The sequence below is a fragment of the Mesoplodon bidens genome (assembly GCF_964165515.1).
Source record: "Mesoplodon bidens genome assembly, chromosome: 3".
NCBI classification, from domain to species: Eukaryota; Metazoa; Chordata; class Mammalia; order Artiodactyla; family Ziphiidae; genus Mesoplodon; species Mesoplodon bidens.
This window is the reverse complement of record NC_138178.1, coordinates 102,568,624-102,638,623: the sequence shown is the minus strand read 5'-3', so window position 1 is coordinate 102,638,623 and position 70,000 is coordinate 102,568,624. Positions and strand designations below refer to the sequence as shown.

At 43.7% G+C, this 70,000-nt stretch overlaps 5 protein-coding genes across 8 annotated transcripts; 2 read left to right on the top strand and 3 right to left on the bottom strand.

The window, feature by feature from the left end:
* Positions 1-8,744: 8,744 nt before the first annotated feature.
* RNASE10 (ribonuclease A family member 10 (inactive)) lies at positions 8,745-9,380 on the bottom strand (the record flags this gene model as incomplete). The annotated part of the gene is made up of 1 exon (XM_081228338.1): positions 8,745-9,380. One exon carries the CDS (start codon positions 9,378-9,380, stop codon positions 8,745-8,747), a length of 636 nt encoding a protein of 211 aa, XP_081084464.1.
* A 31,254-nt stretch (positions 9,381-40,634) lies between these two features.
* PNP (purine nucleoside phosphorylase) lies at positions 40,635-47,511 on the bottom strand. Its single transcript, XM_081228321.1, has 6 exons — positions 47,374-47,511; positions 45,388-45,557; positions 42,525-42,628; positions 42,149-42,324; positions 41,845-42,035; positions 40,635-41,282 (listed from the first exon to the last, which is right to left on the bottom strand). The coding sequence occupies exons 1-6, from the start codon at positions 47,382-47,384 to the stop codon at positions 41,065-41,067; spliced, it is 870 nt and encodes a 289-aa protein (XP_081084447.1). The 5' UTR covers positions 47,385-47,511; the 3' UTR covers positions 40,635-41,064.
* Positions 47,512-55,458: 7,947 nt separating this feature from the next.
* Positions 55,459-59,043, top strand: PIP4P1 (phosphatidylinositol-4,5-bisphosphate 4-phosphatase 1). 4 transcript variants are annotated; one of them, XM_081229406.1, is made up of 7 exons: positions 55,461-55,736; positions 56,056-56,246; positions 56,613-56,719; positions 57,171-57,276; positions 57,481-57,533; positions 57,631-57,721; positions 58,203-59,043. In XM_081229406.1, the coding sequence occupies exons 1-7, from the start codon at positions 55,574-55,576 to the stop codon at positions 58,344-58,346; spliced, it is 855 nt and encodes a 284-aa protein (XP_081085532.1). In that variant the 5' UTR covers positions 55,461-55,573; the 3' UTR covers positions 58,347-59,043. The 4 variants fall into 4 exon arrangements, with proteins under 4 accessions (XP_081085534.1, XP_081085535.1, XP_081085532.1 ...); XM_081229407.1 differs by having other exon boundaries at positions 55,463-55,715; XM_081229408.1 differs by lacking the exon at positions 57,171-57,276 and having other exon boundaries at positions 55,459-55,736.
* A 102-nt stretch (positions 59,044-59,145) lies between these two features.
* Positions 59,146-62,476, bottom strand: APEX1 (apurinic/apyrimidinic endodeoxyribonuclease 1). Its single transcript, XM_081229410.1, has 5 exons — positions 62,370-62,476; positions 61,940-62,065; positions 61,541-61,728; positions 60,274-60,466; positions 59,146-59,917 (listed from the first exon to the last, which is right to left on the bottom strand). Exons 2-5 carry the CDS (start codon positions 61,995-61,997, stop codon positions 59,400-59,402), a joined length of 957 nt encoding a protein of 318 aa, XP_081085536.1. The 5' UTR covers positions 61,998-62,065; positions 62,370-62,476; the 3' UTR covers positions 59,146-59,399.
* Positions 62,477-62,792: 316 nt separating this feature from the next.
* OSGEP (O-sialoglycoprotein endopeptidase) lies at positions 62,793-69,493 on the top strand. The gene is made up of 11 exons (XM_081228818.1): positions 62,793-63,091; positions 64,285-64,404; positions 64,586-64,761; positions 67,197-67,292; positions 67,428-67,477; positions 67,624-67,702; positions 68,356-68,421; positions 68,534-68,624; positions 68,863-68,938; positions 69,039-69,137; positions 69,293-69,493. The coding sequence occupies exons 1-11, from the start codon at positions 62,977-62,979 to the stop codon at positions 69,330-69,332; spliced, it is 1,008 nt and encodes a 335-aa protein (XP_081084944.1). The 5' UTR covers positions 62,793-62,976; the 3' UTR covers positions 69,333-69,493.
* Positions 69,494-70,000: the final 507 nt, after the last annotated feature.

Genomic DNA, 70,000 nt, shown 5'->3' with positions numbered 1-70,000 from the left:
AATAAATGGTAGTGATGATTGCGCAGCATTGTCAATGTAATTAATGCCACAGAATTGTATACTTAAAGATGATAAAAATGGCAAGTTTTATGTTTGTGTATATTTTACTAAAATGAAAAGTACGTGCTGAGGTAAGATTCATCTTTTGCTGAGTCCACCTCCTACAATACCTCTGCTTAGGGAAATGATTAGTCCTAGAAGTCCAGAAGATGGATTTAAGTGACCACAACTGCAAAGATGAAAGAACTGTAGAACCAGGGAATTACACAGGTCATTATGAGGCTATTTGATTATTTCTGGTTGTGATGCTGCCTGTTCAGATTTTATTCTCATTCAACAGGACCTGCCAAGGGAGAAAGTTCCCATCTTACAACAGACTTTTTTTTTTTTTTTTTTGTAAATCTAGTCTTGGGACCCTAAATAAATCTTTTCCCATTTTAGGCTTAACATTAAAAGAGTTGCTTCAAAAGTGGTTGGGATGACTAAGCTGGGCAAAACAGATTACAGAAGAGGAACCAGCGAGAAGATGCCTGAGTATGGGAATAACTTGCCCAGGCAGGTATAGATAATCTCAAGAATGTTAAACACTGATGATGGCATTTCCCACAGAAGGGCATGTGCAAGACTGAAGGTAGGTGAATCATGGGTTATCCATGGCACTTGCACAACCTGAGCACTGTGAGAAAATTCCTGAAATTTCACTAGGAGAAATTTCTGAACCATGTTTTCTCTGTGTACCCTCCTAAATGAACCCAGATTCAACACCCTGAATGCATGACTGATGATACTGTGCAGCCATCATGAATAATCCACTCAAACTTAAAGAGTTTTTAATTTGTGTTTACAGAGTAACAGAGTATATGGGCAAAAAGAGGGCTCATAAGGGTTTGTATCAGGAAGTGGAGAGAATCTCTGGGAAGAGGAGACACTGAGTTACTAAGAATTGGTTTAGATATGGCCCACCTGGGGCTTCCGTGGTGGCACAGTGCTTAAGAATCCGCCTGCCAATAAGCCCGTGGGCCACAACTACTGAGCCTGCGCTCTAGAGCCCACAAGACACAGAGCCCATGCTCCCAACAAGAGAAGCCACCACAATGGCTTGCACACCACAACGAAGAGTAGCCCCTGCTAGACGCAGCCAAAGAAAAGCCCGCATGCAGCAACGAAGACCCAACGCAGACAAAGATAAAATAAAATAAATTTACATTAAAAAAGATATGGCCCATTCAATAAAAGGTATGCAAAGTTAAATAATAATGAGATGTCTTATTTTGCCTACCAAACTGTCAAAACTTAAAATAAAATATAATACCAAATTATGCAAAGGATATAGTGACATGGGTCCATTCTATACACTGGTGGAGAGAGTATAAGCACAACCTTACTGAAAGGCAATAGGTGAATAGGTACCTAAAGCTTTGAGGTTTATACTCTTTGACCTAATAATTCCACTTGGAAGAATTTGCTTTAAGGAAAAGAATCTGTGCAAAATATTTATTGTTAGACGTCAACTTAACCTCCAAAAGTAAAGGAATAGTTCAATGAATCATATTGCATTAATAAAATAGAATAATATATAGCTAGTAAAACTATAAAGTACAGAAACTACTAATATATAATTTTAAATTTCAAAAGATATAACATCTCTTCCCTTTCATTGGCTTATTTCCCCTGGCCTTCCATTTTGCTTATTTCCTATTCCCTTCCATTCTTTTCCCTTTCTTCCCTTCCTAAACAATTTAGTCCTGAAGCCATTAAATGGGACAAAACCAGGTGTGCATTGAAAAGGAGGGTCAGCCTGACATGGGGAATAGGAAGCCAGAGCCCAAGAAAAGAGAAAAGAGCATCCATATGGGGGGGTGAGGGAAAGTAGAGGTGAGGCATGAGGAGGGGAAATCCAGCATGGAGAGTCAGCCTGAGCAAGGAGAGGAGGTATCCCACTCAGAGGGGAACCTGGTGTGGGGTATGAAAACCCAAATGGGGAGCATCCATGTAAGGGGACAACCTGTCTCAGAGGGTCAGAGTCAGAGAGGGAAAATGGCATCCATATGGAAGGGGGGACAGTGGCAGAAACAGAAGATTTAGTTACATACATGGAGATTGATCAAATGAGTAAATATATTAAATAAAATATGGTAGAAGGGGGTTTATAAATATGGAAATGGAGATATAAATATGGAAAGGGAGAAAACTAATACGAGCCTATGGGGTTGGATTGCAATTGGAGATATTGATGTGAATCATGGTTTTCAATGTAAACACATAAATAAAATACATGTAAATATGTGTGTGTGTGTGTGTGTGTGTGTAATTGCATCTTTTTGCTATATTCCCAAGCTCTGCCCTCTGAGGGACCCTTGGAACTCTCTCACCACAAAAATGAATACACACACCTAGCATCTGATCTTGGTTTTAAAATACTGTTTTCCACTAAAACAACCATGTCTCTTTACAGAAATGACTGGTCCCAGGGCAAGGAAAATACAAGATGAATTTAGACCATCTTGCTGTTTCTCAAAGCAAGGAAATGCCTAAAGAATGATGGGGACATGTCAAAAGCACACAGAAGCCAGATTAGAAGGGCTTCTACTGACTAATTCTGGGTCAGATTATGTAACTCTTTTTCCATATTTATAACCCCCTTCTACCATAATTTCTTCAATACATTTCCTTCTCTTCCAGAGAAGTACACCTGTGAATTCTTGGCAGGTAACACTCACAGAAGCTGGGAGATGGCTGCACCTTCCTGGTAAAAATATCTATCTTTATCCATTGACCCTCTGGACAGCGTTTTCCTCACCTTGGAAATAGTCTCCTAATGCAGTTGCTTGCTCTACATTGGTCCTTAGACCAGCTTTCCAGGGCAATGCCTAGTGCTCGATTTAATCATATCACCTTCTCTCTTCCTATCCTATCCCCTATAGGCCTCATGTGTGGATGTGTTACCATGGCAGATACAATGCCTGATTTTAGTTTTTTTGTTTTTTTGTTACCATTTTTAACAACCGGTAACCAGCACACTGCCAAACTCATGCAAAAGCATTCACAGAACAAGTACTGTTTTGCCTTTTGCTTTTCTTGTCACCTTATAAAGGTGCTGAAAATCTCACCCATTCTTTGAAGTTAAAAATTTTACATGCTGTGTATAGGGATACGCAATAAGTTTATACAGATATAATTCCAAACATTAGCTTCGTGCTAATACTGGAGAGCTGACATTTTCAGACAGTGGGATATCCCAGTGCCTCCTGAAATCATATATAAATGGATAAAGGGCCATGATGCCTTGACGTGTGCACACACATTTCCCTAACTATTCCTTCTGCTTAGCCATCTGCCTCTTTTCCCAAATTCTTCCTTTAAATCCAACTATTACCTGGCTTCTGAATCATTAATTCTACTAAAGAGCCAGCCCAGCTGCTCCTAGAGGTGGCATCTCTGTCCCTAGAATCACTTTCTAGAAACTGACTGAAGCCCAGTCTATAAATGCAAAGAGGAGAGGGCAGGCCTGTGGTAGAATCCAAGGTTCAGAGGAAGGAACATCAACAGATTACACGCTAAGTCCAAGTACTGCAAAAATAGCAACAACTCTGTCCCTTGGAGTCCCTTTTCATCCCACCAGGAATGAGTCTCTGCCAGATGATCTAACTTTGCCACCTTGGGAAAGAGAAGGCCAGCTCAGTCCACTTTGCCTGCAAGAGTGAGCACTAGAGAGATCTGAGGGGGAGAGTTCGAATCAAGAGCCTGGCAAGGGTCTGATACAGAGACATTACCCTGGATTTGACCACAAGCTGAGCTGCCTCTAAGGAGTGTGTGTCCCTGGCCAATTTTTTTTTTTCTCCAGGGAGGGATGGGGAATGCAGCCCTTATCTATATGAATAATTTGATTTTAAAATGTATTATAAAAGTCATAGGCCCAAGTGAAGTATAGGGACTTATTGCTGAAGATTTAGAATTATGGGCAGAGGACAGATACTCACATATTTGGTTATTGTCGAATCAGTGCACATGTAGACTTTCTGTGTTGTCTGGGCACCATCTCTTCCTGTTAGATCTAGGATCCATTTCTTCATGTTCTTTATTGTCAGATGTATTATTCCTGGATAATTTCACTATCACCCACCACATGAAAAAGGTAAACCGGTCTGATAGGACCAATATAGATCTTCTTGTTTCTGCAGTTTCCTAGTGCCATTTATTTCATGCCAGCTGTATCAGGACTCATGGCCCTGAATCATCCATTGTGCTGCCTGTGAATACCAGCTTCCAATGACTCTCTCAAAGGGTACTTTGTTACTGTACATTGTTGATAATGACCACAAACACAAGCAGTGTCTTACTTAGCCCAGCCCATATTTTTAGAGCAAAATACCACAGACTGGGTATCTTATAAGCAATAAAAATTCATTTTTCACAGTTCTAGAGGCTGGAAGTCCAGATCAGGGTGCCAGCATGGTCAGATAGGGTCCTCACAGGGCAGAAATGGCAAAGGAGCTCTGGGGGATCTCTTCTGTAGAAGCATTAACCCCATTCATAAGGGCTCCATGACCTAATTCCCTCCCAGAGGTCCCACCGTCTCATACCATCACGTCGGGTGTTAGGATTCCAACATATGATTTTGGAGGGGATACATATTCAGATCATAGCACCCAGAGTACACAGGAAAATGAGAATGATAATTTCTGACAGTGTGAAATTTGCCATTTAGAGTTTTGTAGTATAAACATAAAACAACACATCTTCCAACTATATCTCCTCCTGAACTCTTTTTTTTATGAGAACTGACTTGAGAATTTCTAAAGTTTTCTCTTTTTTCCTTTCTGTTCTTTTTTCTAATTGAAGCATAATTGACTTACAATATTATATTAGTTTCAGGTGTACAATGCTCTTGAATTCTTTAAGCCATAATCACCACCTTCCTAGAATGCCACCTCTTTCATAACTGACCACACCACACTCCTGTCTTACACACATTGCCACCATCCAGGAGGATAGGCAGGGGGTACATGGGTAGAGCAAAAGAGCAATCCCATTCACACAAGGAATGACTATCCTTCATCTTGCAGAGATTAAGAAAGCGTGTCATCACCCGTCAATCAGAGGCAAGAGAGGGCATTGATCTGAAGTGCCCCATTGACACTGCAGAGCAATGGTCTCAAAAGTCTTTACAGGAGACAGGAGCAGCCCACTACACCTCCACATGGTGTGGAGCCTGCAAAGGAGTGGGGTCCACCCTGGGCCCCAGCAGTGGGAAGCTCCCAGGGTGAGGGACACGTGCTGTTGTCCCTGCCACCCTCAAGTGTTATAGACCAGAAGTAGCAGAGCAATAGGAACATGGGTGGGTAAAAGTCTCCTACATATGCACTCAAGTCCAAGGGTGAGTAGTGACCATTGGTGATCCAGAGTCCTAAATTTATTCTGTGGCCAGGATATGTTTGAGTCACGCAAAATCAGTTTATCAGCACCATTCTGGTGACCCACTGCTGTGTGATCCCACAAAAGACATACCACACCAGCTAGAGGGGACCACCGCTTGCCAGGTCACCCTCCTGGAAACAGGGCCTGGCTTCAGGGTCCTAGGACAACCCCATAGATGCAAATCTCAGAACTTTTGGGGGACAGCTTGTTGGCCCTACGCATGGGGTAGGGGAACAGTGACCTGAGGGGAGAAATGGGACTCAGACCCAGAGAAGTCCCAGTTCAAGCTCAGGGTACCCAACCTAGATGGCACTGCTGGCCTCAGTCAGTCCCAGACACCAGAGGGGGACTTTCTAAGACCCAATGCAGCCAAAAAAAAAAAAAATGCTTATGGTCTCACTGAGGTCATATTATATATTCAAATTAATTAAGGGTTAATTAAATAGTATATATAGGTCTCAATCCCTTACCTGAAACCTTTAGGGCCAATGCATTTTGAAGCAGAATTTTTAGGATTTTCAAAAACAACATTGTATAAGTGTATGTGATATTTATGCATCCCTAGAAGAGTTTATCTGAGGCAATATTCATAATCAGACATATTGATATTTCTTCAGTGAAATATATAATAGTCATATAGCATAAATAAAGATAATAAATAGACTTGCATAGTCAATTCAGCCAGATTTTGCATCTCACTGAGCTTGGGACCCACTTTGAAAGAAAATCTTTCAGTTTTCGGAGCTTTGGGGATTTAGGAACACTGGGTAAAGGACTGAGGACCTGCTGTATGGACTAAGCATATACACTGGAAGTGCAAAGAGGGGGAACTACATTGGAACTAAGAGAGTTGGTGAAAATTTTATGAATCAGGCATCATTTGAGCTATAATGAGTTAATTTTCTATCCCTTTTGAGTGAAGTTCCCACAACATCTTGTCAACCCATTACACCTACCAAGTTGTGTTTTCCTGCTTGAGCCACTAGGACCCCATAGAGTGCTTTGTAAATTGCTTTCCTGAGAGTTTTCACAGTCAGATAAAAGCCTGACCACTGAGATTTGTCCAAAGTGGAGACCAGATGAGGGCGATAGCAGAACTTTTTGGAGTGTGGGAACCCTAAAGGAGAGAAGCTGGTGGGAACCTATAAGAGGTTCTTATCTGTGAATGAAAGCACATGGGCTTCCATTCCTTGCTAATTCCAGTCTCCTAATTGTTTGCCCCACACAATGGATCCTTTGTCTTTTGGTTAAGAAGTCAAACTTGGAACCTTTCCCATCACATTCCCAATCTTCAGTGCCTTTGGTTTACCTACTGGACAAATTCTTAACACACTGATTTTCTCTGACACCCACTCTTCTTTCCTCTCTCACACCTCACTTCTTTTTTTCTCCCTTGTCTTAGATCGTCTTTTGTCTATTTCTTCTGAAAGGGATTCTCCCATCAAGAAGAGTAGGAATCTGCCTTGTCCAGGGCCTCGTCTCCTGCCACTCCCCCACCCACCTCTGAAATGTCAAGGCAGCCCACAGATGCAGACACACTTCCTGCCCAGCAACACTGTTCCTAAGAGGTCATTGCCAGGAGAAGTGAGTCAAAGGTATGGAGGGAAATGTTGAAACAGGGGAGTCTGAGGGGAGACTAGAGGCAAAGCATTTAAGTGGTTGCCTGCCTGCAAGAACAGGAAGGGTAAGGGAAATTAGGAACTAAATGAAGAAAGAACAGGAGGGTAAAAGCCAGGTCAGAGTAAGCCAAACCTTTCCTTCCTCCAGTGTCCCATTTATGGATGTCCCTGACTCTTGATTGTATTACCGTCAAGGAGATTGAAACAGGCAAAAACCCTAGGAAGAGGAAATCTCAAAATCAAGTCACATAGTGAATCCTTATTGCCATTTTCTAAGATCCCTTCCTGTGCCCATGCATGTCTAACTAAACTATTTCTTGATAGATTTGAATTCAGAGAAAATAGCCTGAGCAAAACCACTTAACATCTTCTATTTATTCAACCCCATAGCTTTTCTCCTCTTTGAGTAGATCCAGTCCCTTTTCTGCTGAAAATATTCTTTCAGTAACTTTCTTGTTTTTCAGAGCAAAAAAAGAAAAGAGGTGCTGAGTGAGAATAAAATTCTCTCCAATCCCATTCATTCTACATCTACTGAGCACCTAATGTGACCATTATTCTACTTATTGGACATAATTTTTTAAAGTAGTTCTCTGTTTCTCTCTCTCCTCATCACTCTCTTGACCCACCCTCGCTCTAACTCCCTATGCCAAACGCTTTATAGGACCAACATCTTCTTACCTGGCATGGCATAAGAGATCAGTGTTGGTTGAATGAATATCTAAAAGGATTCAGAGAAAGAACAGGGAGATCCCGAAGAGAAGAGGAAAAGGAGACCAGGAGAAAGAGGCGGGGTGGGGGAGAAACAAAGGGAGGGAAAAGAAGATCCAAATGGCAGGTAGTAAAAAAATGAGAGGAAAAAGAAAAGGGTTGAGAAGGGTCAAGAAAATGAGTGCTGTCTTTGCCCCAGGACATGTTTTATCTCAGTCTGCACCACCATAGCACCGTACCTGCAGACCCCTACAGCCAGGGGTCGGGGAAAAAAAACCTGATCCACATGGTTCTCCAGACGCAGTCACAGTTAGAATCACTTTAATTTACATCTGTAGCAGAGAAGTGCTACATGGAAAGCCCAGGAGGCTTATGTGATTGCCACAGAGGCTCATCGTGGGTAGCAGGGAAGGACGTGGGTAAAGGATGCATTAAACTCTTGTAATCCACACCTAAAGGCCTCCAGACCAGGGAACAGACTGATGACCAGGATCATAGGAGAGACTAGAGCAGTTCTTCACTGATCTCTTTCCAGGGCAAGAGATAGACTCTAAGAGACAGAGAACCTACAGAGATTGGACAGCATCACCCTATTCTACCACCTCTAATCCCAGGAAAAAAATGCAAGGTGGGTGAACCCTAGGGCAAAGAAGACTTATATTTTCAAATATGATAAAGAATAGGCCAGGGCTTCCCTGGTGGCGCAGTGGTTGAGAGTCCGCCTGCCGATGCAGGGGACACGGGTTCGAGCCCCGGTCCAGGAAGATCCCACATGCTGCAGAGCCATGGCCGCTGAGCCTGCGCGTCCGGAGCCTGTGCTCCGCAAGAGGAAGAGGCCACGACAGTGAGAGGCCTGCGTACCGGAAAAAAAAAAAAAAAAGAAGAGGCCAGCCTCTCTTCCCAGAACCTTTTTTGCAGAATAGCTAAGAATGAAAACAGCATGAAGAAGAGGAAATGGAAAGGAAGACAAAGATGAGAAGGTGCAGAAGAGAACTTACTTCATGGTCCAGATGTTAGCTGGACTTTCATGTCACTACAGGATATAAAAATGTACTTTTCAAGAATGAAAGTTACGTAATTACAGTGAGGAGGGACTTGGCCTGGTTTGGATAACTTGCAGAATGTCAAATCAAAAGGACGGGAGCTTTTGTGACACTTGCCTCCCTTGAGGTCACAGGCAACAACAGGACTCTTACAGACAGCTTTGACTGCCTCTAGTTCCTCATGGATGAATATGTACCGGGGTATGCATGTGTGGTTGTGCGGCTTCACCTTCTGTGCCATCAGGGCATTGCATTCCCTGTCCATCAGGTCAGACCTGAGATAGTCTTTGTTGCTCTGAAAGAGAGCCTCAGCTCTGAGCATCTTGTTTCCTCCAACTTCATCTTCACTGACGATGGTCTCTTCCAGTTGCACCACTTCTTTGTTGCTAAGGGTTTCTATGCTTCGGGTGCCCGCTCCCTCCCTAGTGTCTTCAGCCTTGTCCTGTGAGTCACTGGACTGAAACTCATTCAGTAGCTGATCACTTTCCTCCAGGACTGCTGCGGCCATCTGAAGTCCCAACCCCAGGCCTATCCCCAGGCCCAGCAGGAGCAGCAACATAATGAAAAAGATCTGCACCAGAGTCAGCTTCATTTTGCCTGGAGGGGAGGAGGGAAAAAGAGGAATGACTTTGAAATGAAACTTGGCTCCCGTAGAGATCGTAGATTCTCCTAAACCCCGACAGCATAGTCTTTGGGGTCTCCTCTCCCTTCTCCACATTACCCCATTCCCCACCCAAGGCAGAGATCCTTTCTCACTCTTTTCCCATTTCTCCTGTCCCTCCCACCACATTCCCTGTTGCTGTGGCATAATGTGTGGATCCTACAGAACTGGAAGATGACCAGGGAAGCAGTTCTGCAACTGGTTCACATATGGGGTATCAGTGGGGAAAGTTGACATCAATTGATTCTTAAACAGAAATTAGTTCTAAATCACCAAAAAGAATGGGTAAGAAGACAAACAAGTACAATGTCACACTTCCCTTGAGAGAAATTCTTATAGAAAGTCTTATTCTCAGTAAAGGATTAGAATTACCATAGGAGATCATCTCCCTATTTTTTTCCCAAATTAATTTTTGCTCATTCAAGTATTTATTATTCTCCCTGTTACCCACCCTCCCCAAAAAAGATCAAAAGGAATAGGAAAAGTACTATAGTCCATTCTCACTCCTAAACTGAGGCTGGTGGGGGGAGGGAGACGTGGGAGGTTGCCCAATTTCACCTTGCTAAAACTACATCTTGTCATGCCAGATCCCTTCTACTACTATAGATCTCTTAGCACTTGGGTATTTCCTGCTGATTAGTTTTTGTACTCTTAGGGAGGACGTGGAATAAGAATGAAACCAAAGAAAACCAAACAACTGACCTGCGAGGGTTCCCCTACTAATAAAGATCCTAAGGAAACTGAGGGAAAGGGCATGCATCTTTGTCCTGCAATGTCAGCCTCATGCCCCTATCAAAGAGAGACCTTCCTTACCAGAAAAAAATATTGCTATAAAGAACATTTTTGAGACAATTGATAATATGAGAATATTGTCAATGGAGTAGATAGGAATGTTATGTCAGTGTTTGATATACGGAATTTGAAATTCGTGCTACAATTGTTTAAGAGAATATCTTTGTTCTTAGAAAAAGAACCTTGAAATATTAAGGTGCAAAGGGGCATGATTAGACAACTTACTCTCCAAGGTTCAAAATAAAGATCATATGGGGAATTCCCTGGCAGTCCAGTGGTTAGGACTCCACGCTCTTACTGTCAAGGGCCTGGGTTCAATCCCTGGTGGGGAGAACTAAAATCCCACAAGCTGGGCAGCACAGCCAAGAAAATATCTATATATCTATATATAGATATATAGATATAGATCATATGTATGTATATACATGTGTGTTTACAGAGAAAGAAAATATTTTTTAATAAGGGAAAGAAAATTTTTAAATATTGTGACTGGATAGAGGATATTTAGGAGTTCTTTGTATTAATGTGGTAACTTTTCTTTAAAGTTGAAAATATTTCAGAAAAAAAATTTTTTTTTTTTTGGCCGCTCTGCACAGCTTGCAGGATCTTAGTTCCCCCACCAGGGATTGAACCCAGGCCCTCTGCAGTGAAAGCACAGAGTCCTATCCACTGGACTACCAGGGGATTCCCTCAACTTTTTTTAATTTTTAAAAAAGAGAGAGAATTTCCCATGTCATTCCCTGGAGCACCAAACACCACTGTGACTTACCTACATACCTAAATAACTTCAAAGATGCTTGTGTCCTGTTTTCCAGGTTCTTCCCTCCCAGGTTTTCCTTCTCTCTGAGAAGTGCCCTGGATGCTGGTCTGCAGAAAAATGGTTATCCCCTTGTGCTCTATGTGCTCTTAAACCCAGACTTACTTCCTAAGCCCATTCCCACTCCCACTCTCTCTCCCCAGCTCTGAATAAACACACTCAACCAATTGTCTTTTCTGCTCCCATGAACACTTTGAAGTAAGGCTACTTGGACATTGAAACAGATCCAGACATCCAAGACAGGAAACGTTTCCAGTCTGGGAAAGTGCAAACAGTTTTTTTTTCCCCAGTCAATTGTTCCACTCCTGAGTTACACCCACTATCCTGTGGTTTATAGCAGCCTGACCTGCCCATAAATTTCAAGGTCATTTCCTTATATTCTCCACATGTGCTTCCTTTAAACTTTCCCTGTCATTTCTGAAATGCCCTGTCATTTCTTTGGCCTGTATTTGTGTCATCCCTCCAACATGGTTATTTTGCTTTTCACATTTTAGAACTGTGTCATGACTTCATCAGAAGATTTGGCGTATTTGAGTCAATGATGAATTTTTACATATCTTTACCTATCTTTACCCAGCCTTCCATTCTCCACTCCCTCTTTCCAACCCTCAGCCAATAACTGCATATCAGGTTTTGGAAACCTGATAATTTAGTCCTAGATAAGAGAGTATCGGGGACTTCCCTGGTGGTGCAGTGGTTAAGAATCCGCTTGTCAATGAAGGGGACACGGGTTCAATCCCTGGTCTGGGAGGATCCCACATGCCGCAGAGCAACTAAGCCAGTGCACCACACTACTGAGCCTGCTCTAGAGCCTGCGAGCCACAACTACTGAAGCCCGAGCGCCTAGAGCCCATGCTCCGCAACAAGAGAAGCCACCGCAGTGAAAAGCCAGAGCACTGAAACGAAGAGTAGCCCCTGCTCACCACAAATAAAGAGAGCCCGCGCACAGCAATGAAGACCCAACACAGCCAAAAATCAATAAATAAAATATATAAAAATCTTTTAAAAAGAGAGAGAATATCCAAAACAGTGCTCAGTCCCTATAGCCCAGGTGAGTAAAATCAGGAGGTTATAATGCTGATTCTACTCACTTCTTTAGCTGAAAGTGACATCATGAGATAATATTTTTAAAGCACCCTGGAGATTATTAAAGCAGTATGAAAACCCTCTCTAGACATAAACAGGGAACTTTAGGAGGATGATTTGCTTTCTCATTCAGGCAGAAGTTTTCAAATGGTGGTCTGCGAACAGCTTCTGTGATCTGCAAAGTCAATCGGGCTGAATTCAACAGTGCTGATGTTGATGATTTACAATAATAATAATAGCAACTAACTGTTATTGAGCACTTATTTCATGCTGGGCATTTACTGCATTTCACCCTCACAATTTACTCGTGCTATCCCTCTTCGGTGTCCATTCTGCGCATTCATTTTGACGAAGTCTGTGAGCAATAAGAAGGCAGAGTAAAGGGGCCTCTGCTGAACCCAGTAGCTGTCTGGAGTCAGCAGGGATAATATATCCAATGATACACACCAACTGCTTCTTTATAACTGGTTACTATTAGGGATTGTTTGAAATTAACCCTTGATTAAAAATGAAGAAAGGACCTACGTCTGTGGTCTAAGTATAACCTTTAAACTGGACAGGTTTTTATTCTTGTTTTTTTCATTTTCTAGGCTACAGTTTTCTCATCTTCTGAATTTGAATAATATTACCTCTTACTTCATAGGGATGTTGTGGATATTATATAACGCACTGCATGCGAAAGGATAAATGCATTAGCTATTGTTGTTACTGCTATTAATATTATGTAACAATTACCAACACATGCTCATTACCTGATCAATGCCGTTTTCCTGTTTAGAAATAGCATACTAAATGATATCACTTATATGTGGAATCTCAAAATACAACAAACTAGTGAATATAACAAAAAGAAACAGACTCACAAATGTAGAGAACAAACTAGTGGTTACCAGAGGGGAGAGGGAATGGGGGAGGGGCAAGATTAAGAGATACAAACTATTATGTATAAAATAAGCTACAAGGGTATATTGTAAATACAACACAGGAAATATGGCCAATGTTTTATGATAACTATAAATGGGTGTAACCTTACAAAATTGTGAATTACTATATTGTACACCTGTAACTTATATAAGATTATACTTCAATTTAAAAAAAAGAGGTAGGGGCTTCCCAGGTGGCACAGTGGTTGACAGTCCGCCTGCCGATGCAGGGGACACGGGTTCGTGCCCTGGTCCGGGAAGATCCCACATGCCGCAGAGTGGCTGGGCCTGTGAGCCATGGCCACTGAGCCTGCACATCCGGAGCCTGTGCTCTGCAACGGGAGAGGCCACAACAGTGAGAGGCCCGCGTAAAAAAAAAAAAAAAAAAAAAAAAAAAAGAGATAGCATACTAAGGACTACAGCTACCAACTTTACTCCCTGTTTCTCCGAGAAGAAGTCAAACAATATCCTAGAATCTCAAGGAATTAAGGCTCATGTATACTTCATTTTACAAATAAAGAAAGTGACTTCAAATGGTTAATGTCTCAGATGCTACAAATAAGTAATGTCAGTTCTAATGTTAGAACTCTTGACATCTAGTTAAGCAAAATTTATACTAGATAGATAGATAGTGAGTAGATACATATAGAGAGATAGAGAGAGAGAGAACAGATACTCTGATTAGAAAATTGACCATGAATCCATCTAAGACCTAGATTCTAAGTATAAGAGCTATTTCTCATTGTAAATTAATCTAAATTATGGACTTCCACTGTGGAATAGCAATGATTGGATTTTGCCTGAAACTCTTAGAAAAAATGAGCAAATGATATGAAACAATAGATTTTCAAGACATTGGACAGCAAGCAATGAAGGGCAGTGATCACTGAGAGACGGGAAACAAACGGGATGAGCTTTCTCCCTGCAGGGAGTTTCTAGGCCACTTGGCACAGAGAGGGGAACCTAGGCAAGGTCTATCAGTCTCTCTGAGTTGAGGAGATGGAAGTGCGAGGAAACCAAGGCAACTAGAGTTCACTGCAGAGTACCAGAGGGGACAGGACTGCAGAGAAAGAACTCCAGGGAGCCACATCAGAATGGCTAAAATTAAAAAGTAGTGGGCTTCCCTGGTGGCGCAGTGGTTGAGAATCCGCCTGCCGATGCAGGGGACACGGGTTTGTACCCCGGTCCGGAAGGACCCCACATGCCGCGGAGCAGCTGGGCCTGTGAGCCATGGCCGCTGAGCCTGCGCATCCGGAGCCTGTGCTCCGCAGCGGGAGAGGTCACAACAGTGAGAGGCCCGCGTACTGCAAAAACAAAAACAAAACAAAAAAAAAATTAAAAAGTAGTAACAACGTGGTCCTACTATATAGCACAGGGAACTATACTCAATATCCTGTGATAAACCATAATGGAAGAGAATTAAAAAGAAAAAGAATGTCTATATGTGTATAACTGAGTCACTCTGCTGTACAGCAGAGATTGGCACATTGTAAATCAACTATGCTTCAGTAAACGTGCGCGCACACAGACACACACACACGGAAGTAATGATAATACCAAACACCAATAAGGATGCAGAGGAACTGGATCTCTCATACACTGCTGGTGGGAATTTAAAATGGTACAGTGACACTGGAAAATAATTTGGCAGATTCTTAAAATATTAAACATATAATTATACAACCCAGCAATTGCACTCCTGGGCACTTACCCCAGAGAAACAAAAACATATGTCCACACAAAACCTGTACATGAATGTTCACAGCAGTTTTGTTCAGATTAGCCAAAAACTAGAAATAGCTCAATTATCTTTCAAGAGGTGAAGGGCTGAACAAACTGTGGTGCTTATATCCCATGGAATATCTATACACCTGACAAACTGCGTAGAGCTCAAGGGCATTATTCTGAGTGGAAAACTAATAATATTAAATGGTCATTATTGTATAATTCCATTTATATACATGGAGAACATAGTAATGTTTGCCAGGGGTTAGGATGGCAGGATAGGAATACAGATGTGCTATAAAGTTGTACTACAAGGCAGACCTTTATAGTGTTGAAATAGTTCTGGATCTTGATTGCAGTGGTGGTTACATGAATCTATACATGAAATAAAATGACACAGAACTACACACACACACACACACACACACACACACACATTATGCTAATGTCAATTTCTTGGTTTTGATATTACACTATATATAGGTAAGTTGTAGGGCTTCCCTGGTGGCGCAGTGGTTGAGAGTCCACCTGCCGATGCAGGGGACATGGGTTTGTGCCCCAGTCTGGGAAGGTCTCACATGCCGCGGAGCGGCTGGGCCCGTGAGCCATGGCCACTGAGCCTGGGTGTCCGGAGCCTGTGCTCCGCAATGGGAGAGGCCACAACAGTGAGAGGCCCGTGTACTGCCAAAAAAAAAAAAAAAAAAAGTAATCACTAGGCGAAACCGGCTGAAGGGTACATGGAATCTCTGTGTACTGTCTTTGAATCCATAACTATTGCAAAATTTAAAGTTTATTTAAACACACCATTGTGAAGCAATTATACTTCAATAAAGATGTTTAAAAGGAAAAAAAGTTTAAGGGTTAATGCTCATTATCAAAGTTTTACATAATAATAAAGAGAAACACACACACAAGATCCTCATCAAGACTGTCATTTACATTTTGGTGTACATCCTTGCAGTCTCCTCCCATACCACCCAACCCTGTGTTGATGCTAAGTTCAACATGTCTATTAAAATTACACTTCAAGGTGTCAAACGGCAGTTGAACATAGTGAATACAGGAGTCAAGTCCAAAAGAGTTTGAGCTGCAGATATAAATCTAGGAGACATCAGCATAGGACTAGGTATATAAAGTCACAAGACTGAAGAACACTGAGTGTCAAGAAAAGGTTGGTGTTTTACTTTTTTTTTTTAAGATGGGAAAAATAACAGCTTGTTTATTGATAATAAAGACCAAATAGAGAGGAAAACCTGATAAGGCAGGAGAGCAAGGAAAGAATTGTTAAAACAATGATTCTGAGTGCTTAGACTCTGAAGATGCATTGCCTGGGTTTATGAGTATAAATGTGTTATTTTATCTATGACTTACCCTACAGGATAGTAAAAGGGAGATACAACATGTTTGCTATAAAAGATTGGATCTAGTGACATGGTTGAGAACCACTGGTTTAAAAGAATTAGTAATGGTTAGTGGTCTTGTTACACTGTGGACTGGGAGAACTTTTCCCTCATTCTGCAGTAGAAAGTGTTACTGCTTGTTACAGTTGACTGGATATAAGAATCCAGGTCAGCCTTGGGCTGGAAGCTCTCCAGCTGAGAGGAGTTTCTTAGGATAGGAGACATAGAAACAAAAGAAGGGTAAGAATGCTGAACAATGTCTTACTAATAAGGAATCCAACTCTGCTTGGGTCCCAAATAAGCTTTTTTCCCAGGGTTTTTGTCACTCACATGCCCTCCAGATACACAAAAGTCCAGGGATGAGGGCGGTCATTTTTTCAGAGCTGGACACATTATTTGAGATGACCTGATATCTAAACACTGACCATTGTTAGATTCCAGAGTGCTCAATTGTGTACAGAACTTGGCATCAGTTTACCGTGACCCACCGAACACAATAAGGTCTAGTCTATTAAGGGTATTCGGCAAATATCCTGCTAGTGGATGCTTCCTTGTGGTATTATGTAGTGTAGTTCTTACAGAAACCATTCTAAAGGTTACTCTCTGCTCCCCCAGCCAAGGGGACAGGTAGAGAGTAAAACCTAATTCATGCTCTGCTCAGCAAACTGTGCAAACTGGCACAGAACTGATTTCCCCCAGAGGAAGGGACTTTTCTTCCAATCCATGCAAAGGTGGTGTTGAGGTTTTCTAGGGACCTAAATAGATGGCTTTGCATTTTGGTGCATTTTCTCAGAAATGACCTCATATGACCCTTACGACTTCTACACAAAGTAAGAAGCACTAGAATTATTTCTCCTTTTTTACAATCAAACTGAGGCCACAGAGCTAATGGGTGGCAGAACAAGAATGGAATCCTGATCTACCTACTCCCACGGATTGTTCCTTCTCTTACACTATCCATCTTGCCCCTGATAGTTTGTTCCAGCTAAAGTCATTTCCTTATGGATCTAGAGAACAATCGGTTACCATTGATGCCCAAAACAATCTTGCATATATATAAGATGGGTATTTTCAGTTATTATTGAGAATCATAACACATCACATTTGTAAAATGTAATACACAGACTGGCTCACAATCTGTAGAACCCAGCCCTACTAACCTCTGCCAGATCTTTCACTCTCATAATCCTTTTATCCCCTCTCTAATCTGCAGTTCTCCTGATTCAGGTTTTTACCTTTTCAGGCCCTGCGTAGCCCTGGGTCTAACTGGTAGATGACCCTATGGGGGTGTTATGTCTTGTTCTTTCTAAATGAGTGATTTGGGAAGCTTTGTGACATTGGAGGAGTTTTGTTAACAACATATGATCCATGAAAGTGACCACAGCCACCTTACTCTGATGCAACAGGAACTTTCAGAACCAACAAAGTCTAAAGAAGGAGCTCCCCCAAATCACGTCCAACCTTCGACTCCTCTATCCAAGTTCTCTGTCTTCTCACAGCCTACACCTTTGCTAGGAAATATGCAGCTCACTGACATTCTGGGTTGTATTCTCTATAAAAATTATGTTCATCCATTTTTATCAATCAACATAACATTCACTGACTTCTTTGAAATAGGCTTAACAACTATCTTTAGAGACATTTTGTCTAGAAAAATTTTTGATAAGACTTTATTAACTGGTTTTGCATACCAAAGAAGCAAACAAATTTCCCTGTAAGTTACACTATTCTTATTATGAAAATTATCAGCTACAAAGTAATCACAGGCTTTAAGGCCCTGTTACCTTCAGATAGTTTTTGTTTTACTCTAATGCTTGCCTGAAGCCTCCCCTATAAACTACAGGCCAGAATTTGTATCTTCAATTAAAAAAAGAGACCATCTCGGGAATTCCCTGGCAGTCTGGTGGGACTCCACACTTCCGCTGCTGAGGGCTGGGGTTCAATCCCTGGTCGGGGGACGAAGATCCCACAAGGCATAAAGCACAGCCAAAAAAAAAAAAAAAAAGACAATCTCATGAAAAAGGACTGTACCGGATACTTCAAGCCATTGACACTTTAAAGCATAAACTCTCTTAAGTACAGTGTACCAGTGTACCCTCCATATCCTCGAGCATGGAACCCGAGAATACAGAAGGCCAATTGTACTGTGCCATTCTATGAATACAAGGGACTTGAGCATCCCTGGATTTTGATATTCCCAGGGGTTCTGGAACAAATCTCCTGCGGATACCAAAGGACAGCTGTACTGGCTTTTGAATTGACATAACTTAGACATCTTTCATACCAAACCAGTGGACTGAGTCAGGATTTCTAGAACTCTTTTTAGTCAAAAGTAGACAGCTTCTAAGACTGCTGACTCAAAATCCAGCAGAACAAGAATTAGTTGCATAAGACTGAATGAACTAATAAGGAACATTTGTGGTTATTTGTTAGGAATATTGTTTTAATGTTCTGCCTTAATGCTAATGCTGTTTTAATGTTCTATTCTGAATATATAAATACGGCTTTTTTCTTTCTTCTTAAACTCTCTGTAATCCATAACAAATTACTAGACTCTGCTTTGTTCTTTTTTTTTTTTTTTTTTTAGCTGCACCGCACAGCACGTGGGATCTCACTTCCCGGACCAGGGATGGAACCCATGCCCTGCTGCAATGGAAGCATGGAGTCTTAACCACTGGACCACCAGGGAAGTCCCTAGACTCTGCTTTTTTAACCGAAATAAACATTTTAAGATGATATTTGATTCTCACTGACCCACACATTTGACCCATAAATTTACCAAGTCTCCATACTTTTTATGGCAATGTAGCTATTTGCATAGGTTCAGTAAGAACCTGCCCTCCTTTTACTAAGATATAATGGAAAAATTAGTTATGAAACCAAGGCCTTGCCCAGATACCATTTTTGAGAATGATGCTTTTTAAATCTAGTATGATGAATCAATACTTACAAAGTCTTCTCAGGAAAACATCTCAGGACCTGGCTTACTGGATTGCAGGTTTGCAGGAGATAAGGAAGATCACTTCCTGGCAGGCCAGGAACTTTAAGAAATTGTAAGAACCTTGAGAAGAAAGGGATTCACCCAAATTTATATGTAGTATAGGTGAAATCTGGTGGAAAGAGTTTCTTGGGCTTGGTTTCTCCAAACTCAAGATAGCAAATGATAGAGGCTTTTAACAGTCCAGTCTGAGATTCCTTAAGGAAACTTCCAGAAAGAAGTTACTTTTGTGGCCTCATCAATAAATATGGCTCTAGATTTACAAAGAAGATTTAAGGAGTCTATATGGTAAATTAACACTCTTGCTGCACCTGCATGAATAATCAGGCCAAACCAACAGTCTTGCCCTTTTGCTTTTTTTCTTTCCCACTGAACTGAGAGTTTCTTATCCTATCGCTCTTCTATTCTCAGTGCCTAGCCCAGTGTCTGGCATAAAGAAGGTAACTAACATTATTTATTAGAAAAATCAATATCAGTTTATGAAACTGTATTCGCACCTGATTCCGACTGTGAGGCAGTAAGGAGAGCTAGGGAGGCAGGGTGAGGAGAAGAACTCACCACACTTGGTTCCCTCCACCCAAACCCCAGCTTTAACTCAGGGAGAAGGAGAGTCATTAGAAATAAACTCATCAGGACTTCCTGGCTGTCCAGTGGTTAAGACGCTGCGCTTCCAATGCACGGAGCGCAGATTCGATCCGTGATGAGGGAACAAAGATCCCACCTGCTGCGTGGGGCAGCAAAAAAAATAAAATAAAATAAACTCATAATTAGTTTTAAAATACTCTAGGAATAAATGAGCACAGATCATTATAATAAAATAAGAAGGAGAAATGAAACAAGATAGGCAAAACTTTGATTATTGTTGAAGTTGCATGTGGTAGGCACCTGGAAACTAATCATACTCTTCTTTCTACTTCAGGGCATGTTTGAATATTATTCATAATAAAAAGTTTTAAAAAAATCACCTTGAAGGGGAAGGAAAGTACAAAAAGGAAGTCTGAGAGCTCTGTGTGGAAGGAGGTGAGGGATGAATGAGCTCAGGTAGTTTTTCTGTTTTGTTTGGGGATTTTTGCACTAGTAATTCAAACTACTCCCTGACTTACTTCTGCTTTCCCTAGCTGACTGTTCAGGAAGAAGATATGCAAAACATCAGACGTTTCAGGGAAAAGTGAGCTTTAGGAGGAATTGCTCAAAAGGCATTGTGTCAGCCCTGAGTGCTGACAAGCCTCACCCCACACATGAGCCTTTGGCTGAGCCAAGTCAGATCTGAGACTGGGCAGTGACCAGATATCGCCGTGAGTAGAATAGGAATGGAATGCTCTAAGGTCTGAGGGTAGGGCAGGGGAGGGGTAGATGTAGGTGGGCTGAACCAGTGGAATCACTGCTAGAGACCACGGGAGAGACAGGACGAAGGTGGGAAGCACTGTGCCCTCTATTTGTCATTTTCTACCACAGCACTGACACTGCAGGGAATCTGGAGCAAGTGGAGTCCTGGAAGAAAGAAAGCAAGAGAAAGAACAGATGTTGCTCACTTGCATTAAACTACAAACTTTCCTTCAGATCATCTCAAGATCTCCATGGCTGCACATAGAGCCAGCCTTATTTGTGAACACAGGATAAAAATCACCGAATGACATTCATCTTTCCCTGCCTTTTTTTTTTTTAATGAAATGATCCCCCCAAAAGGTTGACACATTTAATTGGGTTTAAAGTCAATATCAACTTAGCTAACACAACATTGTAAATCAACTATACTCCAATCAAAATTAATAAAAAAATTAAAAAATAATAGAGTCAATATCAACTTAGTGTGATTTCCTATAATGGGACGCCTTGCCACTAGGAGATGAAAAGAAATAATAGCTAGCATTTATAAAGTGCTGATTAAGTGCCAGGGAATTGTCTTAAGCACTTTATTTACAGTATCTCATCTAATACTGTGAGGTAACTTATACTATATCCCCATTTTACAAATGTGAAAACAAAGCATTAGGAACCTTAGTAAAATACCCAGGATCATAGAGCTAGTAAATGACAAGGGCAGCATTTGAACTCAGATCGGTCTGACTAAAAGTCTATGTTCTTGGAAGTTCTAGTATGAACAGGAAGAAGTATGGAGATAGATCGTCAGGTCAGCGAGGGATTCTTGGCAATTCCTGAGGTGCATAATGGTACTAGACACTAAAAGTGAGAAAGAAAGAACACTAGTAAAGAAATGTGTGAGTGTGTGAGTGTGTGTGTCTCTTGGAGTGGAAGATGACCATTTGTAAAATGGCTGAAAGGTCAATGTAACACAACTCTTTTAGAACAAAACACTGAAACAGTAAAATTCACAGGGAAAGGACCACACTTCAAATAATTGTCACTGTGTGGTATTTCAACTTGAGGCAGTCGTCAAACAAGTCTTAGTGGAACCACATTTAATTCAAGTGGCAAAAAGCCTCTGAAGTCAAAAGAAGATATACCAGTTAAACTGGTGGCTTCTAGGTCTTCCCTGGCAGTCCAGTGGTTAAGACTCCATGCTTCCACTGCCGGGGGCAGGGGTTCAATCCCTGGTTGGGGAACTAAGATCCTGCAAGCTGTGTGGTACAGCCAAAACCAAAAACAAACAAAGAAAAAAACCTGGTGACTAATCTTCTAATCTTTTAATTACCAAAGACAATTTTATTATTCCCAGACCTCTTGGTTCCTGACAACCTACATTTGTTAAGCTACAATGATTCTCTTGCTTAGACTGAGGTGAGATAACAAAAGCATCCAGCAAAATCAGATGGCCACACAGCCACGGCTTCAAGTGGGGGAGTCAGCACAATGACCCAAGCTATACTGGGTCCGTCCTCAACTCACAGGTCCACGTTTGATTTTGTCTGGATTGACTCACACCAACCTATCCCAAAATAAAACCATAAGCAAGAGTTACATTGAAAAATTTGGACAGTGAAAAATAAACCTGCCCCAATATTTTCTCCCTGACTTAAGTGGGAGAGAAAACCGTGAAGAGATATTTGTTTGGTGAGCAGGAGAGGTGAGTAGCGTTCAGGCCAGGACGAGGGTGGGGAAACATTTCTGACTCAGAATTAAGGACTGAGCCAGCATCTTGCCCCTGAGCAGTGGTGGCTTACAAGGAGGCAATTCCCGAAATATAGAATTTCCCTTTCTAATCTCCAAGCTTCCCAAGCTCCTCCTTAACATACATTAGCATGCTTGTTGGTTTGTATTCTTTTATACTCCACCTGTTCCAAGGTAGGATTAAAGGCAGCTTGCAAAACTGTCTACAATAAATGACAACACAAATCAAATTTAGGTAAGAGAAAAAAGACAAGATACACTTTGATCGATTGTATTTTAGCCGTGAGGATGCTAACATCGCTGTAATTCCCTAAGCCTACATTTTGGTCCCCAAACTGGAATCTGTGGGTTCTTAGTGGCCATCCCCCACTCCACTAATAAATTTGGAATTTCAGTGGTTTGATTTTACAAATGGTGTCAACTGAAGAAAAACACACAACCTAAAAGTTGCGTGTTATGTTTTATTCAGTGACCCTACTGAGGACTATAGCCCAGGATTCAGCCTCTCAGATAGCTCTGAGGAACTGTTCCCAAGAAGTAAGGGAGGGGGCTTCCCTGGTGGTGCAGTGGTTGGGAATCCACCTGCCAATGCAGGAGACACGGGTTCAAGCCCTGGTCCGGGAAGATCCCACATGGCGCGGAGCAACTAATCCCGTGTGCCACACCTACTGAGCCTGCGAGCCACAACTACTGAGCCCGTGTGCCACAACTACTGAAGCCTACATGCCTAGAGCCCGTGGTCCACAACAAGAGAAGCCACTGCAGTGAGAAGCCTGCACACCGCAACGAAGAGCAGCCCCCGCTCACCGCAACTAGAGAAAGCCTGCGTGCAGTAACGAAGACCCAACGCAGCCAAAGATAAATAAATTAAATAAATAATTTTTTTTAAAAAAGAAGTAAGGGAGGAGCCAGGATATATAGGACTGTTTGCTGAAAAAAAATGTAGTTGGACATCAAAAGATTACTGCTAATCACAAAAAGCAGACATCTCAAGTTAATGATTTTAGTTATTTTCTATGTATGGAAAAATACAAGAGTCTGGGGCTCACTGAAATATTTCCTTAGATATGCATCTTAACTGTCTAGGGCCAGTATCCTGTTTTTTTCCGTCTTGAATTCCCGCAGGGTGTACAGTCAGGGCGTACTGTCAGGGCAGCAGCACTGACTAACGGCTTGGTGGTGGGCAACGTTTCTTGTTTACCGGAATGGCAGGAGATGTTCTTTGTCCATGGTGGCTACTATTTACCAATTGCTGATCTAACCAGATTTAATTCTCAGGTGGCACTAAAAATTTCAAGTTTTAAGGAAAGTCTGCTGTTATACTTATGAATCACCACAATGTAATTTTTCCATTTGTATTAATAAAAAATAAAAAAAACCTTGCCAAAAACTTTGATAAGAATGAGATAACCAGGGTTGCCATAATGGATTGCTATCATTCAGATAAACTTAGTTTTAGTTAGCATGTTGCAGTCTTATTTAGAGTAAATTTGTGATCTTCATTAAGATTTCTGAAATGGGGCTTCCCTGATGGTGCAGTGGTTAAGAATCCGCCTGCCAATGAAGGGGACATGGGTTCGAGTTCTGGTCCAGGAAGATCCCACATGCCGTGGAGCAACTAAGCCCGTGCACCACAACTACTGAGCCTGCGCTCTAGAGCCCACAAGCCACAACTACTGAGCCCACGTGCCTCAACTACTGAAGCCCAAACGCCTAGAGCCTGTGCTCCGCAACAAGAGAAGCCACCTCAATGAGAAGCCCATGCACCACAACGAAGAGTAGCCCCAGCTCGCCGCAACTAGAGAAAGCCTGCGCACAGCAAAAAAGACCCAACACAGTCAAAAAAGTAAAAATAAAAAACTTTCTGAAATGTTAAAATTATCTCACAGACCTCCATGTTTACCTTCTTATACCTAGGAACATTCTTGAAAGGACAACCAACAACTATATCCAAAAACAAAAATAAACAAAAAAGCCTAAGCTGGGCTTCCCTGGTGGCGCAGTGGTTGAGAATCTGCCTGCTAATGCAGGGGACACGGGTTCTAGCCCTGGTCTGGGAGGATCCCACATGCCGTGGAGCAACTAGGCCCGTGAGCCACAACTACTGAGCCTGCGCGTCTGGAGCCTGTGCTCCACAACGAGAGAGGCCGTGATAGTGAAAGGCCCGCGCACCGCGATGAAGAGTGGCCCCCGCTTGCCACAACTAGAGAAAGCTCTCGCACAGAAACGAAGACCCAACACAGCAAAATAAATAAATTTAAAAAAAAAGCCTAAGCCAACAAAGTAATCACAGGTGCACTTCAATTTGCAAATCAGATATTTTCCCTGCACAAAGAATTATCCCATGGGAGAGCAACTCAGCTAAAATTTCAGGGTAAAAGGGCTTGCTTTCTCATCATGGAACTGTGTCTTGTGCTCTGGTCAGGTAATGATCATCAGGGCAACTATCAGTTCAAGAAACACAGCCTGTTTTCCCCAGGAAGCTCCTCATATACTCTAGTAAGATCAGCAGATGGGTAAGCCAGTCCTATGGGCATGATGCTCCTAAATGACAGGTTACAGACCAAGGGGGCCTGGGTTCGATCCCTGGTTGGGGAGCTAGATCCCACATGCATGCCACAACTAAAGATCCCATGCACTGCAACTAAGACCCAGCGCAGCCTAAATAAATGAATAAATAATTTTTTTTTTAAGTGAACTGACATGATGTCTGGAACAATTTACTTTCAAATGGCGCAGAAGAAAAAGGAAGTGTATATGTGGCTAAAAGTTAACAATTGATGAATTAAGTATGATAAATGAAATATTGCCTACCATATCAGTAAACAAAGGATGTCACTGTCACCAGCGATTGCAGTCACAGCAGATGGTGAGCTGGTGAGCCCTGAGGGAACTCAGGAAGAGAAAGAATACCTGCCATCTAGCAGCCACCACCAGCCCCTGTAAGCCCTGAGGAAACTCAGGACATGAAAACACAGGATACTGGCCCCTGATAGCTGAGGTGCATATCAAAGTCTGGGCTCATTAGTGAGCCCAGACTCTTGCATCTTCCCATACACAGAAAAGTACTAAATTCCTTAACTTGACATATCTGTTTTTTTTTTTAATTAACAATAATCTTTTGACGTTCAGACTACTTGCCCTTTGTTACAAAACTCCTATATATCCTGGCTCCCCACCCTCGCCTCCTTGGAGCAGTTCTCTCAGGGTTACTTGAGATGCTGCCTTCTGGGCTTGAAGTCCTAAAAATTCCCACCAAATAAAACATAACTCTCAACTTTTAGGTTGTGAATATTTTTTTTTAGTCGACAGGTGGAAGGTATACTAGTGTTCATTGTACTATTCTTTCCACTTCTCTATAGGCTTGAAGATTTTCAAAGTAAACAGCTGGGGAGAAAATGGACATTAAAAATTTCCAAAATTAGGGGCTTCCCTGGTGGTGCAGTGGTTGGGAGTCCGCCTGCCAATGCAGGGGACACGGGCTCGAGCCCTGGTCTGGGAGGATCCCACATGCCACGGAGCGACTGGGCCCGTGAGCCAAAACTACTGAGCCTGCGCGTCTGGAGCCTGTGCTCCGCAACAAGAGAGGCCGAGATAGTGAGAGGCCTGCGCACCGCGATGAAGAGTGGCCCCCGCTCGCCGCAACTAGAGAAAGCCCTCACACAGAAACAAAGACCCAACACAGCCAAAAATAAATAAATAAATTTATTTAAAAAAAAAATTCCAAAATTAACAACATGGATTTACTATATAGCACGGGGAACTATATTCAATATCTTGTAATAAACTATAATGGAAAAGAATTTTTTTAAAAAAGATATAGATAGGGACTTCCCTGGTGGTCCAGTGGTAAAGAATCTGCCCTACAATGCAGGGGACGCGGGTTCGATCCCTGGTCAGGGAACTAGGATCCCACATGCCGCGGGACAACTAGGCCCACGAGCCACGGCTGCTGAGCTTGCGCACCTCAACTAAAGAGCCCACGTGCTGCAACTAAGACCCGACACAGCCAAAAATAAATAAATAAATAAATAAATCAAAGAACTAAAAAAAAATAGATATAGATATATACATATGTATATGTATAACCAAATCACTTTACTCTATACCTGAAAGTAACACGATATTGTAAATCAACTATACTTTAAAAATTTTTTCCAAAAATTTAAAAATCCATAGTAAGTGCACCAAACTGCTAAGAGTGTTTATCTTGGCTGAGGTGATATAGGGGTTCTTTTTTTTTTCTTTATATAGTCCAGTTGTTCTACTGAACTGTATTGTTTTTGTAATCATATAATATTTTTATTTCAACTTTTAAATATGTATATGCATATATTTTTTAAAGGCCACAGTGGGGACTCTTTTTTTTGCCTCTGTGGCCTCTTTCTGCACAAAACACCCGCCCGTCTCACAGCCCCAGCAATGCAAGCCCCCTACAAACCACATTTCTCAACAAGTGCTTTCATGCATATCACTAGCCCCATTTCTCCCTTCCCCACAAACACTTTCCTCATGAACTACTGCCCACACAAAACATACTCCTTCTAAACTGCTCTCCCAGAACAAATGGCTTTCTTCACCACTCACTGCACTTCTGGCAAGGCTTCCGCCCATAAATCGCTCCTTCCTCAAAGTTCCTGTGTAACCCTTCCACCACCTATTCTTTCGGAGTTACTGCCTCAGTCCCCTGGTGAATTCCTCCAGGTGTGCTGCTAAAGATTTCTCAGTTGCTGAGTTTCCTGTCTGATGAAGCGGTGAATTGCTTCCACTTTGGTCTGGAATCAGTCACAGCTCCCAACTCTTCCTAATCTAGACTCCCAACTCCTCACCTCTTACCTTCTTCAAGAAGAAGTGAACATGCATAAACATACAATTATTGCAACATGAATGTACAGTGTAACATCTAATCTTCCTTCCGTATAACTTAAGTGTTGGGGAAGTGTACCTTTGCTATTCAGCCTTTTGCAAACAAGTCTCGATGTTTCAAGTTACTTGATTTTTAGTGTTGGGGAAGTGTTCATTGTTATTCAGTCTTTTCCAAACAAGTCCTAATGTTTCAAGCTACTTGATTTGCATAGAATTTTAGAGGTTGTAAGGTCAAAGATTTCTCTCTATGGCTTTGCCAAATATTCATCTAGCCCCTGTTTCCACACTTGAAGAACTTAACAATTTCTTTTCTGTGGAGCTCTTCACAAATTGAGTAGAACCTCTCTTCTGGTCTAATCTTAACTCACCAAAATTGCACAAAATAAATTTGATTCTTCTTTTACATCAACAATCCTTTAAAATGATAGAAGACAGTTCCTCACTACTCCATTTCATCTCCAATTTGCCACCAAGCATAACTCCATTGGACCTTCATTTTCAGCCCAAACATGTGATGTGTTTCCACACAGTACCCACCCACATCACTCTGTGTAGATTCAAAGATTTGGAGACAAAAGTTGTGAATATGAGTCTTAGCTTAGTCATTCCTTTGCTGTGTGATGGTGGAAAAGTCAGGTGACCTTTCTCTAAGCCTCTCATTTTTCACCTGAAAAATGAAAATGAGGGGCTTCCCTGGTGGCGCAGTGGTTGAGAGTCCGCCTGCTGATGCAGGGGACACGGGTTCGTGCCCCGGTCTGGGAAGATCCCACATGCCGCGGAGCGGCTGGGCCCGTGAGCCATGGCCGTTGAGCCTGCGCTTCCGGAGCCTGTGCTCCGCAACGGGAGAGGCCACAACAGTGAGAGGGCCACGTACCGCAAAAAAAAAAAAAAAGAAAGAAAATGAGAATAATATTAATGATATTCAATAGTCTCCATAAATATCAAAACTAAAAAGGACAAAGCATGTAAAATCTTTTGTAGATTGTAAAGCACTTTGTACATGTTACATGCTATGGTTATTCACATTAAAGATCCAATCACAGCAGAAGTGTCTTCCTCTCTCCCCACCCCCTTCCCCTTACAGATTAAATCCTTCTCTACTTGACTTTTTTTGGCTTTTTTTTTTTTTTTTGGTAAACTTTGGCCACACACTTTGAGATTCAGCATCAATGGGTCCTTTGGAATGATTGTGGCAGTGAATACTCCCCCGGAATCAGTTTATTTATACTAAAAATGGTCTAGCCTCATTCTTTTTAAAAATGCTTCCACAAAATAGCTGCAACTTCCCTCCGTACTGTCCATTCCTCCACATTCAATCAACTTTACAATTGCTTCCTTACCTGCTTCCTTACCTCCAGATCTCAAAGCCTGGCCACACTATCTGAGAATGTCCCAAAGTCTGGAGGCTTTGGGGTCTCCAAACTGAATTTTAGCATTGAGGTTCTGGGAAGGAAGGGCTCAGTTCCCTCTAATATCTTTGCAAAGTATGTAATATTACCCTGCAGGGACAACCTTGCAGGGCTCTTTCTCTGCTGCCCTCTTATGGACAGCTATCAAGTCAAAGTCCAAGCTATCAGTGTGGACTCATTTCTTTTCACTATCAAGAGTCTCTATCGCACAGCGCAGTTGTAACTACACGATAAACAAGTCATCAGGTACTGCATGGATAATCAATTAAAGGTCCCATTTAATTCCCAGTCAGTAGTACAAACCATCTTGTCTCCTCCCTCATATCGTATGCAAGTACCATTTGGGGACTCTCTGTTTCAAGATATCTCCCATCGTTAAAAAATTATTAAAAAAATTTTTTTAAGCCTCTTTCTTAGACCTCACATCTTTCCTCCAACCACTACTTCCCTATGTAGCAAAATTTCTCAAATGAGTTATTTGTACATATTGTCTCTACTTCCTCATCTCTCATTCTTTCTGGTGTCCAGTCTAATCAAGGTGTTGAAGCTAAATCCAGCCTCTGTACCCCGACACCGAATTAAATCTCGGAGACAAAGTTTTGGATGCAGTAGAAAATAATAGCTTTATTGCTTTGCAAGGCAAAGGGGACCACAGAGGGTTAATGCCCTCTGTGTTTTGAGGCAACCTGGAGGGGGTAGTGAGGAGTTTTATAGTTATGGTTCAAAGAGGGCGTGATCAGCTAGTGGACATTCTTCTGATTGGTTGGTGGTGAGGTAAGTGGGAGTCAGCATCATCAACCTTTGGGTTCCAACCAGTCTACGTGCTGGTGGACAGCATACAGTTAACTTCTCCTACCAGGTGGGGGTTTCAGTATCTGCAAAACAGCTCAAAGATATTGTTATGCATATCCCTTGAGGACTGGAACCAGGACTCTGCCCCAAGGTTGCGCTATTGTTTCTTGCCTCTTCCTCCCTTGTCTCTGCATCCCTTCCCTTCCCTAATTAGCATCTGTTTGAACCTGCCCATTGGAACTCAGAGAAGGTCATGGAGTCTAAAAGAAGCCTATTTCCTGTAACCAAGAAGTTGGGGGCGGAGGGGAATTCCCTGGTGGTCCAGTGGTTAGGACTCCGTGCTTCCACTTCAGGGGACACAGGTTTGATCCCTGGTCCAGGAACTAAGATTCCTCATGCCACGAGGTGTGGCCAACAAACAAACAAAAAAAGAAGTGGGGGTCACAGAAAGGCTTTTGTGCCCAGGAGTCCCACAGGGTCCTGCTTGGTATCAGTGTCGTTCTTGTTGCTCCACTAAGACTGAAACAGGAGGGAAGGGAGCAGGGCACTACATTTGAAAGAATGACATAGCCCAAGGACAGGATATAAATGGATTAGAACCAAATGAGTCCAAGATGGTGGACAAGTCGACTTCCACTAGACCTTGAGCCTCAGTATACGCTCACTGTAACACATCAGCAAGCTAAATGACACACCCACAGGTGCCATGACAGTTCTAAGGCCACCATAAGGATCAAAAAGTGGGCAGTGGCCCAATTCCTGGAAATCCCTGACCCTTCCCAAAATAGCTGGAATACTCCTCCCACTCAGCCTATGAAATTACCCATCCCTATAAAAACTGACAATCACATACCCTGGTGCCTTTCTTGCCTTCTGGGATGGCCCACACGCTGTCTGTGGAGTGTGTTTCTCTCTAAACTTACCTATCACTTTGTCTCTCACTGAATTCTTTCTGCCATGAGACATCAAGAACCTGAGCTTCATTAAGTCCTAAAACCAGGTATGTGATCTCAGTTGGAAGACTGTGGGTTTTGGCTGGGTTCGAGTCCCGGCTGCGTGGGTTCAAGTCCCAATCTGAGGTACATGGTTTCAAGACTACATGTCAAGGTAAGCAGTGAGTGACCTTGACTGCTCTCTTCACTTGTCCTCCAAGACATCCTATTTTCTGATTTTCATCCTACCTCACTAATAGGTCATTCTCAAATTCCTTTGCTGAATCATTCCCCACATCCTGATTTCTGTCGCCTAGATAATATCATTTAGATCATTTGCTTTAATGCCATCTATATGCTAATGACTTCCAAATTTATGTACCTAGCTTAAATCTCCTCTCTTTGATTCCAGACTCATTTATCCAACTGCATACCCAACATGTCCACCTGGAGGTCTAGACTTTTAAAACTTATCAGCTATAAAAGCAAACTGCTCTTTCCTAAGCATCTCATCTCAGTAAACGGCAGCTCCATTCACCTCACCTATTGGGGCAAAAATTTAGGAACAATTCTTGATTCTTCCTTTCTTCTCATACTTTTTCCCAATATATCAGAAATTCTTGTCTGCTCTATCTTCAAAATATCTACAAATTCTGACCTCATCTTACCACCTCCTTCACCATCACTGATGCAAACCAACTTTTAAGCTGGTCTACCACAGTGGTCTCTTATCTGATCACCCTACTTCAATTTTTGCCCCATACCATGGATTTTCTACAAAATAGGCAGTTGAGTTGTTCGTTGTTGTTGTGTTGTTTAGGGTAAATCAGTTTTAAAAATCCTTTCATTAGCCTCCTTTCATGCTCAAAATAAAATCCAAACTTCTTACCATGACCTACAACACCTGCCCACATCTCCAACTTTGTCTCCCACCATTGTTTCCATTGTTCACTCTACTCTAATAATATTGGCCTTCTTATTGTTGCTAAATTGCTAAGTTCCCTCAGAATCTTCATGCTAGCTGCTTGAACACTCTTCCCTAGTCAATCCATTGCTCACTCCCTCCTCTACTCAGGTGTCTATTCAAACACCAGCTCCTCAGGGAGGCCTTTCCAGCACTAACCTATTCAAAATCTCTTGCTTCTTTATTACTTTCTTTCTCTCTCCCTTTTTTATTTCCCCTTGGCCACGCTGTGCAGCTTGCAGGATCTTAGTTCCCGACCAGGGATTGTACCTGGGCCCTTGGCAGTGAAAGCATGGAATCCTAAGCACTGGACCACCAGGGAATTCCCTCTTTTGTTTAATAGCCTTAATGAGGTATATTTTACATGTCATAAAATTCACCCATTTCAAGCGTACAATTCGATGATTTTTAGTAACTTTACTCAGTCGTGTGACCACAACCATAAATCAGGTTTGGAACATTTTTACCCCCTGTATAAGATCCCTTATGCCCATTTACATTAATCTCCTTTTCTACTCTGAGCCCCAGGAAACCATTAATCTACTTTCTGTCTCTATAAGTTTGTCTTTTCTGGATATTTCATAGAAACAGAATCATAGGATATATGTTCTTTTGTATCTGAATTGTCTTACTCAGCATGTTTTTGAAGCTCATCCATGATGCAGCATGTGTCTGCAGTTTGTTCCTTTTTATTGTTGAAAAGTATTCTATGGTATGGCCATACGTTTTATCTATCCATTCACCAGTTGTTTCCAGTTTCCATTATTAGTAAATATTGCTGTAAACATTTATGTGTTAAGTCTTTGTGTGGATATGTTTTTATTTCTCTTGAGTAGATACCTAGAAGTGGAATTGCTGGGCCACATAGTAGTTTTAACTTTTTGAGAAACTGCCAAATTGTTTATCCAAAGTGGCTACACCATTTTACATTCCCAGCAGTAACGTATGAGGGTTCTTGTTTCTCTGTATCCTGCCAACACTTGTTAATGTCTGTCTTATCTATTATAGACATAATAGTGAGTGTGAAATGGTATCTCACTGTAGTTTTAACTTGCCTTTCCTTCCTCTATTACTTTCCATCCCCTTACTTTGATTGTTTTTTCTTAACACTTATTGTTACCTTAGATTTATTTTTTACATTTGTATTTATTTGTCGTCTGACTCCCGAGTTAAATATAAACTCCTTGAAGGCAAGAACATTGTCTTGTTCTTCTCTGTTTCCCCAGTCCCTAGAACATTTGTTAGTAAATGGGTAAACATACCCTCTTCACGTTTATCTTTCTCTCTGCGCAGCAGCCTGGAGAGGTGCACTCAAAAAGTGCCTTGTTCCGGACATTGAAAAGCTTCAAGCTTCCTCAAGTTTTCATGGACAGACAACAGTTTATAAGTTGATAATTTGGGGGGTTAGCATACATATATGTATGTGTATATGCATATGTATGTACACACACACACATACATACCCCTCGGCATTTCTATATAAGCCTTAATACATCTGATTATCACAAGGACATAGTTCAAAATAATTGCAGGAAAAATGAACAAATATCAATGCAATACAGTGTTGTCAAGTAAATGTTATGGTTATCTGAGTGGCCTTTGTTGAAAAATGTCAGTACTGGGTAAAGGCTGATGACAAGACCTGACACAAACGTCATTTGAATAATCAAACAGGGTTATTCATCTAAAGGGCACAAAATAAAGTCAGCTCAGTCAGAGAGATGAATAAATGTTTCAATTCAGACAGAAGTACAGACATCTTAGAAAACAAACTTATGCTTACCAGGGGGGAAAGAGGCTGGGGAGGGATAAATTAGGAGACTGGGATTGACATATACACACTACTATATATAAAATAGATAACTAATAAGTACCTACTATATAGCACAGGGAACTCTACTCAGTACTCTGTAATGGCCTGTATGGGAAAAGAATCTAAAAAACAGTGGATATATGTATATGTATAACTGATTCACTTTGCTAGACACCTGAAACTAACACAACATTGTAAATCAACTATACTTCAATAAAAATTTTTTTTAAAAAGCGCAAACATCTTGACTCCAGCACGTTCACCAGAAGGTGTATTATTACTGAAAACTCTAAGTAAGTGAGAGTCATATTAGACTCTATGGAAATATAACAGTATTTCTCAGTCTAGTCTGCTTGTACTCCTAAGCAAGTGTGAATATGCCCAGAGCCCCTCCTTGGGTAGAAGCACCTCAAGTTTCTGGTTTATACAATATACAATCCTATTGCAGGGTACAGTTTGGTTCTCTAAGGCATCTCCCTCAGACTCTCCAGGCTAGTATATTCTGGTCTGAGAACATTCCTGAATCCAGTATTGTGTAACCTTACCAAGGATCAGTTTTCTAGATCTTTGGGAGTCTTGCTAACAAGCCTTTAGACCAACCGTAGAGCTATCCTGAAGTAACGAGTCAGTATGTAGGAAATATTTTAGAAGCTGCACACCATAAAGAACAGCAGAATGGCAGAACATATCCAAAATTACCCTTACCATAATTCCATATTTGTTTTTTTAAACGGTGTTGGTTTCTATCTGTTTGTGAAGGAGGAGGGTAATTTGGGGGAGCAAGCATCCGGGGAAACCTAATGACTTCCTTCTGTCCCTCCAGATTCATGATCTTGCAGGTCTATCAGTGAAACTCCAGAGTGAGAACCTTCCCACCTCCAAAACAAGTATATCAGAAACAACCGCTGTGGGCTTCCCTGGTGGCGCAGTGGTTAAGAATCCAACTGCCAATGCAGGGAACACGGGTTCAAGCCCTGGTCCAGGAAGATCCCACATGCAGTGGAGCAACTAACCCCGTAAGTCACAACTATTGAGTCCACGTGCTGCAACTACTGAAGACTGCGAGCCTAGAGCCCATGATCCACAGCAAGAGAAGCCACTGCAATGAGAAGCCCGCGCACCGCAATGAAGAGTAGCCCCCACTTGCCGCAACTAGAGAAAGCCCGCACGTAGCAATGAAGACCCAACACAGCCAAACATAAATAAATAAAAAATAAATAAATTTATTTTTTAAAAAAACAACCATTGTGCCAAATATCAACTATATTCCTTGATGGCAATTAAATTATTTTCATACTTCATTTGATGGAGTGGGTAGGATATTAACAATGGTAGTAGCTCTACAGTATTATTTGGAGGAAACAGTGGCGATTAATACTGTGAACTGGAATTGACCTGGACAGTCTTTGATGGGTAAAAAGAACACTGGATAGAACTAGAACACGTCAGGCTACATATAAAGTCGTACTATATTCCTACCAATCTTTTATTATAAAATTATAGCCAAAGCTCAAGTAGAAACAGCTCAAAATAAAATAAGAAAAGCAAAGACAAAGGCCAATATCAAATAGCTGGCTGACAAGCAAAATGGTATTTTAAAAAATGAATAAAAGAGAGAAGGGAAAGAGGACAAGAAAAAAAGTGATTTGCAAATGAGCTAAAGTAAGCCTCCTAAATGAACAAACTCAGAATGGAAGTGAAAATGAAAGCCCGATGGAGAGGTGGAGGAGTTCTCTGACCCCAAAACAAGAGAACAAAGGCAGATTAATACCAAACAATTTCAAATCTAATTTAGACCAAAGCTAAAACTCTGGTAAAAAGATTAAAGACAGGAAATTTTCCATTTTTATTAAAATCCAAATTTACAATAACAGAAAAACAAGGCAGATAGCCAGTGTTTATTCAAAAGGCGTCCCTTAGAAACAAAATGTAATTATGAAAAACAGAGGCCTATTTACAAGAAAGAGCAATGCAAATCTAAGCCAGATCAAATTTAGATGCAAGGCACAGCACAGAAGGAACAGTTCCATTCTTCTTCACCTTCTTGTTTTAAAGGGGCAGCAACTCTTTGTATCTATTTGTAATAGTAATCAACTCAGACTGGGAAATAGCTAAAAACAAACAAACAAAAAACAAGAAACCCCCAAGCATACTCTTCCTTTGGTTCTAAAAAATTTGAGGTGACAGACATGTATTCTTGACAGCATGGACCTAATTCATCAAATAAGCACACTAATTAACAGATGTGAAAAGATCTCCAAGATACATTAAGATAAAATAAAATAGCAAGGTGTAGAACAATAAGTATAACATGCTAACTTTTGTGTAAAATAATAGGAGAAAAAATAGAAATATGTATTTTTATTTGTTTATATTTTTATAAATCCTGGAAGAATGCACAAGAAGCTAATAAAAGTGATTCCTAGTGGGGTGGGAAAGGAAGGGCAGATGGAGGGGAGAACTGAGATGAACATTTTCACTGTATACATTTTTTGTGGCTTAATTTTTTATGTGATTATATCACCTATTCAACTTTTAATCTAAAAAAAGAGAAAACTAATTTGACTTAAGTGTATATTTTCATTTCTAAATTGCTTACGCTCTTGTCTTTATGTTTTATTTTATAACAGCATTTTCTTTCAAACACTACAAAAGACCTCAACCAGATTAAAAATTAAATATTTCACACCACTCATTACGGTATTCTACACAGCTAATCTGAGATGAGATTAATACTACCATCAAAAAAGCCTCCCTGCTTCCTTCTTTTTTTAAAAAAAATAATTTATTTGTATATTTTTGGCTGCATTGGGTCTCAGTTGCTGCGTGCGTTCTTTCTCTAGTTGTGGCGAATGGGGGTTACTCTTCATTGCGGTGCGCGGGCTTCTCCTTGTGGTGGCTTCTCTTGTTGCGGAGCACGGGCTCTAGGCACACAGGCTCAGTAGTTGTGGCACACGGGTTTATTTGCTCCGCAGCAAGTGGGATCCTCCTGGACCAGGGATTGAACCCATGTCCTCTGCATTGGCAGGTGGATTTTTTTATAATCTTTTTTCTAAATTTACTTATTTTATTTATTTATTTTTGGCTGCATTGGGTCTTTGTTGCTGCGTGCGGGCTTTCTCTAGTTGTGGCAAGCGGGGGCTACTCTCGTTGCCGTGCGCAGGCTTCTCATTGCAGCGGCTTCTCTTGTTGCAGAGCACAGGCTCTAGGCGCACGGGCTTTGGTAGTTGTAGCATGTGGGCTCAGTAGTTGTGGCTCACGAGCTCTGGAGCGCAGGCTCAGTAGTTGTGGCACACGGGCTTAGGTGCTCTGCGGCATGTGGGGTCTTCCCGGACCAGGGCTCGAACCCATGTCCCCTGCATTGGCAGGTGGATTCTTAACCACTACGCCACCAGGGAAGCCCTGGCAGGTGGATTCTTAACCATTGCGCCACCGGAGAAGTCGGAAGCCTCCCTGCTTCTGGTTAGGCTTTAGTCCATCAAAATACTACAGTGTGATTTTCCCATCAGTCCTTAGTTAAAAAGCCTTCAATGGCTGGCCATTTGCCTAGAGAATAAGGTTCGTACTCCTTAGCCTGAGATCAGAGCTCTAAACAATCTAGCCCCTCTCCACCTTACCTCCAACTGCTCGCATTCATGATTTCTTCATTTTAACCTTTCCAGTCTGTTAAATTAGACATTCCTGAATTGGCCTGCATGTAGTGCTTTCAGCTATATCCTCCTCACCTCTCTTTCTTATAAAGCCTAACTTGAGTCCTACCAATCCTTTACCCACTCCCCATCCTCTGTAGCACGTTATCATTGGCACTTAGCATATACTACTTTTCACACATTATTGTATTCCTCTTTCAAAAACAATTTTTCTAAACAATGACAATATAACACACAAAAAGACTAAAAGTAGGCATAGAGGGTACCACTAATTCAACCTTGTTTTTCCTTTTTTATGCGTATATCCTGTCCCCTGTCTAGACTGAAAGCACTTTGTCTTATTACCAATTTATATTATGGTTTTTAAGACAATGTTCTATACAAAATACATGATTAGTAACATTATATTTTTTTAATAAATTTACTTATTTATTTTTGGCTGTGTTGGGTCTTTGTTGCTGTGTGCGGGTTTTCTCTAGTTGTGACGAGCGGAGGCTACTTTTCGTTGCGGTGCGCAGGCTTCTCATTGTGGTGGCTTCTCTTGCTGCAGAGCACAGGCTCTAGGTGCATAGGCTTCAGTAACTGTGGCACGTGAGCTCAGTAGTTGTGGCTCGGGGGCTCTAGAGCACAGACCCAGTAGTTGTGGCTCATGCGCTTAGTTGCTCTGCAGCATGTGGGATCTTCCTGGACCAGGGCTCGAACCTGTGTCCCCTGAATTAGCAGGCAGATTCTTAACCACTGTGCCACCAGGGAAGTCCTAGTAACATTACTGATGTAGGTAAAGATGACCATGATAGGGTCAGGGAAGAGAACATGACTTGATGAGGTAAGTGTGTTTTGACACATATGATGAGGCTCAAGAAAATGAACCCATTTTTTAGGCATTCTGTAGGCCCCTCTGGAGAGTTTTTTTTTTCGAGAACTACCCTTCTGTAGGTGCCCCCCCCACAACCCAGACCTATCTCCCTGACTTTGTGTTTTTATTCTTTTGCTCACCTCAACTGATACATTCATTTTGGGCTGAGTTGGATGGCATTTTGAAACTGAAAATACTTGATAAACCAAATGTGGTGTAGCCATACAAGGGAATATTATTTGGTTATAAAAAGGAAGGAAGTACTGATACACGTTACAACTTAGAAGAACCTTGAAAACATTATGCTAAGTGAAAGAAGCCAGTCACAAAGTCCACATCATTCCATATATGATTCTATTCATATGAAAGTCCAAAATAGTTCACTCTACAGAGCAGAAAGTAGATTAGTGGTTGTTTGGGGCCAGGGAGGGTGGGGTGGGGGTGGAGTGTAGAGTGACAGCTAAAAGGTACAGGTTTCCTTTGGAGGTGATGGAAGTGTTCTAAAATTGACTCTGATGACGATTGATTGTACTTATCTGTGAACATACTAAAAATCTTTGAATTACACACTTTAAATGGGTGAATTTTATTTTATGTGAATTATATCTCAGTAAAGCTGTTTTCTAAAAATATTGAAGACACTGTGTGGTCATGTTTTTCCTCCCCAGCCCATACCCACCTTGAACCTAGAATTCTAGTGAATTTAGAATTAATAATTATTATCTATAATTAAATGACTAGGGACTTCCTTTGTGGTCCAGTGGCTAAGACTCCATGCTCCCAATGCAGGGGGCCCGGTTCGCTACCTGGTCAGGGAACTAGATCCTGCATGCCGTAACTAGAGATCCTGCACATCATAACTAAAGATCCCATGTGCCGCAACTAAGACTCGGAGCAGACAAATAAATAAATATTTTTTTTAAATGACTATTACTTACCTGTAGCTACTTTCCTTGTCATAGCTTACTTTGTACTATAAAGAATATATAATTTTGTTTTCTGTCACCATGGGGGTGTATTTAATGTGCTAACATGAATATAGTAATACATACTTGTATAAAGTAGGTGAGTCCTAATTTTTGTGCTTAGATCTAAGGAATTAGACTCTTGAATTAGGACATCAAATGCATAATCTTCTTCATTAATCTAGTATCCTATAATGAAATACATGACACCTTCTAAATCTAAAAAGCTAGAAATGCCCTTAAATATTCCACTCAAGTCTCTCTAGGACATATTTTTCAGATGACACCATTCTGATTCCTGATCCATCTCACCAAGAAGCAGATCCAGGGTAAGAAAGCCAAGCACCAAATGCAGACCTCCTCTAACCCCCAAGTACCCATCTGCTATGTCTCCATGTCTTCTGTTCTAGTCAAACCTGTTGTGAAAATGACCCACAAACATTGTGAGTGCTTCGGCTCACCCTGATGTGAAATCCTTCCTCCCTTTCATCCTTGAAGACTAAGCTCAAAGTTAAACAACCTTTCTCTCAATAACCAATTTCAAAGTCCAGGGTATACTTATAATCAGTTCATCCTTTGGGCTCGCATAACATGTGACTTGTACCTATTTTATACTGCCTTATATGAACAGTTAATAGCTTTACAAATGTGTATCTGTTAAGACTGTAGGGCCCTTGAGAGGAAAAGACCATTTTTATGTTCTCAATTTAACATTGTATTAGGCTAAGAGTGTTATCCAGAAATATTCAATAACTTGATTAAAAAGAAATGTAACTGTGAATCACTATATTGTACATCTATAACATAGAATATTGTACATCAACTATATTTCAATTAAAAAATAAATTAAAAAAAAGTCTATAAGCGTCTCATCAGGTGAACAAGTTACTGTTGTGTGTATGTATCTAGAGGATGCACAGTCCTTCCCTCTACACCAGCTCTCTCAGAGACAAATGACAGATGCTAGCAGATTGCCAGGTAGAGTTTTAGAGGTGGATGAAGGTACACAGAACGGATGAAAAGAAGAGTAGTTACAGGGTCACTTCAGGATACTTTTTCTTTGTGCTGGGCTCAGCTAAGTAGGTCAGGTAGCAAACAAAGGATGATTTGAAAGTTTTCGAAAGCTTTCCTGCCAAAATGCGGGCCTCTCACTGTTGCGGCCTCTCCCACTCCGGACGTGCAGGCTCAGCGACCATGGCTCACGGGCCCAGCCGCTCCGCGGCACGGGGGACCTTCCCAGACCGGGACACGAACCCCTGTCCCCTACATCGGCAGGCGGACTCTCAACCACTGCGCCACCAGGGAAGCCCACCTCTTGCATGTTATACTACTACTAACTGAAATGTTACCACTATTGTAGAGTCATCCAGCTCTACCCGCTGTCAAAAGGCAAACAGGCCTGAGGGGGTGGGGACAGTATGATTTTCAAATGTGCCAGCCAGCTGAATGCAAGTTGATAAGCTCCAACAGTGCAATGGGCCAACAAAAGGTAATGCCTAGGCTCCTGTCACAGGGAGGTTCTGACCAAGAATGGTGAAAAGGAAAAGCCAGGAAGAAAGCAGTAGGAGGCAAAGAAGTGCTCCAAGAGAAGAGGCCAGAGTATGAGTCAACTTCACAGGGGCTGGTAGGACGCTAATCAGCAGTGGAGCTGTTGGCAGCAGAGAAAGGGGTATTTGCCACTGCACTGTCCGAATGGAGTGACAGAATGCATGGCTGTCACGAACTACGGCAGAGGTTACCAGCGGCGGTGTGTGGGGGGGAACCGAAGGAAACCAACAAGAAATACAATTAGGGCTTACCAAGGATGTGGCAACTATGGAACATAAGCTGAGCTCAGTGAATGAATTCACATATTCATGAGAGCTGACAGAGAGAGAAACAACCAGAAAGCAAAGGGACAGAGGCAAGTCTGATCTGAGGGAAGTGGCCATCATGTACAGTCCTTCCTTATCTTCTAACACTGTCTTTCACCTCTTTGCCTTTCCTGCATTCACATACCATCTACCTCAATTCTTAGCTGTCTGAGAGGCAGGGAGTCAAACCACAAGACATGTGGTCTCATGATTGGTTTCATGCCAGTCTTGGCCTGTGCCCCACCCTTATCCCAAATTACACAAAAATAAAGAAATTATTTCATCTTTCTCTTTATTCTCAAAATATGATAGTATAAAACTCCAAAAGGAAGAGGCTGTTCCTTCTGTGGTCTCCAGTGCTTTGAGGAGCAGGGCTGAGCCCCCAGCAATGTAAGAGGATCATCTCAAAAAGCTAGCAGTAGCTACTAGGCTGAGTTCGACAGCCCCAAGTCAAATCCTGGGCAAATCCTTGGATGTGTGGTAGGGCTTGGGCTCTTGAAGAGGAATAGGGGTGGAAATCATTTTGTGATGACAACTGAGCACAAGAGCACTCTGTATCAGAAAGGTCTGGAGGGAGAAGCAGGGCAGGTGACACTCCTTTCTGCCACTACCTAAGGGCAGAGGCACGTGACTCCAGCAAGAGGCCAAAGCAGGTAGCAGCTCCTTGGATCCCAGAAGGGAGATGCCAGACCACTCCAGGGCTGGTTAACTGGCATTGTCAGGCAGTGGAATGCTAGCCATAAGAATGGAGACAAATTGCTCCAATTTCTGCGCAGCTTGCTTCCCGGCCTCTAGTACTTCCTTGTGATTGGCCTTCTCCTGGCTTTCATAATCCAAGATGACCTTGTTAGTGATGAGGGAGAAGCCAAAGACTCGAAGTCCACAGTGCCTTGCAACTATAACTTCTGGTACTGTGCTCATGCCTGATGTGGACAAAGAGGGAAACCAACTGTCAGGATCCGCAAATGACTCTTTTCCTCACCCTTTAGCCTCACCTCCATTAATCACCTCGTTGACAATTCAGCATCAAGAAAACATCCAAAGAAGCAGCTAAATTAGTGTCAAGCTTAGGCTGCTCTGTATTGCCTAAAAGAGTCGGGCCTCAGAGGGCCTTGTACATCTCTTATAAATAGAAATTGCTATCTGTTTGTGGTCATTCTAAAGTCAGTTCTAATGATGCAATTCTATCTTCCAGCCAAAGGGTACACAAGGTGGCTATAATGATATTTGTTAAAATAATCAGAAACAGTCATCAAATTATGGACCGGTCATTAGCATTATGGTGGTTAGAGCCCATGGTGGTGGGTGGTGAGTTGATGCTACAATGCAAACCTCCCACCACCTTTCAAGTCAGTTTAATTCAATCTTCCCTTAAGTCAGGCCCTCTTTCAGTTTATCATCTAGGTCTACAATCTTATTCTCTTTTCCGTCTTATTTTACCAGAACCCTCCCTCTTCAAGCCTCCAGCCAAGTTCCCCTCCTCACCAACAGCATCTGCCCCCAGCTTCTGCAGCAGACGACACTCTGCCACAGTCTCAAAGCTGGGGCCTGCCACCATCACATAGGTTCCTTCCTGTAACTCTCTCTGCTCTCCCATTTGTTTCCAGGTACTGTGAGCCTTCTGTCTCATATCCCGGTCGTAGGCATCAGACATGGCAGGGAAACGAACTCCAAACCTAGGGCACGGGTTGGATTATCTCAGATGAATGGAATAGAGTAAGCTCTCTCCCAACTCCCAGACAAGTCCTTAGAGCCTACCCATCTATACAAAAAGGAGCAGGATAGCTACCTTTCATCATTGGGCCCTCTGAGAGGGTTCTCACCGCAGAAACCAGGTAGATTGATGTGATCGCGGATCAGCATGATATCTCCAACCTCAAACTTGGGGTTCAGCCCTCCAGCTGCATTGGTGACCACTAGGGTGTCCACACCCAGAAGCTGGAAAACCCTCACTGGGAATGTCACCTTAGAAGCAGAAGATAAAAGATCAGAGAGTGTTCTTTAAAATGTCACCAATCCACCCATGCATATAAACATGATATACAGCGTAAAAGACAAGAAAGAAGGGGACCAAAAATCTACCTTGCCTGGGTAGTTAGGTAATAAAATAGGAGAGCTCTCTCCCCCTTCGTCCAGACCCAATCGGGTTTGTGTCCCTGATTTACCTTCCAGAGCGGGTAGCCTTCATACATGTGGAACCTGCCCTGCATCATCACACAGCCTCTGCCATTCAAGATCCCAAACACCAGTCGACCAGCATGACCTGGCACTGTATACAAAAAAGAAAGGGAAATGCATGGACAGATGCTTTCATACAACACATATCCACTGAGTACCTACTCTGAGCCAACTCACTGTGCTCAACAGGTGAGGGTATAATTAATCAAAAGAAAACGTTATCATCTCCACTCTCAGAAAGTTTAAGTCTGGTGGGGGTGACAGAAATTAATCATAAACTTAGATACAAGTACATCCTGAGATTAGAGCTATGGGGGTGAGGATGTTCAATGTGAACACACATCAGTTTCTTTTTAAAGAAATTTCAAAAGAATAAGAAAGTCATACTGCAAGAGAATAAAAGAATAAAAAATAGAATAAGTGAGTAATAATGAATGCAGTGAGTGTCGTAATTATAGACCTCTTTTCCAAAATTTCCAAAATTCTCAAAATCTGCATCCTTATTACCCTAACTAAATTATATGCTTCCTCACTCCTGAGAGGGAGCTCATGGTATATTCTAGCTTCCTAAGGAGGCTAGGAACAAGGAAAGGGGCTGAGGTTGGACCCATACCAGTCTCCTTTGTGAGCCACAAAACAGTCCTTTGGGAATACGTGCCCTGAATGGGGCCTGCAGGGGCATGGGAGTGCAAAAATAACTCTCCACACAGACATAGTAACCATTATTACCATTTCTCTCATCTAACATTTCTCCTTTAATGGACATGGCTAACCTATCCCTTAGAGAATGGATGGTCTGGGAGAGGGACCAAAACAAAACAAACAGGGAGAGTTGAGGGATACTCAGAGATTGAGGAGCTTATTAAAAAATTACAGGGCTTCCCTGGTGGCGCAGTAGTTAAGAATCCGCCTGCCAATGCAGGGGACATGGGTTCGAGCCCTGGTCCGGGAAGATCCCACATGCCACGGAGCAGCTAAACCCGTGCGCCACAGCTACTGAGCCTGCGCTCTAGAGCCCGTGGGCCACAACTACTGAGCCCGCGTGCCACAACTACTGAAGCCCACGCGCCACAACTACTGAAGCCCACGCGCCACAACTACTGAAGCCCGCGCGCCTAGAGCCCGTGCTCCGCAACAAGAGAAGCCATCGCAATGAGAAGCTGGCACACCGCGACGAAGCCCGTGCGCAGCAACAAAGACCTGACACAGCCAATAAATAAATAAGTAAAATAAATTTATTTTTTAAAAAAAGTTACCAGTAGTAGAGCAGAGGTGACACAGTTAGGGAAACCCAAATAAAGTATAAAAAGTAAATTGATAGGGTTTCCCTGGTGGTGCAGTTGTTGAGAGTCCGCCTGCCGATACAGGGGACACGGGTTTGTGCCCCGGTCCGAGAAGTTCCCACATGCCGCGGAGCGGCTGGGCCTGTGAGCCATGGCCGCTGAGCCTGCGCATCCGGAGCCTGTGCTCCGCAACAGGAGAGGCCACAACAGTGAGGCCCGCGTACCGCAAAAAAAAAAAAGTAAACTGATAAAGTTTAAAAAAATTAATCCACTTACTTAGTGCAGTGCCCTTCTCACTGCGGGTAGGAGTGGCAGGTGGAGCCAGTCACTGCTATCTCTCTTAGAAAACTTTGCACTCCCTTCTCTCACTTTTTAATATTTCCTTCTCCAACCCCATCTCCACCTCCCTGCTCTGGTCTCCCAGTCTTGCTCCAAAGGGCATGAAAAATATCTGTTAAAACTCTTAACTCTCCAGGGAAAAGAGGAAGGAAAGTAGAATCTGAAATAGTTATCTGAGAAATTAATAAGTAAACCAAATAAACTACTCTTGTCCTTTACTTGGCCCTATTTCACCTGGCCCTTCTCTAAGCCTCATCCTCAGCATGCGGAACTTCCCCGACCAGGGACTAAACCCACGCCCTTGCAGTGGAAGTGTGGAGTCTTAGCCACTGGACCACCACAGAAGCCCAGCCTTAGAGCTTTTGGCTATTAGGATGCTGGATACACTATCCTCAGAACTCCACTGTGCATAGGGGGCCCTTTCCCCCTCCAAAGGGTCAGTGTGAATCAAGTCTTGTGTATTCATGTATGACCTGGGTATTTTTTTTTTTTTTTTTTTTTTTTTTAGCGGTACGCGGGCCTCTCACCGTTGTGGCCTCTCCCATTGCGGAGCACAGGCTCCGGACGCACAGGCTCAGCGGTCATGGCTCATGGGCCCAGCCGCTCCGCGGCATGTGGGATCCTCCCAGACCGGGGCACGAACCCGTGTCTCCTGCATCGGCAGGCGGACTCTCAACCACTGCGCCACCAGGGAAGCCCTCACCTGGGTATTTGTCTGCAAGAACATGGCAGTCTGTGTGTTCATTTGTTGCTGTGCACCAGTGTGTGCCTTACCCTAGGACTGGAGTTAGAGCTGGGGAGATTGGGAATGGCAGGAACACATGGGACAGGGAAGGCCTGACTTTGTCTGGGAGCTTACAGGCACTGCTCTTTCCACTTAGGCTACAGACTGAAAGAAATGAGAGAGGTGTGTGAGGATGTGGTGACCATGGTGTGTGTGGGGAAAGAGTGTGCAGGGGAAACGTTGTAGAGCTTTAAGGAGCTGAGTCATTAAAGCACAGGAAATATGTCATCATACAGTACCACTGACATAAACACGCCCTACTAAAACATTTCTACTGGGGGAATTTCCTTCTAAAGTCATTCTGATTCTTGGTGGGTTTTTCCCTCTGTTACAACAGTTGTCCCTAGTCAAATGCTATAGAGGATAGCCAGGGTGTAGAAGCATTGCCCTCCCATCAGAATTCCATCAATATCCCTCAGTCCTATCCCTCCCCCTTGCCAGCACCTGTACTTCGGGGAAAGTTCGGTATTTCACTGTAGTCAAAGATCTGGGCCTGAGTTAATCTGTCACTCAGACCTCCTAACCCAGAACCACAGATCACTGCCACTTGAGGTCGGTGTTTGGTGTGAGACAAAAGCCATTTTGCAGTGTTCTGATAATCTTCATACTTGAATCTAGGAAAAAAAGGAAAACCAAGGTGAGTTTCACTTCCATCCCAAGGGTATCATAAACTAATGACCTTCGGTGTAGAAAGGCTGACTGAGGTACCAAGGTGACAGGGGACAGAGAAGTTGGCCAAGGAGCTAGACAAGCTACTGCACAAAAAAGCAAACCCAGGCCACAATTTTGGTTGTCAACAGCTGGAGCAGAACTGACTGCATAAGTTCCTCAGCAGCTGCTTGTGAAAAATAGACTCTGGAGCCCACCCCTACAGAATGGGGAGAGGCCCCAGAATCTCTATTTCTTACAAAAGTGCCTCAGGTAATTCTGATTAAAAAACCAGGTTTCAGAATTCTGGTCTTGAGGAAGCAGAACTCAACAGGGAGGGATTCTAGTCCCAATTTTGTCTTTTTTAGGCAAGTAACTTGTGTTTCAAATTCTTTCCTCTAATGTAAAGCAAGGGAATGTAATGGGCCTCACCTATCTTATCGGCTCAGGTTGAAAATGAATTAAAAATTTACTAACAAGCTCCAAAGACCTTTGACTCCATAAATCATGGTTCAGATCCATAGCACTTGAACCTCTTTTACAACTTTCCCCCCTGCCCATTTTTCCTCCCTGCCTTCTCCCATCTTTCCTTCTCTTCATCAAGGTCCAAGGTCCTTTGCCCTTCAGAGACCTAAAGGCATACACTTACGCAGAACCCAGACATCCCCAAGAATCAACTGGGAATTTTTCTCACAATTCCAGTCCAATTCTCTCATACCTATCTGGAAAAAACAAGGAGAAGGGATGGGGCAGGGGAGGAAACGACGACTGAGGTGTGACAGAGCTGAACACAACTAACCAAGCCTCCAGAGGAAACCTCTTTCTTCAAAAGTGCTGCCTTTACAATACACCGGGCTACCCTCAGGGAAGTAGCAGGGTATGGGACCGGGTCGGGGCAATAGAACCGGGGTCATAGAATGATGAAGAGAGAAGCAGTGAGATGGTAAAAGTTAATCAAATAGCATCCCCAAGAGGTGCCAAGGAAATGAAATATGTGTGAAGCCCTGGCCACCCAGCACATCTAGCCACAGTTTACAGGACTTCCTTATTGGCCAGCAGTCTCCCAAGAATGCGCTGAATCCCTGGGCACCCAAAAGCCACTTTGATCCCTACTGCTGGAGACTTGGGCTGGGATTTCAAGGACCAAAGCCGAAATAAGGGTTTTCAAAGGTGAAGTGGGGGGAGTAGGCAGGATCTGTTGCTCAGTTCAGTGAATAAGAATTTCCTTCTCTCCTTGGAAACAACATCCCCAACTTAATTGAACCTCCACCCTGGAGGAAAGAGAGGCGTTGTCGAGGGACGTGAGCAATCTCTCCTCTGAAGGAGGAACTCTAGATATGGACTCCAAAAGTACCTCGCGGCTTTGCCTAGACTCTAGAATGGGAATCTGTGACGAGCACGTGGGTTGAAAAGACCTCTTCTCTGTATGTGGGTGGGGGAGTACGCTCCCTCTACACTCACATCGCAACGCGTGCGTGCACACACACACACCGGCTTCTTTTGCGAGTAGTCTACAGTCTACTAACCTGTCCCCTTCCTGCTCTGGTGGCGCCACCCCTGCTCGATTCCCGCGCGCGCCCCTGCCAGCGCTGGCCGCCCCACTGCTCTGCCGCCTTGCCCCTGATACTGGGTTCGGAGCCAAGGCCTCTCTGCATCCCCGGGGCACTCGTTCCTTCTCCTGGCCTCCTCGGGGCCCAAAGTGCTGGGTTTCCAGTTCTCGATGACAGCCATTTCCCCTCCCCAGGGGCCTACGGGGTTCCCTGGGCCTGGTGCCCGCCTCACCCGTCGTCCATGGTCCCGCCGACGCCCTCTCGATCAGTTTGCCCTTCTCCGCTCAGACCTACTCCACTGAGCGGAGCTACCGCCCGTCACCGGGTACGATCCACACAGCGCATTGTTTGCACCGCGCTGGCTTATATGCCCAGCTCAGGAGTCCCAGCCAATGGCAGGCGAGTACGCGGCTGGCCCCGTCTCCATGGTGACGCGCCCGACTCAATCGCCGAAGGCTAGGGTGTAAACCTAATCTGAGGTCTTCCCAGCTGCAGTACCTTTCTCTATACTCACCCTACCCACCGCGGGGGAGGGGTAGGAGCATCCAGCATTTCGCCTCTGCACCCATTTTTAACTGCAGGTCCGGAGTTTCCGGCACGGAATCCTATGAGGGAAGAGGGTAGAAGTCGGGAGGAGAGCCCCCGAACCATCTACCTGCAACCCCATTCCTGGTTGTGTCTACAGCAAATCATGAGAGATTTGAAAAGAGAAAAATTTAAACCTTACGTGGTGCAAACCCAGAATAAAATTAAGTGAGCCTGTGTCTGAGTTGCTTCCTGGGCAAAGGAAAAAGGGTCGACTCTAGCAATAATGCTGCTCTGGAGGTTACAGGATATGGGAGAACATATAAGGGGTCTAAATCCATGCCCAGATGAGGAGAAGACAAATTTCTGCAGGTAAGAATCCCAGGATCCTCGCAGGAGGATGCAGCAAATCCCCTTCTCCAGGTGTTTCCAAATTCCCTATAGATATTAAGCTTTGGGATTTGGGAATGAGAAATAGGAATTTCCAGGAATTTCCCCAGTATTCCCCAAATTATAAGTTATTCATAGAATACTTACTTCCATACATTCTTTACTCATTATTATGGATATCTAAAAAAATTTGTTATATAAATAAGAAACAGTAGTATTTACAAAGAATTGTAACCTATAATAAAGTTTTATTGGAAAACACACACACACACAATTCCTGGATCCTTGACACAGATAAAGGATGGGGATAGGGTGGGGATGGGATGGGGAAATGCAGACAGACCCTTGATTTACATGATACTTGATCCAAGGAATTCAGATAATTACAGAAGGATTCTTCCCTAAAATGAAAATTCCTGTAACAGAACTACGCAGCATAATGTCTTTGTAAGAATTTAGCTATTTTCTGCCTCCACTTTTACAATTTTAACCAAATTCACATCAAATCACAAATTGTCCTTGCTTAGCTATTGGGATCCTCCACCTGTTTCCACCCTCCTGAGCTCTAACCTTTCCTGCTTGCTGTGTTAGCCAACACCATGGCCCAAACCACTGTTTCCCAGCTCCGTTTCTATCTCATTCATGTAACAAATACTTACTGACCATCAACTATGTACCAGAACTGTTCTAGTGTTAGGGACACAAGAGTAGTGACAATATATGTAAACACAAAAATAACATATATAAAGAACTGAGCACAGTGCCAAATGAACGGTTTATTCTACTGTTATTATTGGATTATTATCATTCTCCTTATTCATCCAGTAATTTTAGCAAAGGTAACAATAGGGTGATCTAAAGGTAAAGTTTCACCTTAGTAATGTGACTCTGTACAATTGAGACACTGAAAGCATGATGGGTAAGTTCAGTCATAAGTAAAAATCAGCCCAAGGGTAATATCTATCAATATTTGATTGCTGAAAGTTTCTTTTTAAACACCTCAAATCCAATCCAGTTTACACAAAAACAAGAGTAGTACATAATTATATCTAAGAAAGCACAAACTTAATCAATTAATTTTTTTTTTTTTTTTTTTTGGCCTTGCGGGGAGGCTTGTGGGATCCTAGTTCCCTGACCCTCGGCAGTGAAACCACTAAGTGCTAACCACTGGACCACCAGGGAATTCCCTTAATTAATTTTAATGGACTCTGTCTAAAGTAAGTGTAGATGATCTTCAATATATCTACAAAAGGAAAACTGAGGGACAAGACTCAATCTTCTGTAGTGTTTCTCCTATGTCATGTAGGGAGGAACCTACAGAATATATCAACATTCTGGGTACCAAAGAAATGTACTGCTATATGACAGGCAAGGACAGTTTACCAGATTGCACCTTGGCCAGGGTCACATAACCTTCAGAACCACACAATATACTTTATTCTGAATTCAAGTTCAGCAACCAAGCTTCTGAACAATCATTTGGAACCCCAATCTTTATAATCTCAGATTCACCAATGGCCCTGTGAGTTACCCTATGAGGCCTAGCAGGCCTCCTCAGGACACATCTTAGTGGTCTATCCAACAGAAGGGCCCAGGTTCCAGATTGCATCAAGCCCTTGGGTCCCATCCTACCTCTAATCTTGGTTTGTTTGCATCTCTCATTGCTTTCCTTACAGGATTTTTCCCTTTAAAGGGTACAGATTTAGGCGTTCTGTGTGTGTCTGTATATCGGTGTGTGTGTGTGTATCTGGGGCACTGTGAACACTGGCATACAGCAAATACTTAATGATCATATATATGAAATGTCTATTAAATGTCTATTATTTCTCTTCAGGCCATCTCAAGCCAAGTGTCCATAGTCCATTTTGATCTGTTTGCAATACCCCAGTCCAGAGGTTCCCAGTTTCTTAGTTTATAGGGCACTTAGGAACTCAGAAATTTTTTCACAGCACCCCTAGGGCAAAAGAAATACCTAAGAGTTTTGCTTTTTAGGTAGCTGGTGCCTAACAACTTAGTAACCATTTGAAAAAAATAATACAGACAAGTTGAAAGAAAAATTATTTTTTGTTTTTTTCTTAAATAAACACAGTTACTAATGGAATGTGTGTGCCTGTTGGGCACTGCCCAACTTCTCAAACCTTGGAGTCCAGCACCACTACCCTCATTTCCTGTTCCGGGCTGATTTCCACACAGTACTTACTTTTTTATCAGACGACCTCCTAAAAGCCAGCTTTGCAAAGATATTTTCTCATCAAAGGAATGTAGCAAGTCTTTTTTTTATTTTTTATAAATTTATTTATTTATTTTTGGCAGCGTTGGGTCTTCGTTGCTGCGCGTGGGCTTTCTCTAGTTGCAGTGAGCGGGGGCTACTCTTCCTTGAGGTGCGTGGGCTTCTCATTGCGGTGGCTTCTCTCGTTGTGGAGCACAGGCTCTAGGCGCTCGGGCTTCAGTGGTTGTGGCACGTGGGCTCAGTAGTTGTAGCTCGCGGGTTCTAGAGCGCAGGCTCAGTAGTTGTGGCACACAGGCTTAGCTGCTCCGCGGCATGTGGGGTCTTCCCAGAGCAGGGCTCCAACCCGTGTCCTCTGCGCCACCAGGGAAGTCCCAATGTAGCACAACCTAATGTTCAAACTGTGAACTACCTTGAGCTAGCAGTTCGCATCGTATACAAGAGATGTCAAATATTGCTGTGTTTCCCTTAAAAAAGTTTAAATATCCCACAGTACTCCTGCGAATTTGCCCATTGGCACAGAGTTTGGGAACTATGGCCCCAGGTACTCCTTGCCACCTCATTCCTGAATCTGTGTAGTGTAAATGAGTGGACTATAATCAAACTACCTGTGAATGAATTCCATCCATCTCCACCCCTTACCTACCAGCTGTGTGATCCAAAGCAAGTAAAAAAAAAAAAAAATCTCGGGCTTCCCTGGTGGCGCAGTGGTTGAGAGTCCGCCTGCCGATGCAGGGGATGCGGGTTCGTGCCCCGGTCCAGGAAGATCCCACATGCCGCGGAGCGGCTGGGCCTGTGAGCCATGGCCGCTGAGCCTGCGCATCCAGAGCACAGGCTCCGCAACGGGAGAGGCCACAACAGTGAGAGGCCCGCGTACCGCAAAAAAAAAAAAAAAAAAAAAAAAAATCTCATAATGCCTCAGTTTTCTCATCTGTAAAATGGTGATAATAATAGTACTTACTCTTGCAAGTAAGTTGCAAGGATTATATAAAATGCCAGTTAAATGTTTAGATAAGTTCCTGGAATTATAGTAAGTACACAGTAAATATTGACTATTATTATTTTTCCCCTTTGTCTCTTTTTGTTTTTGATTTCTCTAGACCCAACTAACCATGAATTGGATCAGAACAAAAACTAGAGGTACGCCCAGCCCATCAGCAGCAACTTTAATCCTGCATTGTTTAAAACAGAAGCCACTAGCCAAATATGGCTATTTCAATTTAATAAAATTAAAAGATAAAATAAAAAATTCAGTTCTTAGTTATACTAACCACATTTAAACTGCTCAAAAGCTACATGTGGCTAGTGGCTACTACATTGCAAAGCGTAGAAACATTTCAATCATTACAGAAAGTATAGTGCACAATACTATTCTTACCTTTTCTAGTCACTGCTCCCCAGTCTCCACATTTTACAAAGCTGGAACTATGTTTTATTCTGTACTTGTAGGGTTCCTGTAGTCAGGAACCAAACAATTATCAACTTTAGGGTGATTATAGCTCATTACTGCCTTATTACCCTTTTTCTATCTTCTTCTCGCCCCTCTTTGAAGTTCTGAGGTACTCGCATGTCCAGGCACACATGCAGTAACACACCCATCTTCCATGCTCAATACCAAGGAAACTGAAGAATGGAAGTGGCAGTTTCCAAGTCACTAAGTATTGGCTTATGGAGTGGGAAGATATCTCGAGATAGTGACTCCCAATGGCAACTTTTATAGAAGGAGGCTCAGCCTCTCAGGATTTTTTAGGCAGTAAATCTATTTTATTCCTGCCCTCTCAACTGAAATTTCTCACTCTCTCTAGACCACAAGATAGTTGTTCTCCTATTTAAATACCTACGCCACCATCACCAAGAATCTTTGACCTTCCATTTTCTCCAATTCCTGAAACTAAAATGTTATTTTAGTTTAGTTCCTCCCGCCCACCCACCACCCACCCCCGTAAAAGGATCACTTTCATTTCTCATCTCTGTGTGAGATCCCTATTTGTGCCTCATTCAGTGCAGGAACAGAGTGAAGATAAACAGACTGACCTAACAGATCAATCCCCAGATAGAGAAGCTGACTACACCCTAAAGGAAGGGGCAAAGCACTGGGGCATGGAAAGGACATAAAACAGAAGGGAACAAAGGTGCAGAGTGATAAAGAGAAATAATCCCTTAAAACTAGACCACACCCTACCCCACTCCATCCAACCGCCCATACTACACCTCATCTTGGTTAATTCACTCTGCACATTACCAAAAACATTCTTTGCCCTGGAAATGGAGTAAGGGACTGTGTTGGTTTCACACGGGTGGCAAACTACCACTTCAGGAAAGGGTAAAGAAGAAATAGGGTATGTGGAAAGAGAAATCAAATTGGGACCCTGGGTGGCAGAAGCCCAGCAGATGTCTCCAGCCCCATTCTCTGCCATCTACACAGTGTGATAGTTACCACTTGGTTGGAAGCCTGAAGAAAAAAACCTTCCAAATCTTTGCAGTGTCTTTCTTTATATCCTCCTGTTATGGACTCTTAGGGACTATCTCAAAACTCATATGTTGAAGCCCTAATCCCTTAACCCCAAAGTGACTATGTTTGGAGATAGGGCCTTTAAAGAGACAATTAGGTTAAATGAGGTCACAAGGGGCTCTAATTCCTTATAAGAAGAGGAAGAGACAGCAGGGATGTGTGCTCAGAGGGAAAAGGACCTGTGAGGACACAGTGGAGAAGGTAGCTATCTGAAAACCAAGGACAGAGGCCTGCTGACACCTTGATCTTGGGCTTCAAGGCTCCAGAACTGTGAGAAAATAAATTTCTATTGTTTAAGCCACCCAGTCTGTGATATTTTATTATGGCAGTCCTAGCAAAGAAATACACCTCTATAGCCTGATTTTTCTCAGTCTATGTGAGAAACCCCCATCCCATAAGTAAGATACCTGGTACCAGGGGTAACATTGAAATTATTTACCTGTATAGTACAGGAGCCAACCAATCAGAACAAATGCCAGCCATAAAGTGATACCAGCCACACTGGAGTGTCCCAGCTGAATATCCACCCTGCCTGGGACTACAGCTGACAGTATTGCTCAGTACACAAATTTCCCTCAAGATAGGGTTTAAGGTAATTAATTAATTAATTAATTAATCATTTATCAAGCAGCTTCTATGTGCCAGGTATTGAGCATCAAAAGGCCTCCATCCCAGATACCATGCATTCTGCCACCTCTGCACTTCTGCCCTTTTCGATATGCCTAGTAGATGATGTGAGTGGAAAAGCATTAAATCATAAGTCAAAGACTTCCCTGGGGGTGCAGTGGTTGACTCCACACTCCCAATGCAGGGAGCACAGGTTCAATCCCTGGTTGGGGAACTAAGATCCCACATGCTGCACAATGCGGCCAAAAAAAAAAAAAAAAAAAAAAAGAACCATAAGTCAGAAGACCTCGACTTTTCTGGACTTTTTTGTTTTTTGGTTTTTTTTTGGTTATTACTTGGTGCAGTGAGGGGAAAGCACAAGCTATGAAAAACTGAGGTGTTGTCAGTAAGAGAGTGCTAGAAAGAACTTATTATAGAAATGGGCTTGTGTTAAGAGATTTTGAAAGGGTTTAAGGAAATGGGATTTTGCTCTGGATTGAATGCTGTCAGGAAGTAGAGTAATTCTATGATTGGGTATCTAATACATTTTGTCTAGAAGGAGAGAAGACCAGATAGAGGCTAAGCTCTAATATGTAAAGAAGTAGCAGTCATATTCATATTAGCTGAGGGAGGAGGATATTGGGGATTTTTGTAGCTTGGAGTATGTTCATGTTTTGTTTTTATTGTTTTTTTAAAATTAAAAAAAAATACTTTGTTTTTGGCTGCCTTGGGTCTTCGTTGTTGCGCGCAGGCTTTCTCTAGTCGCAGCAAGTAGAGGCTACTCTTTGTTGTGGTGTGGAGGCTTCTCACTGCAGTGGCTTCTCTTGTTACGGAGCACGGGCTCTAGGCGCACAGTCTTCAGTAGTTGTGGCACGTGGGCTCGGTAGTTGTGGCACACGGGCTTAGTTGCTCCGTGGCAGGTGGGAACCTTCCCGGACCAGGGATTGAACCCGTGTCCTCTGCATTGGCAGGCAGATTCTTAACCACTGCGCCACCTGGGAAGTCCTGGTTGTATGTTTCAATGTTTGAGCTGCTTAAGATCTTTTCTAATACTTGTCAGAATAACCTCCATTAGCAGTCTCCTGGCTGGGGGCAAAGCAGAGACAAGTCTAAAGACTCTCTCTTATGCCATATAAGGTAACTAAAATCTCTTTGAACTTGATTGGTAACTCAGTCAAAAAACTCTTATCATACATATATGTTTATAATTGGGGGTCACAAAATTGAGTAAAATGATGAGACATCCTTGTTGCGATAGAGGCAGACTCATACAAAGATGCTTTCATAATTTAACCAGGGATGGTGGGAGGGTGGGGTCTGCAAGGCAGCTTCCTGGAGAAGCCGGTCTTGTGTCCTGTTCCAGAAGTGACTTCAGTGAGAAAGCCTGGGGTGAAAATCTTAACGTTTTAATCCATTTCCTTCTGGCACATCTTCACTCTGACTTTTTACAGGTATTCCTTTGAGTAGAGTGGCTAACTATTGCCTACCGTTCCTACTCCCGGTGCTTAGAACAGCCCAAACTCCCTCACGCTTTCACTGCAGCTCATTGAGCCACGCCCCCAGGTTCTGGCTCTAAGTTCGGGCCAATAAAGTTGCGCCCCAAGGATCGCAGGACCAGGGAAGGGAAGCCTCCAGCCAATGAGAGGCCAATTATAACCTCAAAGAGTAGAAAAATCTTTTAGTGATGTTTTTGGACTAATGAGGAGCGATGACTATGCGCCCGCTCTGGGCGACTGACAGACGACCGGCGGCTTCCTGAAACACCAGTGAGCTGAAGCAGCCCTGCCCCACCTCCTGGTCTGGAGGTAGCGCGATGGACCACGCTTCCAATAGCTCGAAGAACTTCTCGTCACGTGCAGTTTTTGCAGGCCCAGCGGCGTCCTGAAAGTCATGTGACAGTTGACGATGGCGCCACGCTCCCCAATGGAAAATAGGAGCTGCCTTCACAGGACCAGAAATTGGTTTGTCTCCGCGAATAATAGCACGACGGGGGCGGGGATAGCCTATCAAGTGCCGCGGGCGAAACGGGGCGGGGCAGGCCACCGGTTGCGGGCGAGCTGGCCGCGCGGCGCGCAGGCGCCCTGGGGACCCGGTAGCGGCGGCGGTGGCTGCGGCGACGGCAGCGGCGAAGAGCCGGATCCTTGGCCAAAGCGTGAGGCGGCGGTGGAGGCCATGGCGGCAGATGGAGAGCGATCCCCGCTGCTCTCTGAGCCTATCGACGGTGGCGCCGGCGGCAACGGATTAGTGGGGCCGGGCGGGAGTGGGGCTGGGCCCGGGGGAGGCCTGACCCCCTCCGCACCACCGTACGGAGCCGGTAAACATGCCCCGCCCCAGGGTAAGACGGGGCGGGTCCGAGGTGTTCCCGGGGGTACTCTGAGAGGAGCAGGGGGCGGGACCGAGGGCGGGGGCGGGGCCCAAGCGCCAGGTGCAGAGCTGTTGCACCTGTGATCGGGGGAGGCTTCCTTCCCTCCGCAATCGCGACCGGAGCTTCGGAGCGGAAGGGGGTTCTGAGGAATCTGATCGAAGCACTGATCATAAGATCCCGCTGAGCTTGTCAGAAGGCTTGAGGACCAGCAAGAGTTGCCTTACTCCGTGTAGCTTCAGTGGGGGTGTCTGCAACTGATGCCAGCCCTTCTTTTTACCTTCCTCTCCAGCATTTCCCCCGTTCCCCGAGGGACACCCAGCCGTGTTGCCTGGGGAGGACCCACCCCCCTATTCACCCCTGACCAGCCCGGACAGTGGGAGTGCACCCATGATCACCTGCAGAGTCTGCCAGTCTCTCATCAACGTGGAAGGCAAGATGCATCAGCATGTAGTCAAATGTGGCGTCTGCAATGAAGCCACTGTGAGTTATACAAATCTGTGAAATGGGCCCTGTTTCCCAGATCCTCTTTCTGATCCCTTGATTCTAGACCCGGACCTTCAGGCGTTAGCCAAGTGCTTTTGATGAAACCCAGGTTTCAGTTCCAGGAGTCTCACACAGCCATTTCCCCAGAAGCCACTCACCAAAGCTAATATTTACCATCCCTCACCTTCATACATACTTTGGATACTTAAGCTTAGTTTTTATTTGCAAATCTCATGTTATATGCCTTTCATTTCTCTGTCCTGGCTAAGATTTTATCTCTGATCTCTCCTCAGAAGGTTTTTGGAGGAATTGGAAGGGATTGGGATTAGAGGTTTGCTTACCGATGTCCCCATTATTCTCTAGCCAATCAAGAATGCACCCCCAGGGAAAAAATATGTTCGATGCCCCTGCAACTGTCTCCTTATCTGCAAAGTGACTTCCCAGCGGATTGCCTGCCCTCGGCCATACTGGTGAGAGGGATAATTTGGGGAAGGGCATTTGTGGGGAAAATCGGAAGGCCGAAAAAGGGTGAATGTTTATCGAGAATGTAAAGGTGAGAGAGCTTGGTGTTTATTTAGAAAGAGAAAAAGCTAAGGACTGTTGTGCCTCTAGAATGTTATAGCCATCTTTCTCATCTCTCAATAAAAAGATTGGGAGAAAAGTGGTGTCCTTTAGGAAGATGGAGAGTCTCAGAGACTGGGTGAATTATCCTGAGGTAAAAGGGAAATTAGAGGCCTGAAGTTTAAGCGATGCTCTTCCTCAAGGATTCTCTGGGGTAGGGCTGGGGGGGCCAGAGTATCTTAAATGTACAGAGAAGTAGAGGGACTTAGAGAGCCAGGGAGTGGGGGATGTAAAGGAGGAATAATGTAGGGATCCTTAGGATTGAAAACTTTTAAAACATAGTCTTTTTCTCCTGTACAGCAAAAGAATCATCAACCTGGGGCCTGTGCATCCGGGACCTTTGAGTCCAGAACCACAACCTGTGGGTGTCAGGGTCATCTGTGGACATTGCAAGAATACTTTTCTGGTGAGGAGAGGTATTGGGAAGCCCTGGGGGGCGGGGGGTGGGCAGCGGAGAAGTAGTCATGAATATATTTCTGAGTTATGATAATGAATCCTGAAAAGGTCTGTTTTATGAGGACCCATTTCCCAGCCTCCACTGCCCCAGGGCTCTCATTGAAGATGACCCTGCTTCTACTATTAATTGGTTTCTCTTTTCCTTTCTCCATAGTGGACAGAGTTCACAGACCGAACCTTGGCCCGTTGCCCTCACTGCAGGAAAGTGTGAGTGATTAGAGAGCGGCATTGTTGAGCTGGGTAGTGAATAGAGTAAAAGCTACAGGGCCATTGCAAGTATCCATTTTTGTTTGCCACCCCACAGGTCATCTATTGGGCGCAGATATCCACGAAAGAGATGTATCTGCTGCTTCTTGCTTGGCTTACTCTTGGCAGTCACTGCCACTGGCCTTGCTGTGAGTAACTTTGATCCAACCCCTTTCATTCTGCAGCCTCGTCTAAGATTGGGGAAATGGCTATCCTAAAAAGAAGTGAAAGAAACAGTGTTTTTGTTTGTCTTGTTTTAATGTGTAGATGAACTGAAGTTGAAGGAGACTGATAAATGGTCTTCATTGTTACTATCAGAGTAGAAAACAGCTATCTTCTTTATGCAGAGGATACAACAGTGGAGCAGTGGCTTAGACTGAGTTGCTATTAGGAAACCTGGCTCAGTTGTCAGACATGAAGAAAAACTGACAGATGTCTGGGATTGTTTGAGTATGTTCCTGCCCAGTGGAGGGAGCTAGACAGCTGGGCCTTTTAAAAGGTTCCTGAAGGTGGCTGCATGTGGATAGGGGACAGAGACTGAAGCTTGAGTTCCATGTTACTGTTACTAGGGCTCCTAAAAAGTGGTGAGAGATCAACAGTAACCTCATCTTCCTTTTTCTTCTTCATCAGTTTGGCACATGGAAGCATGCACAACGATACGGAGGCATCTATGCAGCCTGGGCATTTGTCATCCTGTTGGCTGTGCTGTGTTTGGGCCGGGCCCTCTATTGGGCCTGTATGAAGGTCAGCCACCCTGTCCAGAACTTCTCCTGAGCCCCACAATGACTCAGACTGCCTGGCCCCGTCCAGGTGGGGACAGTGACACTATAAAGGGAGTGATGGTAAAAGGCTCCCTGGGCTTTTATAAGGGGAGCCAAGCAACTGCCTTCCTTTTCCCTGCAGAGAGGTAGGAAGGAACCAGGCCCTCACCTAGGTTTGGAGGAATAAGTAAAACCACTGCTGGCCATCTGCTTTCCTCCAGTGGTTGCTGTGTTTAGGGTGACGTAGGCGGAAAGTTTCCCCTAAACCTGGGTCCTAAAAGACGGTTCTAGCCTTGTCCTTCCTATATGCTCCCTGAGAGCCATTCCTGTCCCTTACACATTCCAGGGCAGGGTGGGGGTGGGTAGCCCTGGGGGTCTCCCTCCCTCTTGTGCACCATTAGGACCTTGCTGCTGCTATTGCACTTCAGGGGCTGGCTCTGGTCTCAGCACCCTCAGTCTCCTCTCCCCCATTCCACGTCCTCTGGGGGTGGGGTCAGCCGCTGCTCTGTACAGAACCACAGGAACTGATGTATATATAACTATTTAATGTGGGGTGTGGTCCCCTAGTCCTGTATTTCCTATAATTCCTCCTTTTCAACCTTACCCCCCAGTTGCAGTATTTAACTGGGCTGGGTAGGGTTGCTCTGTCATGGGGGAGGTTAGGGACTCATCCTGTGCTTGTAAATAAATAAGGTCATGACTCTACTCTATTCCAGTTGTTAAATCTGTGTGTATGAAAGGATGAGGGGAATTTATAGCCCCACAAAGGGGTAGAATACAAAGACAGCAAGGCTGAAACTATGACTCTTTATTTTCACATGGACAGTTCAAAGGAAGTCATCAGTAGCTTTTGTTTAATGTAAAAAAAAAAAAGAAGAACCCCCCCCCACACAAATCATGGAGAACTTAAGTCTGTTTCTAGAAGCCTGGTTAAAGGATTCATAGTTTAGAAGGGAAGTAACAATGCAGATTTCTCTAGAGAGCAGTTTTTAAAGCTTGGGGGTAAGAAGTTTAAAGCTAGTTTAGTGGGCTTATTTCCCAGGCTCAAAGTGATTTGGGGGAGGTGTCACAGTGCTAGATATAGGGTGATGGGACAGTGGTCACTGCCCAGAGCCTTGGAACGGATCTTGCTGTCACACAAAGCAGGCAACAGAGAGTGAGACAATAAGAAATAATCAAGGCGCCAACCAACGTTTTTGGATCGCGCATTCATCATGTATGTCCAAAAGGTATAGGCATAGGCCGTGTTGGGGTAGAGGTGCCGGAAACTGTCAGTCAGTGGCACTGCCTGCAGCAATTCCCCAAAGCCTTGACGCTCTTCTGGAGTGAAGCCAGCATTCTTTTTGTTTCCCTTTGGGTTGCGAAGATCAATTTCTTCATGAGCCACGTTGAGGTCCCCACATAGCACAAGGGGCTTGCGGGAAGCCAAACCCTTCAGGAATTTGCGAAAGGCTTCATCCCAGCGCTGCCGGTACTCCAGGCGCACCAGACCTCGGCCTGCATTAGGTACATAGGCTGTCACCAGCACAAATGCATCATATTCAGCCACAATCACTCTGCCTTCCTGATCATGTTCCTCTTCACCTACAGAAACGATGAAACAATTAGCAAAAAGAAGTTTAAGAAAAAGAAAGCAGGGGCTTCCCTGGTGGCGCAGTGGTAGAGAGTCTGCCTGCCGATGCAGGGGACACAGGTTCGTGCCCCGGTCCAGGAGGATCCCACATGCCGTGGAGCGGCTAGGCCCGTGAGCCATGGCCGCTGAGCCTGCGCGTCCGGAGCCTGTGCTCCGCAACGGGAGAGGCCACAACAGTGAGAGGCCCGCGTACCGCAAAAAAAAAAAAAGGGAAAGCAAAGAATAAAGGGATCAAGAATTGGGACTGGAGTGGGATATCAGCAATTGGTTTGGAAGAGCCGGGCTTTAGGAATCAACAGGGTCTCACCAATGCCATAGGAGACTTTGAGTGGGCACTGGCGGGAGAGTAGGCCCACACCACTGTACCCTTCCTTGTCTGAAGGAGCTGACCAGTACTGATGGGATAGTCCAGAGAGTGCTTGAAGTTCAGCTGGTAGTTTGTTCTCAGAACATTTGGTCTCTTGGAGGCACAGGATATCTGGGGCTTCCTCCTTTACCCACTGTGAGCGAAATGAAAGGTAGAAAAAGTATTATCAATTCAGCAGACATTTATTGAAGAATCTATGTGCTAAGTACTAGAGATACACAGGTGAGGGACTTCCCTGGTGGCACAGTGGTTAAGAATCCACCTGCCAATGCAGGGGACATGGGTTCATCCCTGGTCCGGGAAGATCCCACATGCCGCGGAGCTACTAAGCCCGTGTGCCACAACTACTGAGCCCGTGCTCTGCAACAAGAGAAGCCACCGCAATGAAAACCCCGTGCACCACAACAAAGAGTAGCCCCTGCTCACCGCAACTAGAGAAAGCCCGCGCAGCAACGAAGACCCAAGGCAGCCATAAATAAATAAATAAATAAGACACAGTCTCTGCAGAAGGAGTATAAGTCTAGCAACACAGTATTTGAAGTTATAAACTACATCAGTGGCAGGGAGACAAGAGAGAGTGTTCCATGCAACACTGAGAAGATTGGTTTTTTCCCTATAGGCAGTGGATAGACAGCCAGCTAAGATTTTTTAAGTAGTTATTTAAATGTTGGATATGCAGGAAATAAAATGGAGCAAGTCCAGTAACAAGGTTTTTCTGACATGCTAGGAAAAAGAGGACATTAAATAAAACAGTGGCAGTGGAACTGGTGGAATGGCATTTAAGAAATACAAGTGGGGGCTTCCCTGGTGGCACAGTGGTTAAGAATCCGGCTGCCAATGCAGGGAACACGGGTTCGAGCCCTGGTCGGAAAAATCCCACATGCCGCGGAGCAACTAAGCCCGTGCGCCACAACTACTGAGCCTGCGCTCTAGAGCCCGCGCTCCACAACAAGAAAAGCCACCGCAATGAGAAGCCTACGCACCACAACGAAGGGTAGCCCCCGCTCGCCACAACTAGAGAAAACCCCTGCTTAGCAACGAAGACCCAACGCAGCCAAAAATAAATTTATTAAAAAAAAAAGACATACAAGTGGTATGACTTGGTGAAAACCTTGTATCTCTGCCACAACGACAGCGCTAGGAACTAAAATGGGAAAAGGTGATTAAACCCCAAGATCGGTACCCCCCTCCCCTTAATTACACTCACATCTAAACCTTTCTTCTTAATCCAGGCTCGAAGCCCATCCACGTTCCAGGAGCAGATCTTCAGTGTGGCTGATTTGCCACCGGCTGAGGTTTTCTGATCTGGGGGGTCCTCATACATGACTGCCCCCTCTCCTGTTGCCTCTTTTTCATTTTTTTTTGCTCCCGCCTTGCTCTTCTTGGCCTCTGGTTCTATAAAATAAGTAATACACAATGATATAAGTTGGCGGTATCCAACTTTGATCCTGTTAACTATAGATCCACCGAGAGCCTGCAGTTGCCGCGACTTCTTCGCAAACTGCAAAAATGAGTATACAGTCGGTCCGTACCTCCCGTTCATCAAGGGAATTATAGACATCCCCATCGCAGCCTCTAAGGAGATGGGCCTATTTCATTCTCTTACCAATCTTGGGCTCTTCCCCGTCTTCTGCCACCGCTCCCTTTTTCCCACGTTTCGGCATCACTGTAACAAACACCCTTCTGCACCAGTTCCACGTCGCCCACCGAAGCAGTATATTTATCGCGTTGCCTACAGACGCAAAGAAGTGAAACCAGCTAAGGCTGGGGAAGACTCCCCCCTCGGGCGCCCCCGCACCGAGTCCCGCCTTTCAAACCGTATTATCTCTGAATTCTTTTCCCGCCTCAGTGCACCATCGGCCTTTCAGCCCCTCATCCTCAAGACTAAATCATTTCATAGTGCCTCCTACCCTCCTCACGAGATCGGCCCTCCAGCCAATCGACGGACTTAATTAAGAATTCCGACTTAGGCTTGCCGATCAGAAGTCCAGAGAAGCCCCTACGATAGGCAAAACAACAACAACCCTGTAACTGACCTGCTTGGGTCGCAGCCTGACTCCTCCTTAACCCAGCACAAAGAATGGAGCACGATGTGCCCCCACGTGGGTAACTGGTGTGGTCACGTGATCTGAGATACGCCTCCAGTGGCGGAGGAATGCGGGTGATTGGTCTGTTTGTACCACGTGACGGAAAGCTCAGCCTTCCCAACCTTCTCCGTGACTCCGGGGCACTGAAGGCCCCAATCCTCCATTCTTGGGCTGTTCATCGCTATGCCAGAATCACGACTCCTTCTGCCACCTTGACCGGAGATCCCAGAGCTGTCTAAGAGAGAACAAAATCAGTGGAGAAGGCTGGGCTGGACCATGGGAGAGAGGCAGAGGAACGGATAGGAATTTAAGGAGCAGATGCCGACTCTGTGTTCCTGGCAGTTAAGAGAACAGGTCCTCGAAGGGGCCTTGATGGGTCGCCGTGACGACAGGGGTTGGGGCTGGCGCCGGCGCGCTACCAGCGGGAATTCTTTGGTATCTGTTTCGGTGAGTGCTGCTCCTTAGCAGCCACCGACTCGTTTTCTTCAGCGACTCAGAGTCTGCGTCCCAGCGCGGACTGGTGCGGGCTCCACGGCCCCAGTGGTAGCTCGGAGCCATGCCGGCGGTTTTGGGTTTTGAAGGCAGCGCCAACAAGATTGGCGTGGGAGTAGTACGGGATGGCGTGGTGCTGGCGAACCCGCGGCGGACTTACGTCACGCCTCCTGGCACAGGTACGGGAGTAGGGAACTTATAGTTTGCGGCGCACTTCTCCGCACAGCATTACCTGCCATCTTCCTAAACATTAGTGAAGAAAGGTGTGGAGCGCATTGTCCCCTCATAGTTTTTGATCTGAGTCTCTGAGATTATGTGACAGTGTTATCACAAGGCTGATGGATAGAAGAGTCACAGGCACTTGAACCTGGATCTTCTGAGCTCGTTCAGCCTTTATTGAGCATCTTTTACGTGCTAATCGTCAGCTGGCTGCTGGCTACAAAAATAGATGTATAAGCTTGTTATGGAGCTGGACATGTAGACAGAACTTCACATCACAGTGTGATAAATAGTATAACGTAGATGCAGTCAAAATACACCAGAATGAGAGAGTGTAAAGACTCCCAGCTTAGGTGTAGACAGAACTGGCTGGCTTTGCAATATTCAGTAGTTGTTTTTGGACTTCTGTATTCTTAAAATGGGAATGGTAATACCTGCATCATTGGGTCTTGAGAATTAAAGTACCAGACACATTATCACTTTTAGTAAATGTTATTTGTAAGTTATATTGTAACTTGTCTACCCTCCCCGCAAACATCTGCTTATGTAGGAGAAGGCAACTGACTTGCATATACCTGAAAAGCCTCCCTGAGCAGGCAATGTTGTGACAGGTTACTCATTAGGAATGTATATATATATATATATATATATATATATATATATATATATATATATATATATATATACACACACACATATATATATATGTTTAGCACTCACCCTTGGCATTTGGGCACCAAGAATGTGAAGATAAATAAAATAGCCAGTGCTTTGAGATGTTCATGGTTAAACTGGGAAAAGTAAGGATAATTATAATGCTATAGTTATTATATGTTACATATAGTATGTTAAATTCAATGATGTGTTAAATTCATGCACACGGTTTGTAGGGTCACAGAAGATCACCAAAAAGTATGAGATAGGTATCACTTGAATTGAGTCCTGAGTATGAGTTGGGTATGAAGAAGGGCATTTCTGAGAGCTGTTTAGCCTAGCTGAACAGGCTGGAAAGACTATATCTGAAGACATAGAAGACAGGATGCTTGAGGAAAGGGAAAGGGACTCTTCCTACCCCACTAAAACGTCTGTTTTGACTTCTACCTACCTTTCTATAGAAAAACTCTGTGATCACTGACTTGTGTCCATCTCTTAGGATTCCTTCCAGGTGCTACTGCCAGGCACCACCGAGCTGTTATCCTGGACCTGCTGCAGGAGGCACTAACAGAGGCTGGATTAACCTCCAAGGATATTGATTGCATTGCATACACCAAAGGTATGGCTGGGAGAGTGGGCGACAATGGAAGAATATACCTGGAGCCTGGCTAGGTCAAAATAGCCTGCAGCTCACCTCTGCTACCACCACTACCACCACCCAACCTTCACATCCCCTGCTTCCCCCGGCTCTGTTTTTCTCAGTGTCTATAGGATTCTCACTCCCATTTCTGTCCCCGTAGGTCCTGGCATGGGTGCCCCACTGGTTTCTGTGGCTGTTGTAGCCCGTACTATGGCTCAGTTGTGGAATAAGCCATTGCTGGGCGTTAACCACTGCATAGGCCACATTGAAATGGGCCGCCTCATCACTGGAGCCACCAGCCCAACTGTGCTATATGTCAGTGGAGGAAATACACAGGTATTTAACAGTACTACACTGTTCCTTCTTTTTATCTCCCCTCAGAGATTTTTGGTTATTTTTTTAATTTTTTTTTTTTTTTTGCGGTACTTGGGCCTCCTACTGTTGTGGCTTCTCCGGTTGAGGAACACGGGCTCCGGACACGCAGGCTCAGTGGCCATGGCTCACGGGCCCAGCCGCTCCGCGGCACGTGGGATCTTCCCGGACCGGGGCATGAACCCGTGTCCCCTGCATCGGCAGGCGGACTCTCAACCACTGTGCCACCAGGGAAGCCCTGGTTATTTTTAATGACTGAAACAAAACAGGTCTAAAACCACAGCTTCTGGAAGAACCATTTGTTTTTGCTGGTCTCTCTTCAGACTAACCTTGGCCTCTTGTTGGGCCATGTGTTTAAGAGCAGGGTCTCTGAAGACATGCTTGCTGACAACAGTTTTTTCCAAGGGGATATCCACAGACTACCTTGTGGGCATGAGGTGATTATAGTTATAAACTTTCACAAAAGACTTGATCTCTGACCTCCTGGCGATTTTCTTCTTGCCAGTGGTAGCCATCACTTTGCAGGGATAGTGGGATGCCATCATCAGTGTTCTTCATGATGACCCACCAGGAGCAGCACCACCTTCCCAGGTTTCATGAACTTGCCCATTTTGACAGAAACCACTCAGGACTACGGCAGAAAAGCTCCACCATTCCTTCTTAATTTCTAAGGCACTGTACCAACAACTTTCATGTTCCACCCGAGTGGTGGGAACTGCAAGAGCAAAGCTGGGCTCATCTGAAACTAAAATGTGATATACTAGAAAACCCACAACAGAGTTTGTGATATTGTATGTTTGGGCAGTATGATTAGAACGTTAGATGACCTTTATATATGTGTCTGCAGAGATAAGGAATTTCCAATTTAGAGAAGGAAAGAATGGTAAGGATTGAAGTATTCAAAATAATGAAAGGATTTTCATTTTCATTATCTTGAAGCTTATTTTTCCTATGAATCTTAGCAATTAAAACTAAGGGGCACTATCCCATTTGTATCTTTACAACAATTGCATGTTTTGTTTTAGTTACTGGTGATAAATATATAGAAGTTTTTAAGAGTATGAAAATATAAATAATTTAGAAAACATTTTATGAATGGCAGAAGGTATTTTAAACTTACAGGTGAAGCCAGAGTTGTTTGGGATACCTTATAAGACCTTTTTAGGTTGGGATTAGAGAACTCCAGCCTTCCTTTCCCACATAACACCTGATGGGATTATTGTCAGGAATGCTCATTGTCTGCAGCTTATGAAAGGGTTATGTTCTAAAACTTCATCTTGTGAAATAGTTATTAAAGATGAAGCACACATTCCTGTGAAAATGATGTGGCAACTTTAATGGGTAGAAAGCAAGTAACTGGTTGAGGCCTGAAGGATATCATACAAGGTTAGGGACTTGGGGTGTGGAAAGTATCAGCGGAAGCTTACAAGAGTTAATGGATATGAGCAGCGATGGAATTTTCTCTTCTTTTCCTCCTCCCTTTTGAAGCCTGCTTAGGTGTGAAAAACAGAAGATGATTGGGTAGGGAAGTGTAGATGACAGAAGTAGAAAGGCAGAATTTTTTCTTTCCTCTTTTGTTGCCAGCTTTTGACAGTAGAGTAAGAGCTACATCAGAATGGAAGAAAATCCCTAGCAGCACCAGAAAGGGAAAGGGACTTATGGTCCTTAGGAAGTACTCACTGTCAGCAGTATGGAGCATATGTGTCAGTGGGTGATAAATACTCTCTGTGCTAGAAGCTGGTCACGTATGAAGAATGGACATAAGTTGGTTGCCAGTGCTGAGTTGGATGGGCCATTAGTCTGACCCAGAATGGGGTTTTCAGTTTTGTTTTGTTTTTGTTGTGTTTGCTGCACTGCGTGACTTGTGGGATCTTAGTTCCCCAACCAGGGGTTGAACGAGCACCTTCAGCAGTGAAAGAGCTGAGTCCTAACCACTGGGCCGCTAGGGAATTCCCTGGGATTTTTGGGTTTCTTTTAACTCTACCTTGGTGGTTTCCAAATACCACCACCCTGGTAGGATAACCTAGAAGAACTCTGGTTTCCTGCTTCCAAGAAGGAAAGCCTTCCCTAGTACACACTGTCTAGACTGCTTTTAAAGGAATATTAGGAACCTCCAAGCAAGAAAAATGCATCCAAAGTGATAATTTGCTTCTCCCCTGACCTAGACTACCTTCTGTAGACTAGGAATCTGCTCTGGGAATCCTTGGGATATATATAGACTTCTCAGATAAGTGCTATTAAAAAGTACCCATTGAGGGTTTGGGAAAGTCGTTTTTCCCATTGCTTATTGCTTTTTGGAAGCTCTAGTGACCATGTTGATCCTCTGCTGCATTCTTCCCCAAAGCCAAATGCTCCTCTTTACAGACTTGAGGTTTCATGGACATCCTCATCACCCTTAGGTGATTGCGTATTCAGAACATCGTTACCGCATCTTTGGGGAAACCATCGATATTGCTGTGGGTAATTGTCTGGATCGTTTTGCTCGAGTGCTGAAGGTAAGCCATTGAGGCTACAGAGAACATAAGGTGTGAATGTGTTTGGGGGGAGCCATGGAAAAGGAGGAGGAAAGTAGTAAATTAGCTTCTTATGCTTCTGGATACCTGACTTCATCCTCTTTTTCCTTCTGCTAGATTTCCAATGACCCAAGTCCAGGCTACAACATTGAACAGATGGCAAAGCGGTAAGGGGAATAAGGTGGAGGGAGGCTGACTGGTGGGGTGCCAGGGATTTCCCTGTATATGTGTTAATGAGGTTTGGGAGGGCTTTGGAGGGTGAGCAGCCAGCTGACTACAGGCTTAAGTGCCTCATATACTCACTCCCACATAGAGGCAAGAAGCTAGTTGAGCTGCCATACACTGTAAAGGGGATGGACGTCTCATTCTCAGGGATCTTGTCTTTCATTGAGGTGAGTGTGGGAGAGGTGAGGAGATCGGCACTTCTCATGGTTTTTAATGAAGCACATGTGTTTTGCTCACCAGTGTATTTTCTACATATAGCATAGTACTGGCCCATGTTAGATGCTGAATAAGTTCATTTAGCAAATATTTATTGAACATCTTTTGTGTGCCAGGTGCTGTTCAAGGCAATAGTGATACAAGATGGAGCAAAACAAAAATCCCTGCCTACTTGGAGCTTGCTTTTCATGCAGTGGGGGTGGGAGACAGAAAAAGAAACCAAAAAAAAAAAAAAAGGAAGGGGGGAAATAATAAAATAAAAAGGGTCAGATGGGGACAAGTGCGCTAGAGAAAAATTAACTGGGGTAGGGAATGAAGGGTGCCAGGGTAGACATTCATAATTACTGAGTCTTTTTTTTTTTTTAAGCTAATCACAGTATTTTCTTTCTTTCCTTTTTTTTTCCCCCCCGTAATTATTGAATCATGAAAGACTGCTGCTGGTTTTATAGCTCAGTGCCAGTGAAGGGCAAGGTGTCATATGGGATGTACTGGCAAATTGAATTGTGGTGAAACATGATGATACTCCAAGTGCACAAATTTTTTGCTCATATGTCATCCCCAAACTGCAATTCATTGTTTTATATGTTTTCCCCTTTAACTATAGGATGTAACCCAGCGGATGCTGGCCACGGGCGAGTGTACTCCTGAGGATCTATGTTTCTCCCTGCAGGTAATGGAGTAAAAAGCTGGGACAGAAAGTTGAAGCTGGAGGAGCTTTTATATAGTAGACAGAACTAAGCTGGGATTGTCTTTGATGTTTTCACCTTGTTTTCCTTCCATAGGAAACTGTGTTTGCAATGCTGGTAGAGATCACAGAGCGAGCCATGGCACATTGTGGCTCCCAGGAAGCCCTCATCGTGGGAGGTGTGGGGTGTATGTATCACTGAACTGTGCTTCTCTTTCCTATTTTGGGGCATGTGTATCCTCCTCCTGATACTCTAAATCTCTAAGGGTTTGGGGAAATTATTCGTTTTATTTCTTGTCCTGTGCTTCCCACTCCTTGCCCCTGGAATCCCTACTTCATTTTCCTAAGTCAGTGCACATGAGGTGTACAGCCATACTGTGGAGAAATGGCTAAAAGTAAGCTAACTGTACCCCTACCTCTTTGTAGGTAATATGAGGTTACAGGAAATGATGGAGACGATGTGCCAGGAGCGCGGAGCCCAGCTTTTTGCCACAGATGAGAGGTAAAGGCCCTTTCCCTTTTTTTCTTTCTTTTTTTTCCCCTCCAATTACTGTGATTTTCCACGCTTAGATCATGAATTTCATACCTCTTTTCCTTTCCAGATTCTGCATCGACAATGGAGCCATGATAGCCCAGGCTGGCTGGGAGATGTTTCGGGCTGGGCACAGGACTCCTCTCAGTGAATCTGGGGTCACACAGAGGTGAGTAGCCCCTTGGAGGAGGTAGACAGGATTAAATGGGAGGTAGGCAAAAATGAGCAGCAGGGAAGAGGATCCAGAATCGTGAGGGCAGAGAAGAATGGAAGGTGCTAAGGGGTAACTGTCCACCAAGTTTTTCCTGTTTTTTTTTTTTACAGGTATCGGACAGATGAAGTAGAAGTGACATGGAGGGACTAACAAGGTTAACAGAATCGGAGTAGATAGCGCCCTAAGTGGAGACCAAGGGACCCTGGGCCTTAATCTTTATCCTGACATAAGAATCCTGGCAAGGCTGTGGATGCCCCTCTCCTATCATTTGAACCTCAAGATGACTCAGCATTAAAATATTTTTGTTTTTATATGTTGATAATCAACTTGTGTTCAGGAAGGATACACAGTTAGCACTGGATAAATTCTTGTTGATGGGGTGATGGGTAAGGAGGCAAGGGGTCAGAGCGGCACCCTGGCTGACTATGCAGGTTGCCTTGGAGCTGCTGCTCTGGAGCTAAAATTGAGGGGAATCTCTTAGATATTCTAACCTCTTCTTAGTAATGCTATTATCATTGATATTGTTTTAGCATCAGATCTTATGCTAATTGCTTTACATTTATCATCTCATTTAAATTCTTTGAAGTATAGGTACTCAGGATTTCCCTGAAAATAGCCTGAAGCCAGGTGTAATTTCATGCTAATTGATAACTCAAAAGTAAAACCATCCCTCTTCCATACACTTAGGCCTACAGACATTTCCATTGGCAGGCTTGAGGGGGCGGGCCCCAGGTATATACATTCTCTGAAATTAACAGCCAGCATTAGCAAAAATCCCACCTATGCTCAACCTCTTCTCTGTATGTTCCCTTTTTTAT

What these genes read in the sequence shown, in the direction of transcription:
- PNP (XM_081228321.1), bottom strand. An exon ending in GAACTTTCCCCGAAGTACAG is followed by an intron (nt 42,629 to 45,387) that starts GTGCTGGCAAGG and finishes TTTTGTATACAG; the next exon opens with TGCCAGGTCATGCTGGTCGA. An exon ending in AGAGGGCCCAATGATGAAAG is followed by an intron (nt 42,036 to 42,148) that starts GTAGCTATCCTG and finishes CCCGTGCCCTAG; the next exon opens with GTTTGGAGTTCGTTTCCCTG.
- PIP4P1 (XM_081229406.1), top strand. Translation starts at nt 55,574, where the DNA reads ATGGCGGCAGATGGAGAGCGATCCCCGCTGCTCTCTGAGCCTATCGAC. An exon ending in ATTGCAAGAATACTTTTCTG is followed by an intron (nt 57,277 to 57,480) that starts GTGAGGAGAGGT and finishes CTTTCTCCATAG; the next exon opens with TGGACAGAGTTCACAGACCG. An exon ending in TGCCCTCACTGCAGGAAAGT is followed by an intron (nt 57,534 to 57,630) that starts GTGAGTGATTAG and finishes GCCACCCCACAG; the next exon opens with GTCATCTATTGGGCGCAGAT.
- APEX1 (XM_081229410.1), bottom strand. Translation starts at nt 61,997, where the DNA reads ATGCCGAAACGTGGGAAAAAGGGAGCGGTGGCAGAAGACGGGGAAGAG. An exon ending in CGGGGAAGAGCCCAAGATTG is followed by an intron (nt 61,729 to 61,939) that starts GTAAGAGAATGA and finishes CTTATTTTATAG; the next exon opens with AACCAGAGGCCAAGAAGAGC. An exon ending in CAAAGTCTCCTATGGCATTG is followed by an intron (nt 59,918 to 60,273) that starts GTGAGACCCTGT and finishes TCGTTTCTGTAG; the next exon opens with GTGAAGAGGAACATGATCAG.
- OSGEP (XM_081228818.1), top strand. Translation starts at nt 62,977, where the DNA reads ATGCCGGCGGTTTTGGGTTTTGAAGGCAGCGCCAACAAGATTGGCGTG. An exon ending in TCAGTGGAGGAAATACACAG is followed by an intron (nt 64,762 to 67,196) that starts GTATTTAACAGT and finishes CATCACCCTTAG; the next exon opens with GTGATTGCGTATTCAGAACA. An exon ending in GGATCTTGTCTTTCATTGAG is followed by an intron (nt 67,703 to 68,355) that starts GTGAGTGTGGGA and finishes CTTTAACTATAG; the next exon opens with GATGTAACCCAGCGGATGCT.